The following is a 70,451-nucleotide window of genomic DNA, read 5'->3' on the forward strand; positions in this document are numbered from 1 at the left end:
CTCCCACTATCTCTCTTGAAACTTATTTCAAATGTGTTATACACATCAAACGATTTGGAGAGCGTGCGGTTATTGTTCACTATATAGTTTACAATAAACTTAGTGAACCATTAGGATAGGGACACAAAGGTGAAGTCCTTGCCTAGTTTCCGTCTCGTTAAGTGTTTTGACACTTCAACATTCAATGATTCAAAATCATCATAAGTCCATGTTGATGGACTATTTTTGTCAACCAACCATTATGTTCTCAACATAATTACAAACTTTCAAGAGTTGTTCAAGGCAACTCTCATTTTTTCATACAACAATTTGTAAGTGAAGAATCATGGCACATAAAGTGTCCATGCCCTTGTGCTTACTTCTCAAGTTCCTTGTTCGTGTAACAAAGAGACAAGCACTAGAGTTTGCATTGTCCTCTTCATGGTAGACTTATCTAACATGTTCTTCCATTGATACATTATCAATAGGAAGATTGTGAGGATGAGACTACTTAGGCACTTTTACAATCCATTCAAGACAATCTATGGGATTGTGGTACCAAGTTCGGAAACTAAAGCGTTCGGTTTTTCTTTGTCAAGTTTTGGATAGCGTTTTGCAAATATATTGGTAAACAAATACATAACGAATATAAATTGATTGATTTTAAGCTATTTGATCCGGGTCTTTAAATCAAAATAGCACCACCCACTATTTTTAGCAAATTCCATATCCCTCATCGGAATTCGAGAGTTTTGTTGAACTCTTAGCGGGGTATGGGAGACTCACCATTACCAAGCCCACCTCACGATGATACGATATCGGTTAGCAAAAATAATAATGAGAGAATAACACTTTACTCATTTACAACTCTTGTAATTACCCATCTAGTTTGGCCTCTAGAGAATGTGGCCTCACGATGATACGATATCGGCACCATTGCACTTAGTTAAGTTATTCCCACCATGCTTAGTTCATGAAGGGTTTCAAGAATAGCCTCACAATGATATGATATCGGACATCCTCGTTGCCTACACTTACCTCATCATATGTTTATGGACTCCTCCTGAGTGTAAGCATGCACTTTGTACTCCCCCATGATAAGGTGAAGCCGGTGTACAAGTCACAAACGATTGGAGCCCACCACGGTGGAAGGCCACGAAGAGATATTCAAAGCATCTCTCGCTTATCAACTTAATAATGGTTTGTTGAGGGTTTTAGGTCTCATCACATATAAACATACATTTTAATCCAATTAAAACATTTTGATCCTATTACAACTATTGGTCCATATGATTGATTTAGTAGTATATAATACTCCCACTATGCTTTTAAAACGGTTTTTAAAGCAAGACTATATGGTACTACTAACATAAGATTTGCATTCATTGATGGACTATATAGTTGCCTTAGGGCCTTAGGATGACTATGAACATTTGATTCGATTCAACACGAGCCTAGTGTTGAATCTCGGTCTAGGGATGGTGATTGATTTTAGTTACGCGTTTAATCACATTAAGGCGTGTTGTCTTATTGGGCGTTGGACCCAACTACTCCAATTTCATGCATATCGAATAAAACAAGAAAGGAGTACTTCAAAGTAAATAAGAGCTTATGCTCTTTTACAACAATTGATCAAATCAAATTACTTTAAAGTAAAGAAGAGCTTATGCTCTTTTACAACAATTGATCATATCAAATTACAACCAAAATTTAATCTACACATTCTCATGGTTCAAACAAATTTGAAACGGCCTTTCACATAGCTCAATTATAGTAGGCTTAGGTTCATAATCACCCTTTCTTTAATTAATTAACGCTTTAACTAATTAAACTTGAATGCAACATTTTCATTTGGTTTTTGTATCCATAGAATTGATTTAAATGGAGCTAAATGAAATGAAAATCCAATTCTCATTTAAAGAGACAAAACAATTTTTGTTCTCATTTTGTTTTGGGCCAAAAACAATGACCACAACAATTTGGGTCACTATGTTAAAACAAAAACTTTTGGGGTCACTTTGTAAAAACACAAAAGTCCACTACTTCATGTAATTACAACTAGAACCCAAAAATTTCCACAAAAGCTAAAACTTCATTAAAGGAGCAAAACAATTTGTCCTTTTAGTGATTTTGGACCTTTACGTAAAAACGTAAACTTTTGGGTCAAACTACAAATACACAAAAGTATCAAAACTTTATGTAATTGCATAAAAGCCCCACAAGGACCCTAATTGAGTAGGGTGGCCGGCCATTGAAGCAAAGTATTAAAAAAAATTTCAAAGTTTTTGTAAGTGGGGTGGGTGAAATGGAATAAATCATTACACACCTACCCACTAAAATTTCTTTAATTTTTTAAAACAAATATCTAAGATATTTAAACATAAGAAATATTTCAAAACAAAAACTTTATGAAATAAATCAAAACTTTGAATCAAAACACCAAACCTTTTGTTCTTGGCAAGAACATATCAAGAACAATGAAGAACATCCATGAAAACCCATAAGAGCTCCATGAACATTCTTCACCCAAAAACATACCAAAACCACTCAAACTTAATGAGAAATAACATACAACCATACTAGGGTACATAGGGGTTCCAAAAGTCACTTTAAAACACTTTTAACAAGTCAAACAAGAACCCAAAAATCCACCCTTTGGATTTGGCCGAATTTCCCCAAAAACATGGCACCAAAATTTAGCTCCAAAATTCATGCTCATATGAACTACATCTACAACATTTGAGATGGCAAATTTTCTAACAAAATTTACATTCAAAGAAGCAAGAATAAAGCTTGTAACAATTACAACATTCAAATCACAAACTATGAACTACAAAACCCAAAAGGATTCACCAACTACTAGACTTAGGCTCTTGATACCACTTGAAGGAAGATTTGTGAAAAACAAGTTCATTTGAGCAACATCAACAACATGCAATTAACAATTAAAAGGCGGAATCATGTTTATATGCACTCAAAAACAAAACTTAACCCATGAACTTCAAAGCCTAGTAGATAGGTGAACCAAGACTCAACTCAAAACAAAGTGAGTTGAGAAATCAATACCTTTGTAGATTCCTCTTTGCATAAGCAAAGGCTAATCACCCAAAGAGAGGGCCTTCATTCCTTGCATCTTAGATCCATGGATTTGGATGGATGAAAAGGTTTCTCCAAGTTCCCAAAATTGAGAACCTCTAATGATTCATCACCAAGGCATAATGAAGAAGAAATGAGTGACCTTGGAGGAGTTTGATTGCTAGATGATCCCTCCAAGGTGGCCGAAATTTTAGAGAGAAAAGAGAGCTTGTATTCTCATCCTTTCCCCAAAAATAACCCTTAATGAATTTTAGGCTATAAAGTCCTTTATATAGTCCCTTCAAATAAGTGACCTAATGGACCAAATGCCCTATTCTTCTAACATGGCCGGCCATAGGGTTTATTGGGCTTTCAAGCCCTTTGTTTATTCAAGTTGTCATACAACTTGAGTTAATGGGCTTGACATTCAAATCCCATTGGGCCTTGCGGCCAAAAACTAACCCGAGGTCTTTAACGAACTTATTCGTTTGATTAATTAACATATTAATTAATCCTAGCCTTAGATAAATAATTAAACCATTTAATTATTCTTACTCATCTCCGTTGTTTCTTCAAACTCTACCTTACTCGGTGAACGATCCATTAGGTTCCTTTTAGCGAGGCAGTGGGCGATTAAAACTCTTTCTAATCGATTGTGAATTGAAACTTACTTTCAATTCTCCCGTTAGTGATAATACACTTTTAGGGCTTCCACAAACCATGGTTGACGCCTAGCAGCATGTCATGGTTACCCAAGCTAATCAGAAGAGGTGGAGAACCTATTCAGTTTAGGATTACAAATGCAATACGGTCTTTCTCTAATACAATACTCTTGACCACATTGTTTGGTTTGATAGTTTATTCATGTCTACTATCCAATGTGAGTCTTGTGCTTATATGATTACCTTGAATGTGATTTGGAACGCATTCCAACATCTCATTCATACTCTGGCCAGAGATTCTAAATCATATCATAGAGTATTCTCCCTCAAACAGTTTGAAGGTTAGAGATCCCTTGTTGCGCATTCACTTGCCTCCATGGCTAAGTGGCTTAACCCCGACGATGTTGTGGACACCCTCCTGATGGAGTGACTTTGACATAATCAAAGATTAAGGACCTAACCACAAGACAGCTGTGATGCCTCAGGTCAAAGGACTACTTTGCATTATCCCAACCATGAGTTCTCATGTGACATGAATATGAGAACCCCTCGTTGATCGTGTTCAGTGAACTCATTCTCTATTGAGCACCTACATGCTTGTCTTGATGTCACACACACCAATGACTCGAGACTAGTCACCCTCCCTGAGAGAAGACATAGCACGTACTGATCTTAACGGACTGTCAATGCCCAATTGACAATCCTATGATCAGGAACGTTTAGGATGTGTCAACGAAAGAATGGTCTCATGAATCTAACTTCTATAGATCGCATTCTTCCAATCACATATTCCTTAGACTTATTGTTTAAGCATATAACATTTATACGAGACGGCTCAAACAATAATGTTTGCCCTTAATATTAAACTAGATTAGTTTAACATGTGAAATGTCCATAAAGTATCATCATATGATTGGTTTTAGGGCACATTTCCAAAACTCTTGACCCCGCGCGATGATGGTGGGTCCCTTGGCCTCGTGTGTAGGGTGAGTCCTCTTGGCTCCACGTGGTTGTCGATGTGTGGATCTCTCACGTGTGACCCAGTAATTGGGTCCCACGTGAAGGGGTGTGTTGAATCCCACATTGGCCATACAAAAAGAAAAGTAATAGTTTAAATATTCTAATCTCACTCTAATTAACACCGATGCCTTTTGTGATAAAACCCCATACCTGACGGATTGTGCAAGTGGTAATTACCAAGTTGGGGCCCTTTGTGATAAAACCCTACACCTGACGGATTGTGCAGGTGGTAATTACCAAGTTGGAGACAATATCGGTGTTAAGACTCTTTCGAAAGACAATTTATTAGGTATTTCTTTTTAGGCATTATCTCCATTTCGGACCCCCAAAAAAAAACAAAAAAAGTCTTTTTAATCAAAATAGTTCATGAGATTGGTATAACTCTTTACTTTGGTTCAATGAAAATCGATAAAAGTAGTTCCTAAGTTTATCCACCGTTAGTCATTTTGGTCATTCCCTAAAAACAATGTCAAATCCTCTTTCAGTGGAGGGGTTGATTTGACAAATATTCCCTTAAAACGTGGTCACATGACAATTTAAAGAGGATATTGACATATTTTTTACGAAATGACCAAAATGGTTTACAGTGTATAAACTCAGAACCACTTCTATCGACTTTTATTGTCATAGACGAAAATGAGGAGTTATGCTAATCTCATAAAACATTTTAATTGAAAAGCAAAAAAAAAAAAATCATGTTCAAACTACAAAGCGAACTTGGCATCAGAGGGGGCAAACCAATTCAAAATATTAATATAAGGGCATACCCAAAAGATTAAGGTATATGATATAACAAAGTGATGAGTAAAGCATGCATCCTCTTGAAAAAATTAGTGGGTGCTATATGATAGATGTCTCTTATATGTACGGGATCATTTGAATGCCCACTCGGGTTTACTTGCTTGTATAGAACTCCTCAAACCGTAGTTTTCGAACAAGATGTCAAGACTACCTATATATATATATATATGCGATGTCTTCCTTTGACTGGTGTAGGAGGTTAATTGTTATCATTTTGTTAATATTCGCAAGTTTGGCCTAGTTTGAACGACTATTAATAGAGTTACATATGAAAGCCCTTAAGTTTCTCTCTAAGCCTAACTCTCTCTATCTCTCTAATTTCCTCTTCTTTCTTCTGCGTTCTATATCTTTTCTTCAAGATTTCTGCAGTTCTTACATATAAACAACTTGGAAGAACTAATGCACGTATTGGATACAACTTATACCGGATCTACCTATATCTTAACGAGTGTTGGGTGCAATTCTTAGTACAATATACCTAGCCATATGAGTAATTTACATGTATGGGCATTTTTTTTATATATATAAAACATTATTTATTAAATAAACTTTAATTGTACATCAAACACGTGTACAAAGAGATTAAAGATATATACTAACAATAAAAGTACAATCTCAAAAAGCAAAAATTATACCAAATTCAAACATAATCCAAAGCCAAGCTTATATAATTCACAATAACCAAAATCCTAAATAGAGCCATAATCCTAAACCTTGACAGGCACCACAAAATCGAACCAGTGATGTCATTGAAATCATCTCATCTAACCATGAAGAACCTATTTAACAATTGTAGATCTATGGACTTGAAGTTGGTCTCTAAAGATCCAATTGCGCATAAAAGCGAAAACAATCTTGATTTAACTTAGAAAGCCGTTTAAGTATATGTTAACGAAGTTCTTCAAACTGATGATGAATCAACGAGTAGAAAATAAGAAATCTTCTTTGACCAAAAAAAAAAACAAGAAATCTTGGAAAAAATGGTATTTGGGAGTGGAAATTGTTGAATCCCACATCGTCCATACAAAAAGAAAAGTAATAGTTTAAATATTATAACTCCACTCTAACTAACACCGAGGCCTCACACCTGACGGATTGTGCAGGTGGTAATTACCAAGTTGGGAACAATATCGGTGTTGTTGGAAGTGAGTTGTATGGTCCATCTCTCTGATAATTCTACATGGTATCAGAGCCAAGGAGCGAGCCCATACTGTATTGCCACGTGATGGGTGGAAGTGGGCTGTATGGCCCGTCTCTCTGATAATTCTACATGGTATCAAAGCCAGGGAGCGAGCCCATACTGTATTGCCACGTGATGTGTGGGTCCTCTTGACCCCGCGTGTAGGGTGGGTCCCTTGGCCCCGCGTGTAGGGTGAGTCCTCTTGGCTCCACGTGATTGTCGATGTGTGGATCTCCCACGTGTGACCCACTAATTGGGTCCCACATGAGGGGGTGTGTTGAATCCCACATTGGCCATACAAAAAGAAAAGTAATAGTTTAAATATTCTAATCTCACTCTAACTAACACCGAGGCATTTTGTGATAAAACCTCATACCTGACGGATTGTGCAGGTGGTAATTACCAAGTTGGGACCTTTTGTGATAAAACCCCACACCTGACGAATTGTGCAAGTGGTAATTACCAAGTTGGAGATAATATCGGTGTTGTTAGAAATGGGCCATATGACCCGTCTCTCTGATAATTCTATAAAAATGGCATGAGGAAAAAGTGAAAAAGCGATGATGGGGAACTCAAAACTAAGTCTGAGTAACATAAGAGAATATTATACCACGAAGAAAGACATTGAACAAAAAAGAAGGGATACAAGGGGGAGGAGGGGAGGGCGTGCTTCGTCTACCTCATTCCCCTCCTGTTAGTGGTAAAGGTTTTTTTTTTTTCTGAGCCAAATGGTAGCATTTTATTGAAAATTTAAAAAATTTAAAAAAAAAAAAAAAAAAAAAAAAAGAACTTTTTAAACATATCAGGTCGTCGGCCTTGAGTTGGGGCTTACTATCTCTGTGACCATCCTATTTATATTAAGACCCTTTCGAAAGACAATTTATTAGGTATTTCTTTTTAGGCATTATCTCCATTTCGGACCCCCAAAAAAAAACAAAAAAAGTCTTTTTAGTCAAAATAGTTCATAAGATTGGTATAACTCTTTACTTTGGTTCAATGAAAATCGATAGAAGTGGTTCCTAAGTTTATCCACCGTTAGTCATTTTGGTCATTCTCTAAAAACAATGTCAGATCCTCTTTCAGTGGAGGGGTTGATTTGACAAATATTCCCTTAAAACGTGGTCACATGGTTGTTCACATGACAATTTAAAGAGGATATTAACATATTTTTTATGAAATAACCAAAATGGTTTACAGTGTATAAACTCAGAACCACTGCTATCGACTTTTATTGTCATAGACAAAAGTTATGAGTTATACTAATCTCATAAAACATTTTAATTAAAAAGAAAAAAATAAATCATGTTCAAACTACAAAGCGAACTTGGCATCAGAGGGGGAAAACCAATTCAAAATATTAATATAAGGGCATACCCAAAAGATTAAGGTATATGATATAACAAAGTGATGAGTAAAGCATGCATCCTCTTGAAAAAATTATTGGGTGCTATATGATAGATGTCTCTTATATGTACGGGATCATTTGAATGCTCACTCGGGTTTACTTGCTTGTATAGAACTCCTCAAACCGTAGTTTTCGAACAAGATGTCAAGACTACCTAATTATATATATATATATATATATATATATATGCGATGTCTCCTTTTGACTGGTGTAGGAGGTTAATTGTTATCATTTTGTTAATATTCGCAAGTTTGGCCTAGTTTGAACGACTATTAATAGAGTTACATATGAAAGCCCTTAAGTTATAAATGAATATATATATGTATATATATGTATATGTATATATGTATGTATGTATGTATGTATGTATATGTTTCATTATTGTGCTTTATTCTTTAAGAGATTTTTCAATGTATTCGAAACATCAACACATTCGCCATATATCATTATACAATTAAAGAGACACTTAAAAAATATATAGTGTATTATCCCGTATTCAGAACATTAAAAACAATCTCTCCTATTCTTCAATATATCACAAGTTTTTTGCCAGGATTGGGTTTTCAACTGTCTCAAGCTGATCCTTCTTTATTTGTTAAACACACATCACAGGGCACGGTTGTTCTAGTGCTTTATGTGGATGATGTGATTCTCACACGGAGTGATCCTAAATTGGTTTTAGATGTTATTACAGCTCTCACAAAGGAATTTGATATGAAGGATTTGGGAGTTTTGAACTATTTCTTAGGGCTATAGATTCAATATACTTCTTATGGCTTATTTGTTTCTCAATCCAAATATACAAAGGAGTTAATTAACAAAGTTGACCTTCAAGATTGCAAACCTTGTGCTACTCCTTGTCTTCCCTATCATAGACTGCTAAAAGATGATAGAAAACCTTATCACAGTCCTGACCAGTATCGAAGTATTGTTGGCGCCCTGCAATATCTCACGTTTACTCGACCTGATATAGCGTTTTCAGTTAATCAAGCTTGCCAGTTTATGCACAATCATATGGAATCCCATGTTATTGCAGTCAAAAGAATAATTAGGTATCTCAAAGGCACTTCGGAGTATGGTATTAGATTTCAATCAGGACCAATCTATCTACAATCATATAGTGATGTAGATTGGGCTGGAGATTCCAATGACAGAAGGTCTACATCTGGTTTCATTGTGTTTCTTGGTTCTAATCCAATTTCGTGGGCTTCAAAGAAGCAACATACTGTTTCTAGGTCCTCAACAGAAGCTGAATATAAAGCTCTTGCCATCACTGCGGCTGAGCTTGCCTGGATACGACAATTATTCTGTGATCTTCACATTCCATTACAATTGCCTCCCATGATTCATTGTGACAATGTTTCTGCCATCGCTCTATCCACTAATCCAGTGTTTCATGCTAAGTCCAAACATATTGAAATCGATTACCATTTTGTGCGAGAATGAGTAACAAAAGGAGATCTCCATATTCAACATGTTTCTTCATCTGATCAGTCTGCTGACATATTGACTAAAGGTTTGTCTGTGCCATTGTTTCAGTTGCATTGTGGCAATCTCATGCTCAGCTCCTACAAGCATGAGATTGAGGGGGGATGTAAGAGTAGTGAAGTGAAGAAAACCAACATCCAAGTGACAGATAAATCTATGGTAGAAATGAATGACACTTGTCAAGAGACTACATAGTTTGTTATAAGGTAGTTAAACAGTTAGTTCTTAGCTTAGTGAGAAAGCTTTGTAACTAGATATAACAGTTTTGTAAACTGTGAAGTAACTACGGAAAAATAACAAAGTCATTTCTTTCTCTCTAAGCCTAACTCTCTTTCTCTCTCATTTCCTCCTCTTTCTTCTGCGTTCTATATCTTTTCTTCAAGATTTCTGCAGTTCTTACATCTAACAACAACTTGGAAAAACTAATGCACGTATTGGATACAACTTATACTGGATCTACGTATATCTTAACAAGTGTTGGGTGCAATTCTTAGTACAATATACCTAGCCATATGAGTAATTTAAATGTATGGGCATTTTTTTATATATATAAAACATTATTTATTATACTGGATCTACCTATATCTTAACAAGTGTTGGGTGCAATTCTTAGTACAATATACCTAGCCATATGAGTAATTTACATGTATGGGCATTTTTTTATATATATAAAACATTATTTATTAAATAAACTTTAATTGTACATCAAACACATGTACAAAGAGATTAAAGATATATACTAACAGTAAAAGTACAATCTCAAAAAGCAAAAATTATACCAAATTCAAACATAATCCAAAGCCAAGCTCATATAATTCACAATAACCAAAATCCTAAATAAAGCCATAATCCTAAACCTTGACAGGCACCACAAAATCGAACCAGTGCTGTCATTGAAATCATCTCATCTAACCATGAAGAACCTATTTAACAATTGTAGATCTGTGGACTCGAACTTGGTCTCTAAAGATCCAATTACGCATAAAAGCGAAAACAATCTTGATTTAACTTAGAAAGCTGTTTAAGTATATGCTAACGAAGTTCTTCAAACTGATGATGAATCAACGAGTAGAAAATAAGAAATCTTCTTTGACCAAAAAAAAAAAAGACAAAGAAATCTTGGAAAAAATGGTATTTGGGAGTGGAAATTGTTGAATCCCACACCGTCCATACAAAAAGAAAAGTAATAGTTTAAATATTCTAACTCCACTTTAACTAACACCGAGGCCTCACACCTGACGGATTGTGCATGTGGTAATTACCAAGTTAGGAACAATATCGGTGTTGTTGGAAGTGGGCTGTATGGCCCGTCTCTCTGATAATTCTACATGGTATCAGAGCCAGGGAGTGAGCCCATATTGTATTGCCACGTGATGTGTGGGTCCTCTTGACCCCGCGCGATGATGGTGGGTCCCTTGGCCTCGTGTGTAGGGTGAGTCCTCTTGGCTCCACGTGGTTGTCGATGTGTGGATCTCTCAAATGTGACCCACTAATTGGGTCCCACGTGAAGGGGTGTGTTGAATCCCACATTGGCCATACAAAAAGAAAAGTAATAGTTTAAATATTCTAATCTCACTCTAACTAACACCGATGCCTTTTGTGATAAAACCCCATACCTGACGGATTGTGCAAGTGGTAATTACCAAGTTGGGGCCTTTTGTGATAAAACCCCACACCTGACGGATTGTGCAGGTGGTAATTACCAAGTTGGAGATAATATCAGTGTTGTTAAAAATGGGCCGTATGACCCGTTTCTCTGATAATTCTACAGAAATGGCATGAGGAAAAAGTGAAAAAGCGATGATGGGGAACTCAAAACTAAGTCTGAGTAACATAAGAGAATATTATACCACGAAGAAAGACATTGAACAAAAAAGAAGGGATACAAGGGGGAGGAGGGGAGGGCGTGCTTCGTCCACCTCATTCCCCTCCTTTTAGTGGTAAAGGTTTTTTTTTTTTTTCTGAGCCAAATGGCAGCATTTTATTGGGAAAAAAAAAAAAAAAAAAAAAACTCTTTAAACAAATCATGTGGCCTTGAGTTGGGGCTTACTATCTCTGTGACCATCCTATTTATATTAAGACCCTTTCGAAAGACAATTTATTAGGTATTTCTTTTTAGGCATTATCTCCATTTCGGACCCCCAAAAAAAAACAAAAAAAGTCTTTTTAATCAAAATAGTTCATGAGATTGGTATAACTCTTTACTTTGGTTCAATGAAAATCGATAAAAGTAGTTCCTAAGTTTATCCACCGTTAGTCATTTTGGTCATTCCCTAAAAACAATGTCAAATCCTCTTTCAGTGGAGGGGTTGATTTGACAAATATTCCCTTAAAACGTGGTCACATGACAATTTAAAGAGGATATTGACATATTTTTTACGAAATGACCAAAATGGTTTACAGTGTATAAACTCAGAACCACTTCTATCGACTTTTATTGTCATAGACGAAAATGAGGAGTTATGCTAATCTCATAAAACATTTTAATTGAAAAGCAAAAAAAAAAAAAATCATGTTCAAACTACAAAGCGAACTTGGCATCAGAGGGGGAAAACCAATTCAAAATATTAATATAAGGGCATACCCAAAAGATTAAGGTATATGATATAACAAAGTGATGAGTAAAGCATGCATCCTCTTGAAAAAATTATTGGGTGCTATATGATAGATGTCTCTTATATGTACGGGATCATTTGAATGCTCACTCGGGTTTACTTGCTTGTATAGAACTCCTCAAACCGTAGTTTTCGAACAAGATGTCAAGACTACCTATATATATATATATATATATATATATATATATATATATATGCGATGTCTTCCTTTGACTGGTGTAGGAGGTTAATTGTTATCATTTTGTTAATATTCGCAAGTTTGGCCTAGTTTGAACGACTATTAATAGAGTTACATATGAAAGCCCTTAAGTTATATATGAATATATATATATATATATGTATGTATGTATGTATGTATGTATATGTATGTATGTATGTATGAATGCATGTATGTATGTATATGTTTCATTATTGTGCTTTATTCTTTAAGAGATTTTTCAGTGTATTCGAAACATCAACACATTCGCCATATGTCATTATACAATTAAAGAGACACTTAAAAAATATATAGTGTACTATCCCGTATTCAGAACATTAAAAACAATCTCTCCTATTCTCCAATATATACTCAATTGAAAACATACATATCATGAATTCTATATGTACAAGGAACGAAGTTTGGATGCTTTAATCATTTTAATACACGACCGCTCTAGAAGATTTTTTCTTTCTTGAATGGATATCTTGCTTGTCATGTCTTGTTATAATATAACAGATGATCAAATGTCATCTAATGAAATTAATTAAGCTGTAGGCTTTCGCTACAAAGTCAAACTTTTAACCCCAAAAATCCGGCATAATTCACGGGCTACATTTGTACATATACATATCAGCAGCAACCATACATCTATACATCTTATGTAAACAAATTAATGAAGTTATAGCTCCTCGATTGACAATTTGATTCACGTTATGATCATCATCTAATTAAGGCACATTAACGGAACTTCTAGTCTGCCATAAGTTAACTCATTTGCATTGTGGAAGTGTCTAGCTCGCTTCTCCTCCTTCAAAGCCATATATATGCTTTGTGTTTGACAAAATACTTTTTCTTAGTTACCAGAATTATGCTGTCGAGCAAATGCTAATTAACTAAATATAAACGACCTATCAAGTATGAATATTAATTATGCTAATTAGCTCATAGAATGTAGACATGTAATTATGTTGTTAGACAATCTAACGTGAGAACATTTCCTATTATGGAAAGTGCACTTAAATCTCCCATGTTCACTGCAGAAGTAATCTCATTATGCAGATTGCAGGCCATGCAACTTTGTTTTGTAATTACACGCCTCCTCTTCGCAATAATTTTCAAAATAAAATTATAAATTGTTAAAAGGAGGATAATTTCATGCCCTTAAAATTTTGTGCAAGCATATCCACGATATAGCATATTATTCTGTTAAAGAAACAAAGAGAAAAGGGGGGATGCAATGATTTATATGGAAAAATGTGGGCATCTGAAACCTGGTATAGACTGCAATCTTAGGTTCTTAGCCCTTGTGTGATAGAAAGTAGAAACCCTGCAGCATGCGTCACCTGAACTTTCTTTTAATATATATTCGTCTGAAAAAAAACTACAAATTCATAATTTTTCTTTCAGGTATTTCTTTCTTAACGAGTAGAATTAAGTGGTCCGAAAAATAAACAGTTAGATATTACATATAAGGATCTAATCGGTCTTTACAACTATTAAATCTTGTACAATTCGAATAACTGAATGAGACATAACATTTTACTCGAATTCTCTCTTTCTTTTACCGTGAGATGAATTAGGAGGGTGTCAATGTCAATTTTTTGAGATTGAGTGTTGAGCGTGGGTTGGGGTCATTGATAGGAGGCTGTCATTACTGACTCATAACAGTCAGTCATCATTCATAATTGGTTGGTTGTGGATCAAAACTGATGAGATGATGTCCATATTATTAGGGTATTTTAGGTCAAATCGTGGGGTATCAACACTCGAGTAGTCTTGGACGAGCTTCTTGAGTGGACCCAAATTTTGATGGCAAATCGAAGCGAAAGAATACTCGGTTTGAAAGGAAAATGGATGTGACAACATATGGAAATAAAAGTTTCCACAGTTGATAGAGGCTTCAATTTACATGGGTTAATTCATGCATGCTTCATAAGAAAAGGCAGATAAAACATGTTTTTTATGAACGACGCCAACTGAAAAACTAGAAGAGGAAGAATCCAACAAGAAAACAAGTGTATGGGGATCAATCCTTTTAACTATTATAGCATGCAAGTAAGATAGGAAACAAATCACTATTATAATTTGACAATAGTGATTAGCAAAAGGAGGGAAATTGGGACACAAGTAAATGGAATGAAGTTTAGATTAGCCACGTTTTGTGTCTAAACCACTGTTTAGGATTTAATCAGATGTGAGCTGTATATTTATCTAAATTATGAGGAATAAGTTTCTTCATGCTGTTGCATTTTTTATCTTTAACTTTTACAAATTATAAAAGTTAGGATCCATTTCTCCATTCAACAATCATTCGATTTGATCAGGCTCGGCGATAGAGAGAAGAAAATTAAAATTAGAATTTTTGCCGCAAAGAATGCAATGATATGTATACAGGGACTGATCTAGAAATTTTTTTAATGAGGTAAATCCGAAAAAAACTAAGAAACCTTATTATTTTCAACTGAAGGAAGTGGGGGTTTCACCATAAAAACTAATTTGCAACATGGGGAGTGGCCCTACATAGCCATACTTTGTCCTAACATTCTCATATGTCCTCTCACGTGTGACAAATTTTCAAGCCGAACACGTGGACAACACAAATGAGGTGATGTGGAGCACGTGTGGTTGTTAGACTTCACACATGTCCAACCTGCTTTCATGACATGAAAAAAGTTAGAGTTTCACTATAAAACCAATTAACAATATGAAAAATAGTTCAACCTCTTATAAATCCTTACATAGTTTGGTCTCACCGGTGTGAGATTTTGTCCTCACATTCTCACATCAACTTTTATAAGTTATAAAAGTTATGATCCATTTGCCCATTCAACACGCAATCGATTTGAGCAGGTTGAGGAAGCTAGGTGTACCATTCTTTCTGAATCGAGTGAATTATCAAAACTCAATCCAAATCAAACGAGGCCTTAAAAGTAATATACAATCTCAAAGCCCATTTCAAAGAGAGGTCTTCTTTGGGTCATTCGAAAATAGGCTTCAACCTTCTAGACCATAAGCTATGGGCCTCATCCATGGTGGAACCCCCATTCGTCCGGACAGACGAGAGAGAGAGAGAGAGAGAGAGAGAGAGAGAGAGAGAGAGAGGGATGATACAGTGAAGTGGTGGTGGAACAGCCATGGTTGTTCGTCGGAGAGCTTCATGGAGGACGCCCATGTGCTTGGCTTCCAACGTCAACACAGAGGAGCTACGTGCCCAGCTCGGTCAGCTCCACTCTGAGGCTGAGATCGCCAGAGCCAAAGGTATATACATACATACATACATACATACATATATATATATATATAAACAATACACCTGCTTTCCTCTCTTTCATAATATTTTATATGCATTGGAGATTACCCATTTTCCTTTTTCATTGAAAGACTACATTTTTTATGTTCAATTTATTGCAAGTTCCCGCCTTGTTTGTTTCTTTTGTTGTTATAAGCTTTTTTGCTAGATAATTAATTTGTATGAAAGCTTCTTTCGTTTACAAAATTACACATTTTTTAATGTGATCTTTAGATTTTCTGCACCAAGAAGTGGTTGATGAATTTCAATCCAATAGTTTGATGGGTTGAGTTAAATTGTCTGTTTTCTCGGCTGTTACTGTTTTGGTGAATTTCTGCACTTTAGAACAAACTACGTGACGTAATTTTAAGAACATTTCATGGTTGTTGGCTTAGCAAACAATGCAAGATTGAGGCTTTTGCGGCTGTCAGAGGCAGCCGAGAAGCTGAAACCGCAAGCAGCAATTAATGTCCAAACCGGGAAGGAAGACGATGCAAGGGAGCTGCTCTTGCAGAAGAAAAAGATCATGGAAGCATTGGAGAAGTCAAATCACCGCATAGAGTTGCTCGATGAGCTTTCCACAAAGCTTAATGAGGTAAAATAAACTGTTAATAATTATGGACGAGATTTTCCAGTGTAAGTGGAGGAATACTGGATTAAACCATTGTTTTTAATAATGCAGTTTAAAATGGAATTCCACTAATCCATTATGTTTCCATTGACAAAAATCGACTATCACCAAAATTAGTGGTTGTTTACCGAATTGAAAAAGGTCCGTAATTGGTTTATGATGTTTCAAGCTGCCATGTTTTCAACTTTTCCAGATGTGGTTATGGATTGTCTGCAAAATTGTAGTCAAAACTTAATGATGACTGCATAAAAGAAGATATTATACGCTATCTTAGCTCAGTCGAGCCTTTAGAAAGGAGGTCAGGGTAAGGCTCAGTTGGAAGCCACACACATCTTTGAAATGGAGGTCCCAAATTCATAACCTCCTTCCTCGTAATGTTACAAATGGAAAAATAGCAACCACTAGTAAGATATACTTTTTCTTAATGTTCTTATTCCAATCTTTGTTCCCTTACTGTAACTTATTCAAGATCTTTACCTTTCAGCGATAATATGATCAGAAGACGACAAATTTGGTTTCAGGAGATTTCTCTGAAAGAAAGGCAGCTAATCGGGAATGTTTCTTTGGATCTTGGACTTGTCAGAGAAGATGCTTTTAGTCCTGTTCGAATTGTTTCACCAACGGCGGAAGTTGCAGAAGATTTGAAGGAGAGCCAAGAATTTGTCCCAAATGATCTCAATAAAGAAATGCCGCTTCCTAAAGACAACCAAGAAGGCTCACCTGTTGAGCCAGAAGGGGAGGACCTTCGAGAACGTTTAAATAAGGGAGCTTGGAATGAAGATGAGACAATTAGTAGCTTGAAGGGAATAACCTCTTTCGAGAGTTTCTTAGAACATTTGGATTACCAACTTAACAAAATTGAAGCTGAACTTATCACTATTTTGAGAATCTCAACCTTGGTTGTGGACAGCCAGGAGAAATCAAAAAAATTTAAGGTGCAAAAAACGATGGAACTTCTTGATAGTGTCTCTGGCGTTAGACAGAGGTATGCACATTAGTGAACTCAAAGGTTGGTGTAGTTTTTCGATTGTCCCCCTTACAAGACTTAACAATCATATCTCTATCTGAATATGCTCATTGATAACTTCAAGTATCAAGATGGCAAATGTGGAGATCAGATAAAGCTTCGGTTGTTGTGTTCAATCTCTAAATGTGGTAAGGGTTGCATTTTATGCATGAGAATTTAAAACTTCCGAATCTGTTTTTGGCAGTAAAGTTGTTTAAACTAGAAGGTGGAGTTCGTATAAATTACGTGTGAATAACTAATTCATAGATGTTCCTGGTTTTCTCGAGCCATCTTTTCAGAACTGCAGTAATTGTTTATAGCATGAAAACTAGCAAGGACTGTGTCTGAATTTGATGCAAGTTTTGGAACTTCCAAAGGCCTAAATCACCAAGTTTTGGAAGTTCGAGCTATAGCATGTTTTGTCAAGTTTTCTTGGTGATTTAGGCGTTTGGAAGTTCTCAACCCTGAACCTGATTATTAATGGAATAGTTTGGGGTTCAGTTTTATGTTACTGGTTTTGCTCCTTGGTGATAACATGTCCATCATTTGTTTCTCTGAACAGTTAACAGCAAACGTCCCCATACGATGCAAAGAGACAGGCGAGATTTAAAGTTTCGGCTGTAGCTTGCACCTGTTCAATCTAGGAATGTATCTTCGCTTTTGTGTGAAAAGATCAATGTATTAAAAACGTGAGGCGTGGGCGAGGCGTCCAAGGCGAAGCCCGGCCTAGGCGGGAGGCGTGAGGCGAAGCCTCATGGGATTTTTTTTTTTTTTTTGATATATATGTTTTATATATTATACATATAATTGATCTTTTCACATTCATTCTCAATTTTTCATTCAAATCCATAGTCATTCAAAAGATAATATCATCTAAATTCATCATTCAAAGGTAATATCATCCAAATTCATCATTCAAAAGGTAATACAAACAAAGAAAACAATCATTCATCCACATCCTCTTCATCTAATTCTAAATAAAAGGCATCATCCTCTTCATTGCCAACTCTAGATGACCTTGTAGGGTATGTCATCAATTCATCAAAAGATTCTTCCGAATCATACTCCACATTTCTTCGACTTGAAGATTCTTCATTACCCCGTTTTCTTTTGTATGTAATAGAACCCCAAGGTTGAGTAGGCTCACGAGGAGGAGGAGTGGGCTCATGAGGAGGAGGAGTAGGCTCACGAAGAGGAGGAGGAGAAGACTCTCTAGGCTCTCGAATGTATGGGCCACCTTCATAAATCGAGGGTGGCACATTCCTTATAGCCTCAACATTATACAATAACTCATCCTCAAGCCATGTAGGATATTCGGGAAGAACGGGATCTTCTATCTCCGTTATCCATTCATCATCGGAGGCAATTTCTTCCACAACAATAGGATCATACTTCTCCCTCCTTTTCTTACTTCTCTGTTGTAAAGCCAAATTATACTTGACATAGACTAAAGCATTAAGCATTTTGTGTTCAAGCCTATTCCTTCTTTTTGTATGAATCTACAAATAAATCAATTCTATTATTACTCAAGTCTAATCGTCTTAAGCAAAAATGACACTTAAGATACTAATAAATTAATAATATATTTACTTACCATTGAAAATGTGTTCCAAGTCCTCTCACATCCCGACGCATTACAAGTAAGGCTTACAACTCGAACAGCAAGCGTCCTTAACTCGGGTGTTTTATGCCCAAAGCGCTCCCACCAAGCCGCTAAAAAAAACAATATTAGTAAGGTAAGTAATTTAAGGGTTAATGATAAAAAGACATTAACAATTTACTAATTAAATCTTACTTAGTGTTCGCTTTTTCCTAATTTGCATAGCCATAGAATCCACAAATAGACCATGCTTATCATTATATAAATCCAATTGACAATCCGCCTCTTCACATTCTTTCCCTTTCCCAAGCATCCTATCCATACAAGCGAACAACCCATTTCGCACTTCATCAGTATCTGAGAAATTTTCCTCATATCGAAATTGTGGGTTTATGTAATAGCCCGCCGCATGTAGTGGTTGATGAAGTTGATCGTCCCATCTATGATCTATCTTTCTCCAAATACGCATATATTTTTTCTCCACTTTGTTAAGATTGCTTGCAATTTCTCTTTTGCGGCATCCATCAACTCATATATAAAACCCATGGGAGGTCTCTCCTCCGAATCAACCTCTCTCAAAACACAAACAAGAGGAATAACACCCTTAATGCAAAAGGAAACTCGACCCCAAAACTCATGATCATATAACACATGATGCTTAGCCAACTTTGCTTCACGGGATTTTGCATAGGTACTTTCCGACCATTCTTGAGAGGCAAACAAAGCAACAAGATTTTCCTTTTGCTTTTGTAAGCTTTGTAGTGTAAGGAAACAAGTGGCAAACCTAGTGACCACCGGACAAAGAATTTCTGAATTGTCGGTGTACTTTCTCATCAAAGCTAGTACCCATTGATGCCCATATAGGTACTTTGAAATACACCTACCACGTTTGAGTGTGTCATCAAACCATGTCATCTTAAAAATATCTTCTAGCATCAAATCAATGCAATGAGCCGCACATGGAGTCCACCACACCTTCTCTTTCCTCTCCATAAGTTTTGCCCCGACATTCTTGTAGTTCGAAGCATTGTCGAATATAACTTGAACTACATTCTCCTCCCCAATTTCTTGAATAACATCATCCAAATACCCATACAACAAATCTTCATTCTTAATAGAGGCCGATGCATCAACCAATTTCAAGAACCAAGTACCTTGCGGGCTATTGACGAGAGAGTTGATTAAACACCTACTTTTGCCATCCGACATAATAGTGCATCCATATCTCTTCCAAGCCTTTTGATGTTCTTTCATCATAGTTTGTACAAACTCAACTTCTTCTTTGAGCATCCAAGTTCTATATTCATGGCTTGTAGGAGCATTAAAGCCGGGACCAAAATTGGATACCAATTTCATTGCATTAACATAATGCTCATTGTTTGCCGCATTGAATGGAATGACATTGGTGTAGAACCATCGCACAAGTGCTCGGGATACTGAAATTCTTTCCTCTTTTTTGAAAGGTGTATTCAATGTGGCTTGATTAGCTTCCGATGTAACATACCTATCAAGTAGTCCTCTTGACCTAGGTGGTAGAAAAGAACCGGTTTGTTGGGAATGTGTGGCACTCGCACTCCCACTCCCACTACTTACATATGGTGTCCTTGTTGTGCCCATATCGACACTTTCACTTTCTTCTCCACCACCACGACACAACTCATGGCTAGCTTTCCTCTTTTCTTTAGTTCCCATAACATTAGCAAAGCATTCTTCCTTCACATTGGGTGGGACTTTTTTACAACTTATCATTCCTCCGAACTTAAACCACCCAAGTGATGTTTGAATCTAGAAATTGAACCCGTGCATTTGTGGCTACAAAAAACACAATAGAAGTGCTTGGTGACAAGATCCAAATCTTTTGTCCATTGCCAAGCAAAATCTTTCTTAGAAGAAGCCATATTCTTCAATGCCTAAACAATAAACATTCGATGCATACAGTTAATGAACCAACAATCTATTCATTTATGCAACAATTATACTATGATGACCAATTAACCATACTCAATTTATGCTTACAATTAATGAAATATATCAAGAACAATTACAAAAGTAATTTTTTGAATGAGATAAAGCAATCCAATAAAAAGCTTAATAGAACACTTCGAGAAGATGGACAGCCAACAAAAATTGTTTGGAAAATTCACATGAGGCATGCCACATACGGTATACCAGAGATGCACCACAGAATCATGAAGAAACAACCTGATTAGTAAAAAAATGGGGTATATATCACATATAGATACAGTTGAAGTTTTCCAACAATAGTACAATACCAACATGGGACTAATTTTTCAATTATGTTTATGTACATAACACATACAACCCAATTAGTTGGATCATCCAACAAGGGATCAAGCAACAAAGTAGGTCAATAAAATCCAGCCCTACAATTCTGCCTACCCAACCCTACAATTCTGCCTAACATTATAAAATCCAACCCACCAGCCCTACATCCTTCTCCCATCCCCTAAAGCCTTTAGCCTCCTCCCCTTATACCTCCACTCCTCTCTGTTTTTCTACTTTCCAACTCCAGCTTTCACACCAGTTTAAAAAAAAAATTCAAAAAATCAAATCCCTAACTTTTTCAGAATTTCAGAAACCCTAACCTTTAAAATAGGGGATTTGATTGTGGGCTTGTTGATGGTGCTGGGTTGACGGCAGCAGGGCGATGACGGTATGGCGACAGCGGCGTGGCAACTGGGAAAGGACGATCGACTGGGATGATGCGGTTATGTATTTCTGGCGCGGGAGAAGAGGGTGAAGAAGGTTGCAGGGACTCGGGAGGACGATCGAAGGTAGTGGAATCTGTATTTTGAAACTGAAAACCCTTACCCAAACAACGTCGTTTTGGGTTTGGGTGGTTTAAAAAAAAAAAAAAAAAAAAAAGGGGCAGACAAGGCGCCTGAGATGCCTTGAGGCGTCCCGAGGCTAGTTTTTTAAAACATTGGAAAAGACACACCACTTATTCACGGTAACTAGTTATGTCCATTATGTTCTTTATAATATGATTATCTTGTTGTCATCAATAGATGTCATATTATCCCTCCTTTTTTCTTCGTGCTTTTTGTCATACGTTTACCTATATAGGCTATATTTCACCCATTTTTTAATCAAACAGTTGTACTGCGTGATTAAAAAAAAGATTGTAAAACAGTATTTTACATTGTGTAATGGAGAAAGAAACTAATCAACATTTGACTGATATTGGCTCATGATAATCTCTTTGTCCATACTGCCGGGTAGGCCAAGTGTTACATAAATCTGTTGGCTCCACCTTCTGCTATGAACTTATGTTTGCATGCTGCAGTGCATTTTGCCATAGGATTGTAAAGAGCGATAAACCGATACTTCATTGCTTCAGACAGCATCCTGTAAGATTTGAGGTTTGAATGAATTTTAGCTGCCTTTGATGCCCCTGCTTCGCCTTTAAAATGTTTGGTTTGCATTAGAAAAGAAAAACCCGAAACACAGTTGCATTCCCACCACGTTCCATACCCTGTAGATGAGCAGGCTGTATATGGTCCGTACCTGAATGTGTGTAGAGCAGTGCATGCTCTCTGATGAACTCATAAGCTTTATAGATCAGAGAACGCAAATGACCTTTCACTAAAACTATAGGGACTGATATAATTCGTCAAATGACTCCAGAAACCAAAGAATCAATGAAATGTGATCGTCAAAGTTTCCATTTTTATTCGAAACCAAAAGTATTTACAAAAGAATTGAATTGAGTTTTCTGCTCTGTAGTGAAACATCAAATTCATATGCCTAGTTCTATATACATGTAGCGTAAAAATTCGGAATTCTCACAGTTTGCTTCTGTTAATTTCTGTAGCAAGATCTGTGTGATGCCTCAGACTTCCGATTGAGGGAAACCTTATTGGAATCACTCACATATCGCTTCCCATTAGATCAACAAGAGTAATTTTGTCATTGTTGCTATGTTCCAAAGAATCAAATTGCTTGCATATCTGCAGAATATCATTCTCTGCCACTCTCCCCATCTCCTTAAGCTTGTATATGACGAACTCCGCTTTGCTGCAGCATTGAAGATAGAAAGTATAAACTTACCATGTATATACATATTCTTTTTACAGGACGATACTCTAAACTACGGGAAGGTGGCAGGCACACTGCCGTAGCCAACTAGTGCAACCCACATCTGCTAACATAAATGCATATTGGGAAAAGTTTTGAGTTTTTAGGAACTTGACAAAAACCCTTAAGATGCCAAACAAAGTTGCTTTCCACTTTCTCTATTTAGGGGAAAGTTTACTAGAAGCAAACTCATCAAAACTGGCTTAATTCCAAATTAGAGAAAAATTAGGGAAAAACAAAATTAGGGGGTGTACCTGATGCATCCATCATTATCCAGGTCTGCTGCCAACAAATCCCTGAGGGTGATCTCCTTCTGAAGAACCCATTTCGCGATTCGACGATTCCGCTTGTCGATTCTAAGCTCGGTCAGGTACAGAAAAGCCCTAGCGACAGCTAATGTGCTAACCAGTAACCAGATTATTGCAAAACACCTACCTGCAATTGTCTGGAAACCGAAATCGCCATAACCTACAGTTGTGACTGAAGTAACAGAGAGGTAGAAACTATCAACCCAGCTTATCTTCTCGAGAAAATGTACTGCAATTGTCCCTATAGCTATACAACCAATCACCACTCCCAGTGCCAACCCTACCTTGATCCTTATCCTCATTCGTCCTTTCTCTTTGTCGATCATGTACGTCTGAATCATGTGGTTGAACTTCGTCTCATCAATGGTGCTCAACAACACCGATTCTTGCCTGTCGCAGATGTACACCACCAAACCGTTGAGCAGGATATCGATGAATCCAAAACCGACCAAGATGAAGAAACAGGTGAAGAGCTTGGTACCGGTCGTGTCAGGAACAATGTCACCATAGCCAATCGTACAGAGCGTGACCACAATGAAGTACAAGGCATCAACCGGCTTGTAAGTGACTTCTCCCTTGAAACCCCCGGTTGTCAAGATTATGACAATGCCGATGATGACATAGATAATGACACCGATGAAAGCCTGGCGAACGATGAGAGGGGTTGATTTAGGGGCAGGTCTTGGATCATCGACGGGGTCTTGAATCAGCTCCTTGATGTCAGTGAACACCGAGGGAGCTGAGTGGGAGCGGTGCTTGAGCTGCCTCCGCTTGTTCTTGTTCAGGTTCGCGAGGAGATTGGCGTAGGAGGAAGAGTTTGGTGTTGTGATGATGGGGACAATAACATCGGAGTTGAGTACATCAAGGTAACCTGAGGGGTAGCTTCTTCTTCGCGGTGTTCTGGGTGTCCTGGCCGTTGATCTGCTCGAAGACTCTACTTGTTGATCGTCACCTCCGACACCAAGTGCTGTCTGAATCCTGGAAAGTAAAGGTTCGTCCATCGTGGTGATTGGGGAGTCTGCATATATTGTAGGAAATTAAAGGTTCATATTGTTGGTGTTATCGATATGTTTCGTTTGTTTTACGGAAAAGTGATATAAAAAAAAATTAAAAGAAAAAATGAACTCCAACTACAAGTCAATCCATGCATGAAGTGAAGGTTTTGGCTCGAGTTTGAGTGGTTGTTCACCTAAGTTGAATCCTTTTCCTACTTTCCGCAAACTTGGGGAAGCTTATGTATATTTGAGGGCCACACACGTTAGTGTGACTCATCATCTAATCGCGCTCGTCACGAGAGTGCGACATTCACATTAAGATAATGTTCCCAGTCGACAAGTGCAAAATCTCTTGTTGACCAAGAAATTTACTAAGTTAATTGAGTTGTCCAACTACTGTTCAAGTATAGTACTTTGGTCAATAGTGAGGTAGTTGTTTCTCGATTCAGAGAAAATCTTGAATGTCATAGTATTTAATTTGTATGATTTGAGTTAATTTTTCACATTGATATATATTTTTAGTAATAGGACTAGAATCTCTCGTTGATCTAGAAAATTACTTAACTAACCCTGATAAAGTTTTTTAATTCCAACTTTACCCCTTAAAATAAAATTAGATCAATGAGAAATGCTCCACATTTCTGTTTGTCATTACCCTCCATCCGACGGCAAAAGTTGACCAAGGTTGTCAAATTGTTTCAGTGGTTTGGAATACGGGTTGTAATAATACAATTGAAGAAAGTTTTTTTTTACAAATATTTCTCCAATGATATCATGACACGTATGCCGGTTATGTTTCGGGTGCGCTGAAAATTTTCTTTAGGTTTAGAGCTTTTAAATGTATTAATGGAGGTATACAAATTGTAATTTAGCTTTCCCAAACCCCCAATCACTTTTGAACCCTGTGAATAGCAGAATAGGTACTACGGTGCCCTGAAATTAAATATTTGTTTATTATATTAAATTAAGCAGTAGTTAGCATAGTATAATTAATAAATTAACGTCTACATGTTCTTGCTAAAATAGATGGCAAATAATTCAAAATTTGCGGCAAAAATAATTCAAAAACCAAACCCAAAATTTGGCCTACTTCTCAAAGTATATAGGCCTCTTTGGTAGGGTTATAAGCATTTTTTGACAATCAAAAACATTTTAAACTACATTCGGTAAAAAAACTTAAGTGTGCTTTGGGCTAGGTAAATATTTTTTTTAGAAAGCACTTGGATGTTTAGCAAAAATTTTAACATGCTTATAACAAAAGCACTTCTTACAAATGTGCTTTTTATAGAAATAATTTCAAACGCATATTGAGTTGACCAACATAAGTATTGATATATTGGTTTTTCATATTACTTATGCATTTGATTAATATATTTCCACCACATTTACAACTCAATCCTTTTCAATTATCCTTTTAGAAGAACCCAGAACTTGATGGAAATTGACTGTTGGAGTGTCAAACTCATGATCCAGTCACCAGCATGGAGTGTGAGTCATTAATTTATGTTAATTCTTTTTTCTCATGAAATTGAATTGCATATTATTATTCTTATACAAGCGATATTAAAGAGAGAAAATTTTAAATTTGAGACACTGTTGCAGGAAAAAGTGCTTTTAATGAACTGAGTTTTAAGCTCGTTGCATTTGCACATTTATTTAATTAAGGTTTTGTTTTTTAATAGCTCTTGTATTTGGTGGATATGGATGTATGTATTGTAGAAAAATAGATGCTGCAGGCCCATGTAACATATGATATATCCTACGAACAACAAGAAGAGTGCTTGATTTTAACTTTTGTAGTGGGTACTGCCCCTTTTGGATCTATATGTGAAGAGCGGAGTTGCTTGATTTGTTGGATTTACTTTATTTAGTATTCTGGGATCATGGGGTGATTAGTTAATGTGATCGACCTATGGACATCGTACTCCTTGTCCTAGTTTATGATTTTAGATTTTATTCTCACATGATCCCTTTGTAACACGAAGTTTAACAATTTTATTAATGTGTAATTGTGCGGTTCACGATGAGCTCGGATGAAAAATCTCCATTAAATAAGGCTAAAATAACAAAAAATACCTTTAATTTTTGTCAAATCATTTGGCCCATTGTTTATTAAATTGAGGTATTTTTGTCATTTTGGTCCTTATTTAATCTAAATTTTCATTGAATAACCAAAATGATTAATAGTTGACAAACTCAATGACCACTTCTATTGATTTCAAATCTTAGGAACCAAAGTAATGAGTTATGCAAATTTCAGGAATCATTTTGACTAAAAAAACTAAAAACTAGAAAACTAGAAGGACAAATATACTTTTTTGTATGGAAGAACTCTTGTTACCCAACAAACAACAAACAGGTCCAAATACAACTTCAAATTAAGGTATGGTTTGGGGTTGAGGTGATTTTTAAAAAAACTAGGAGAGTTTTTGGTGTTTAGTAAACACCACAAACCAATTTTATTTCAAAGTTTCAGATGAAAAAAAGTAAAAAACTAGAAGCTGCAAAAAGTAGCTTATAGTGAAAAACACAGAGCTACAGTAATTTTGTTAATGAATTTTTCAATTTGCCAACATTGCCCTCTTTTCTCCTTTCTCATTTCTCTTGCCTTTCTCACACTTTCAAACTCTCTCTCGCAAGCCCTCTCGCACGCCCTCTTCCTATGCTGCATGCCGTTTTACCTCTTCCTCCTCCTCCTTTTCCTCTCTCTCCGTCAGTCTCAGCGCCACAGACACCGCCGTCACCTTCCCTCCTTCCTCTGGTAAGCTTCTCTTGTCTAAAATTTCGTTATTTATTTGTTTGGATTTTTAAATTTGGGGATGGGGAGAGTAAATGAAAGAGGGGTGGGAAGAGCGAAGGGATGAGGGTATAGGTGTCAGAAAAAAAAAAATTGGGGATGGAGGAAACAACTAGGGAAAAAATTAGGGTTTGTGGAGGAAATAAGAAAAATTGAGAGAAAAGGAAATTGGTTCAGTTGCCAAGAACACTGCCTGCCCCAAACAAAGTGTTTCATCAGTCTGTCAGTCGTTTACGCATAGACCAACAAAAACATGTCACGAGGAACCCTCTTGTACTAGTAAATGCACTTACTCGGTGAATAAAGCGTAGCATATAACTTGCGTATTTTTTGTTCAGCTGATGAGAACATAACCTGCAGCACTTTCCGGCAGTCTACCCGCAGTAGTTGGGTTGGTTCTCGGAACAGTTTTTCGTACCTGCGCGAGACTCAGATTCTTGCTGAAACATCTTAACCAGCTCTTGATGCTCTAGTTTTCTAACTTCAGCACAACCCCTAACAAGACATAAATGGCCGAAAACAGAGCAAATGCACTTGGCGATCCTTCTTGATACGACTCATGTAGCCACTTTAGTGCAACTCATAATAGACAACGCTGACTTGATACGACTCATAAATATTTATCTGAGCATAATGTGTCCGAACTTACCCATAACTATGTCAGAAAATTCTTACCAACAATATGACATATATTGTGAGGAACATTTATTATACAAAGCAAAACATCAATGTTGCAATAGTCGTTGGTTGTTCACAAATTTATGCTACAAATTAATTCTCCTAGCTCAAATTACGTTTCCACTGTATGCATAGTGAAATGAATTTCTCGTAGGGATAAAATATTTGAGTTAAGGAAAGTTATTTGCGAGGTTGCAAGGGATCAATGACAATTTAAGCATTTGAGTTTGTATGAAAACCTGCAACCATGGGGGGACAGTGCTCTGCATTTGAGGTTGCAACCGTCCCCGTCTGAAGAATCAGGATCCTCTCCGATCTTCTTTGTGAGGATTCTGTCATCCTTTAATCGAGTCCATTTATCGTACATCGGGCGGTTACAAATCATTTTAAATTTTTTATTTAAAATTGAACATAAATAGTATTTGACGAAAATTGACCATACGATTTACGATGAACGGACACGATTAAAGAATCATTTGGATCATCACAAAGACGATCCGGAAAGAATCCTCATTCCCATCTGAATACCATAAAATCCAAAGTGTCCTTCTATAGAAAGTAACTATGAACTATTTTATCTGTTTAAGAATTATTTGACAAGAACTATATATTTTGGATTTAATACAGATAAACTAATTTTGATAAGTATTTTATATAATTATGTAAATTTATATATCACAATGTTTCTTTCATGTAAAAACGTTTTTCTAATAAGTTTTTTGGGAGAATAAAAAATAATTATTTCCAAACATTCTTCTACTCTCAACTCTCAAGAGACCAATCTTCAATTTGAGCGATTATTTTCACTTCCTAGTTAAATTTTTACCCTGTAATATCTGATTCAAGAAAATTGTTAACAGTTAAAGGATTTTTGGGGTTTCGATGCTCACATTCGCACATTGTTAAAAAAACATTAAGGAGAAAAATATTTGCCTACTATAACGAGTGAAATTCAAATTACATTTCACATTCCATATACTTTGGGCCTCTGCATTCCACAAATTGTTTCTGCCAACTGATTTCGTTTTGATTAACTAAATTCTGGGCTAAGAAAAAGAAACAAGTGTGTGAAAGCAAAAGAAGAACGTGAAATCACTTGTCATTTACGAATTCTAATATTTCCTTTTTTTTAATTGAAAAGAAATTATTATCTTTCTACTAAATAAAAATTAAATTAACCAATAGTGTGCTAATTACAATACGCCGCTACGGCGCTTTTCTGCTGACAAGCAACCTAAAAACGACCCTAAAAAGCTTTCTAGTCCTCGACCAACAAGCCCATCTAATCTCACCGTCAATCGTAAACCCTCAAATCTCACCCTCTCCACAGCCGGTCGATTCCTTCGGCAATCAACCCACACGGACGGCCTGAATTAAAAACCAAGCGACCGTCACAACAAAAACCTAACAGCCCGTACATTTAGCATCCTCGCTGACGTTACCAGTTCTCCTCCTCAATCAGTCCACCAAGAAAAGAAAAAAACGGGGTGTCGCAAATAAAAGCCAAACGATAGAGAGAGAAGATTTTGTAATGTCGTTTTGGGAGATTTAGAGAGAGAGAGAGAGAGAGAGAGAGAGAGAGAACGAGAGGAGTGAGAGACTGTGAGGGTTTTGGTTTTCTGTTTGGCTGATCGGAAAATCTCTAGCCGCAAAGAAAGTTTTTCCTGGGAAATTTTTTTCTCCGATTATATTTTTTAGGAGAGAGAGGGATGGGGAGCGAGACGAAGAATGGAGTGGCGGCAGCGGCGGCGCAGTTTCCGCCGATGACGAAGAAGATTATACAGAGCCTGAAGGAGATTGTTAACTGTCCGGAGCCTGAGATCTACTCGGTACTTAAAGAGTGCAATATGGACCCGAACGACGCCGTTCAGCGCCTGCTCTCTTTAGGTTTTTATGCTGCGCCACCACCTTTTTATTTCTCAGTCCTATTTATTTATTATAAATCAAATTTGGATGTTTTAGGTTTGAGGAAAGAATGAAAAATGTAGGCTTTATTTAGTAATTTTTTGTTTGGATGCCAAGAAACCGTAGGAGGAGATAAACCAAATTTAAAGTTATGAACCAGAAATTTTGGGTTTATTGCCGGGAAAATTAGAAGTTTGATTTTTTGTTTCCGGGAAAATTTAGAAGATTTGATTTTTCCGGAGCAAATTGGTTGCATAGGGTTGACTAACCTTGCTTGTTTTGATTTTTAACCAAAATTTTAAACAAATTTATAATGGCATTGTTAGACGTTTCGGTTTACATTTTTCTTCATCCAAGCAATGCATTAGGATGATCTAATTTGTATTTTACTACTCACTGGCTGATGGCTAAGAGTGCTGATATGTAGACCCTAACGGTTGTTTCGATTTTTTTAGTATAGAGATGATAGAAGATAACAATTTTTATTTCAAAGACAGAAATTTATTATGCATTGCATTTTCGATGGCAATTTAAAGAAATTATAGGCAGTTGCTTATTCAATATTGATTTAGTAAGGTGGCCATAGCTATCCGCATTATACACACACATACACACACACACACACACACACACACACACACATATATATATATGCTAATATGATTGTTATATAAGATGTCTTATTTTCTGTTTCTCTTTAGTGTTTTGCATTTAAGTTTTGTTTAATCGATGGAATTTTCTTCCGCTATCTAATAATCTCTTTGAGTCGTCTTTGATTTAGTATTCTCCAAATGTGTAGATACTTTTCACGAAGTCAAGAGCAAACGTGAAAGAAGGAAAGAGGTTCCCTTGCTAAAATGCGCTCCCTTTTTTCGGTGGTTACATCATTTATTTATTTTTGTACTTTATATTTTATCTTGTTATGTCGTGGTATTTTAAAAATCCCAGATAAAGGAGACACAAGACTCCAAGCCACGAGTTCACAGTGCAGGTTCAAATCGTTGTGCTAAAGGTAGTAATGAGCATACTGGTGGATGGTGTGGATCAACTCAAACTGGTTCCAATGGTATGCTGATCTCATTGTGTAAAATCACTATCTAGCACTTGTATGGGTAGCATTGCTGTGCATTTTAGTATCGCATGTTTTTAATTGTGAACTGCTTGTTTTCCCTTTGTTAGAGCCCGGTAAAGCTGCTTATAAGGGACAGAATGGGTTTGTTTCACCTCATACTTCAGCTTCTCACTTTACAGGAGGAGCCACAAGCCAGCAACCTTCATCTCAGCGGTAAGTTTAAACTGAAGTTCTAGTGTCCTCTGTTTCTTATATGAAATTAGCTGTGGTGGTGACATCATGCATGAGCCGTACATTTTCTCGAGCAATTTTGCATTTGTTGATTCAGGATAGTTTACTTCCATAACTATGCATGTACGAGGGATGGGTATCAGAATATTAGTAAGTAAAGCAAAGGTGGAGAAATGCGAAAGGATAGGAGAGGGGGAGGGGAAGGGGAAGGGACAGAGTGGGGCTGTTTTTTTCCCTCGAGTTGTTTAGTTCAGTGGTTTGAAGAGGGCAGGTTTCCTTGTTTTCTTTTATTGTTTTATTAATATCATAATACCCTTCTATTATTAAAGTAACTGATGAAAGAACTAGAATCAGAAACAGTTTTAAGATTAGTCAGATCTTCTTATGTACTTTTTATTACTCAATACTCATGCAAGTCATCGTTCAATATCTGCTGCAGCGAATATTTTAGTACTTCAATAAGGCCAGGTGATGCAGTCTGTGTATCTCTACAACCTTCTACGGGAAATCAATCTACTTCCGGAACCAGCTCAGGGAATCTTTCAATGGCCGACATTGTTAAGATGGGTAGACCACCTAGCATGGGCTCACGTATTTCATCTGATACATCTTTGCATCAGGATGCATTTTCTACAAATTCATGTAATAGCCACATTGAATCTTCCCAAACAGAGATGCACCAATATATGCACTTTCATAATCCTCATGTGTCAGAGATGATGCATAAAACTGGTGATAGTGCTGGACAGAACGATTTCCATGATGAATGGCCTGTGATTGAGCAGCCAACAGCTGCAAATAGGTCATCAGCTGTAAATGCAAATCAATCTAAGTTTTATATCAATGAATCCAATGTGCCAAGGGATTACCAGTCACTTAAGGTCCAACTATCAGAGGGGAATATTAGTAGCGAAAGTCTTAGTTCCGACTGCATTGCTTTTGCTTCCAGTAGACAGAAGATGGTGGATGGTTCTGGTGGAAAATCGTATTATGTTGATGATTTGTCTTCCAATTCTAGTTCCGACGAATCTCATAGGTCTGCATATGAGAATGGAAAAGGTAATTATTTTTGTGTTATATAGGTATTTGGGATGATTGTTTACTCAATTACACATACGATATAAGAGATCATTGCTAATGACATTCATGCTAGAATCTATATCAATCCAGATCATTGTATTGTAATGGATAACATATAAAAACATCATGGTTGTTATTGTGTTGGTTACATCCATGGTTGTTTGAATTGTTAGATCTATCGTCTTTGGCTGAATGAAACATGTCTCTACATTTCTGTGTCTCATTTTTGTCATTATAACCTTCTTTGGCTGCTTTTATAATTTCATGTTTTGTTCTTTTCTATGTTCTGAAAGTTTTATGACTGGTATAAGCTTAAGTTTATCTGTTACTTTTATTTGTTGACATACTACTACTTGTTTTTTTTTTGCATGGTAAAAATTGCTCCTAGCACTTTGTCCTTTAACCTTCACTAAAATTGGTAATAATAGTGGAAGTTGCTTGAGAAGAGTCTAAATGTGCTTGAGTAGCCAATTGACTTTTTTATGGCAAAATACTTTGTTTCATTTTGAAGTCCTGATACTTTTTATGTATCTAAACTCTGTTTCGGACGAGATTTGTGGAGTTGTTGATGTTATCTTCCCCCCTAGTCCTCAACCTAAAATGTGGTATTTGAAACTGAAAACAGTGGTGCTTAGGTTTGGATTTTGTTTATGAAACTGAAATGTCTTTGATGAAGGGTTTGTGATTGTTCTGGCAGTGAAAGGTTGCAAATTTACCTCCATGTCATATGGCTAAATGTTTGAAAGAAAGTAGTTTTGACTCTGAAATCTTATTATTGTTGCCATCCGGGAAGAAGTTTATGCTACCCTTTCTTATTGTTGTTCTTGTTCATTACTTTTGTGTAATTCCAGGAACTGTTATTGGTTCAAATGCGCCATATCCAAATCATTCTGCCTCTAATGATGTTGCTGTGGCATCAGCTACTATGAGAATGCAACAACTGAATTTAAGAAAGGAGGAAGATCAAGATAATTGTGCAGTAGTCCTTCCAAATAATTTGCAAGAATTGGCTGCCGATTGTTCGCATTTGAGTTTTGGCACCTTTAGACCGTCTCAAAGTTCTGCATTATCCAGCAAGCCATCTAATTCCTTGAAAAATGACTTGGGAGGATCTTCTGCAGGAGAAGCAGGAGTTGATGTTTTCTCAGCCGGGCGCTTGGATACAAGGCATGCGTTTTTCACTTAGTTCAAATCTATCATATGGTTGTAATGTCTCTTAAATTTTTGGATTTTTTTTCCTGTTCAGAAATTCAGGGTACAATCACGACGAACTTCTTGGATACATGTATAATACTGGGAGAGCAACCATAGGTGCTAAAAATTATGATTTTCCAGTACCTTCACAGCCAGATCTGATAAAACAGGATATCCTTGAAGCAACGCGTGGACATAGAGACAGCTCTACCTCATCACTACGTAATTTTAATTCTGAGAACATTGAAAGAGCAACTTCTGGATTGCCTTTTGCAAAGGCAGATCCTGAATTCAGAAATATTCCTCTTCAAAACAGTATGGTAAGAGTTATATTTCTTAACTTTCTGCATTCTTTTATGCCCAACTTATAAGGAGGATTTGTTTGCTGCTGAATTATGGAAAGTGTTCATTTTTTGACTGAATTTTATGAGTAGTTACTTTTATACATTATTGCCAAATGTTGATGATTCTAATTGGTTTAGTTTTTAACCAAGACTTGTTTCTATGCTATGGAATGTTGATCTGTATACAACATTAATGATTTTCTGTTCATGGAGTTGGCTTAAAGAATTTATTACACTTTTCATGGTACCATGGTTTTCTGAGCATTTTGATGCGTTACACTGTACACATTAAGAAAAATCATGTTGGAAAATATGCACATCTACTGTCGGTGTAGCAATCCCTACTTGTAACTGCTCTGCTAATTTGCCTACTCCTTAGATGGAATTTCTAGTTGAATCTGAGTATGTTTTCAAGAAAGAGCATTTCTGGTGTTATAGCTAATCCCTGACAGATTTGTTCTCTATCCATCATCATTATCTATTATCCGATCTCTTTTGGCTTCTTCATTGGTGTTTGCCAGTCTTGTCTAATTTTTATTTTCTTTCAGGGTTTTGAACATTGTGATTATGCATGTGGCCTGATTTCCTTGTATTCTTGTTGTTCTCTCACTCTCACTCTCTCCCCCTCTTGAAAAAAAATTCTGCAGGCATATTCAGATTCTATACGAAGTGATCTATTGGAGTCATTCCAACAGTTTTTGGTGAAGCCATCTGTGCCTTCAATGTACAACAGTGTAGTTTCATCCGTAAAGAACCCAACTAGTTCCATGTCCGAGGTAAGTGATGGGTGACCCCACATTGTTCAGTGCATTAAACCCCTCTTGAATTTGATGCCCACATGCAACTTATTATTATTTTTATGGAATAAATGAAATACGGCGGTGTTTGCTGATATCTGTGACATTAAACCATACAGGCTCTGAGACCAGGCACCGTACCGTTATCTGAGGTGTCTTCTGTTCTTCCTCAACGCCATGCAGCCCGTTCATATGCTCAACCTACCCATTCTTACGAACAGTTAGCAAACATTATTGGGTACCCTTCCATGCCTCAGGCTCAGAACTACTCGCCTATGCCATCAAATTTGCAGCAAGAATATCTAGGTGGTAGTGCATTCCATCAGTCAGGGGCTAGCATGGAATACAACTTCCCTCAGTATAGAAGTGGAGCCTCAGTAAGCAGATTGCCTACGTCTGCTGCTGCTGCTGTTGCTGGTCATGGAGGTTTTGGGGCCTCTAATAACAATCACGGGAGTTTCTTGCATAATGCATCTGCTACTCCTGGCAGCATAGCTGACTATGATGATGTTTTCCGCCCTCAGTATAAGGATGGAAACCATTTAACCGCTCTTTATCAGGTAGAGATTGAAACGTAGAAGTAGTTAGGCGCAATTTGTGTTTGTGCATCTTATTACTTGTAATGTGCTTCAGAGCAGTAGTTCAGCATGACTTCTGATTTGATATTCACTGTTTCGGATACTGATTTCTGATGATTGGCCGTCATTTTTATGATTTTCATTTCTCCACTTTAAAGTTTCTGTTTTCTGTGGATTCCAGAGTTCAAGAACATTGCCTTCCGTTCCAGACAGTGCATTCAACAACTTACTTGGGCAGAATCAACAGCATGCAGGATATCGACAAGGGCAGGCTGGACAGCTGCCCTCCCAGTTGCAGAGTTATCGAGGACACCCGGATTTCTATCATTCCCAAGTGGACGTAACACAAGAACTTCAGCGGCAACGCCTCAATGATTTAGGCTTAGGAGGTTTCCAAGACCTGTCACCTCAGCAGTTGCACCAGATTTGGCAGGGGACCTACTAATAGAAAGTTTTTCCCTCTCTTTTTTTTCTTTCTATTTTTGTTTTCTGCAATGGGGCTTGTAGTGAGTTTGGAGTTGCCAAATTAGGGTGTCACTTTAGTTCAGAATCTACGGCGGTTCTGTTTGGCTGTCCAATTGTACATACTCTAAACGGAGAAGTTATCGTTTTTTGCCTTGTGCCTCGACGATGTATCTTACGAAACTGTTGTGGCATGAATTCTACATTCAATGCGATGACCTGCAATTTTTGTTTCTACTACTGTAGAAAGCTTAAAAGCTCGACGGAATTCTCGCTTTACCTGTTTTCTCCGGTGGATATCTTATGAAAAGATCGAGTTGGTAGATTTGTGCTTAAATATAATACATCTAAGTGTTGGAAAAGTCAGTTGGGAGGTAGGCAGTGAGAGTGATATTACCGTTGTGATATAGTTTAGTGATTAATTTTGTGGTTGGTATCACTTAATCTTCTCCTAATTCTGGATCATTCTTTCTGGTTTGCTTCACAAAACTATTGGTAGAAATGTTGCTATTTAATCGCACGTTCTGAACACATCTTATGGTGAATCTCTTGTGACTGCAAAGACTGCGTGCTTGAACGGGTTTGCTAATGGCAGGAGGTGCAGATCTGGCGGCTCCTTCCGTTGTGTTGAAAACTGTAATTGATCGGAGACAAGATGCCGATAAAAGCAAGAGTCACCACAGGCCTGGGATTGATGCAATGCTTATGGCACCCAAGTTGCCCAAGGAAGTGGCACCAGTTCCTGAGGGGGAGACTCTTCGCCGGCCACGTGGGAGGCCAGCAGGTTCGAAGAACAAGCCGAAGCCGCCCATCATAGTCACCCGTGACAGCGCTAATGCGCTTCGTGCTCATGCAATGGAGGTAAGTTCTGGCTGTGATGTGAGTGAGAGTTTAACCAACTTTGCAAGGAGGAAGCAGAGAGGCATTTGCATACTGAGTGGAAGTGGCTGTGTGACCAATGTCACGCTGCGACAACCAGCTTCATCTGGCGCTATTGTGACCCTCCATGGCCGGTTTGAAATCCTGTCATTGCTCGGGTCAATCCTGCCCCCGCCAGCCCCTCCAGGGATCACAGGGCTAACCATATATCTTGCAGGGGCTCAGGGGCAGGTTATGGGAGGGGGTGTGGTCGGTGCGCTCATTGCTTCGGGCCCTGTGGTGATCATGGCTGCCTCGTTCATGAACGTCACTTTTGATCGCCTGCCACTGGATGAAGAGGAAGTTGCGGCGGCTTTGCAAAATCAGCAGCACCAAAACGGCCGCCACCACCACCTGGACATCTCGGATTTATATGGACTTCCTCAGAACCTGATCACTAATGGTAATGTCCCTCCTGAGGTGTACTCCTGGGCATCCGGCCGAACCATGTCAAAAACTTAGAGTTGCAAGAAATCAAAATCTGTATTAGTAAGTGGTGATTAATATTCTGGAGATGTGTCATCTCTCCAGTAGCATTAAGCTTTATCGAAATAGTTTCGATTCCCTTATTACTGCTTGTTTTTCTTTTCATGTAACCTACTTTTAAGTATATAAATCATGTAACCATTGCAAGAGCAGCTATAAAATACAGTTGATCTACTTCACTTCTGTTCTATGCCTTTACTTTGTGCACAAATTCGGTATCTGAAAATCGCGCACGCTGATTCCGCCAATGATAGTTTGAAGTTAAAGTATCGTAACCTACCCCATTTCCGGAATCATAAACCCCAACTCATCCAACAGAGAATAGATCTCTGGGGCTTTGTGATGTAGCCTTCCACCGGCTATAAACTCATGAACCTCTCCGTCCACTTCGATCAAACTACACCCCGGTTCTTTCTCTATCTTCTGTTCCTTCATCGATAGCCTCTCCTTCGTCGCTTCCTGAAACTGACTAGAGGCAGCATAGACATTTGACATAAGAACATAACCGCAGCTGTCGTTTGGGTCCAATTCGATCACACGCTTTGCTGCTCGTTTTGCCATCTCAATGTTACTGTGCTTCCTACAACACGAGAGCAAGGACCCCCAAATAATGGCATCTGCTTTTACCGGCATGTTATCTATAAGCTCTTCTGCTTCTTCAAGAAGTCCTGCCCTGCCTAACACATCAACCATGCAACTATAGTGCTTTATCGAAGGTTCAATCTTATAACTTCGTGTCATTTTCGAGAGATAATCCCTTGCTTTCTCCACCTTCCCCGAATGATTACACGCTGTTAGGACCCCAAGAAAACTGACACCATCCGGTATAAAATTTGAAGTTTCAAGCCTTGAGAACAGCTCAATTGCTTCCTCCTCGCAACCATTAACGGCCAAGCCCATGATCATGGTGTTCCAACAGGACAACACTTTATTTGGGGCAGCCTCAAAAACACGAAGAGCCTTTTTGATGCTTCCACATTTGCAGTACATGCTTATAATCGCCGTGACAACAATTCCATTCATTTCAATCCCATTTTTCTTTATGTATTCATGAATCCACTCCCCTTGTCCAATTGCTCCCAACTGAGCAGAAGCATTCAACAAGCTCACCATTGTAAACTCACTAGGCCTAATCCTCTCCTTCTGCATTTCACCAAAAAGTTCCAATGCCTCTGCATACTTCCCATTCCTAACAAATCCGCTAGTCATTGAATTCCAAGAAACCGAATTCCTCGAAGGCATCTTATCAAACAGCCTCTTGGATTCACTCACTTCACCACATTTGGAAAGGCCCATGATCATAGAATTCCATGCAACACTGTCACATTCCAAGTGCTCATCAAACAGTTTTCTTGCTTCTCTCAGAAACCCACAATTTGCATACATGTGTATAATCGTGTTTCGCGTAAATTCATCGCCTTCGAGACCCAATTTTATAACTCTTCCGTGAAGCTGAGCTCCGTCTTCGGCAAGGCCAACTTGAGAATAAGCCTTGAAAACTGAAGGGTAAGTCAATCTCTGTGGCTCAATTTCTGAAGCTACCAGCATTTCAATGAAAAGAGAGATTGCAGTTTTCGGGTTTTGGCTTTCGGAGAAGCCTCTGATGATGGTATTCCAAATGAAGGGGTTTGGCTTTTTTATGTGTTGGAAAACCATGTAGGCATAGTTGATGTCTCCGGCTCGGCAGGCAGAGAAGGCCAGGACCCGGCTGGCGACGACTGTGTCCTTGGTTAGGCCAGTTTTGAGGAGGTGCGCGTGGATCTTTTGGAGGTCTTTCATGGAGGTGCATTGATTTTCTAGCATGGAGAGGTGTGGATTTTCTGAGATGAATTTGGATATGGAGGTAGAAGAAGTGAAGGAGCAACAGCATGGTGTCATATTTCTTGTGGCTCTTGTCTTCCGTTTTTTGAGCTGCATCTAATCCTCTTGTGGTAGTATAATGTGCAAAGAGTAAAATTTGTAAGAAATGCTAGTTGAACATTGAGGGCTTGGTACTTGTGGTCGTAGCCCAAATTTCTTCCATGGACTTGATGGTACACTATAGTTATGGGTCAATCTTCTTTGTTTTTTGTTTGCTAGGGTTGGTCGATCGGCCATTCGCAGCAGCGTATGATGTACATTTCGAAACTACTCGTATCATAATGCTTATATATTGTCATATCGTGGGTTCAAGCCATTGATTTGTTCAAGCATTTCTCACATCAGAAACCTTATGAAGTTAAATTTATTTGTATTGAATGATTTTAGTACTAACTTTACCAAAGCTTTTTGTACAAAGAAAACCCACAATTATTGGACGACAAGTGGTTAAATTAAGAGCGATACTGATGTTGATTAGTAATATTGAGCCATTGAACCATCTCTGAAGCATCGACTTAAGTTGATTTTTGACAAAATATTTAATCTAAAATTACAGTATGACAACATAAACATTTATCTGGATTTTTAAGTCTAGCAAAAAAAGATTATTACTCTCTTACTAAACTCATCTGCCACCACGATGGTTTCCTTCTAGTTTGTTTATGGCAAAGTAAACAGAAAACGTCCCTTGCAAGTGTGACTTTTGCTTAACATGACCCAGCACTACGGTAAAGCTTGACCTTTGTGCAAGGTATTAGGATCATTGTCAAAGATTTAGGCACACAAATACAAGATTTGTCGGTAAACATACTTATCATAGGCTGCTTATAGCATGATTAAAGACTAATAAGATCTTAGCCTCCAGTAATTTTATACTTAATAGTCTCAATCAAAGACATTCTCACCACTCATCTACAAATGGGGATTATGGTAGTAACAATCTTTATTTGGAACCAAAGCATAAAGCAAAAACTTTGGATTAATAAATTAATCCACATAGGTATATTTCGAATCCAATTGGTCAAAAGTGCAAGCCATAGGATAGGATTTTAGACCGTCCACTTTAAGGACTTATTTCACCAATCCAGCTCACTTTGTTCATACATGGTGCCCCACATAAAGATCCATAATACACACACACGCATATATTTTGTAACTGAAACGGCAAATAAGGGCTAATTAGATCATTATTTAAGCTAACATTTTCTCTACACTATTTAGAAGAACAAAGGTTTTTATTTTTGTGAGTTTGATGATGTATTTACATGAGTCCAACAAATCTTAATCGTGTGTTTTAGTATATAAATAAATAGCATATATTGTGTCCGATCAATCGTAAAATTATACGTGTGAAATTTTATGTTATCTTCAAGATGTTTTTCCAGTAGCAACCCAAACCAAAAAGCTTAAAAAAAAAAAAAAAAAAAACGTGATTGACACTTTTGGTAATTTGGGTACATCCATACTAGATAGTTATATCTTTTAATTTGATCGATACCGAGGGATGAATCGGATGCTTATCCACTTAAGGTACAAGTTTCTTGTTAATCTTATTATTATTATTTTTTAATTTCAAGAGTTTATTTTCATAGTTGAATATGTAATACTACCCTCTCTCTCCTACTGTAAACAAGTTATATTAACTTAGAAGACATATTCTACAACACCACACTTGCAAAGCTGCAATGTTGGTTGGTTGGTTGATGGTTACTCAGATAAAATGTTGTCAAACTTCAAAAAGAAGAGGCAGAGAAAAAGGAGAAAGGCAAAATGCACACATAACCACCATCATTACAATCATCACTTAACAGCCACAAACCCAAAACTAAATTCCAAACAATTCCTCCCACCTCTTTTCCTTTTTCCTCAACCTTCTTCTCTGCCCTACCTTTTGCCTCCTTTTCCACCCCTCCCTCCCTCCCCCGCTTCCACCTCCCTACACCTACACCTCTCTCTTATACATATATATGCGTGTGAGTGTGTGAAAATATTTTTCAAGTGTATAACAATTGAGACAAAGGGTACAAAGACCTTCTGTTCAACAACATCGTTGATGCTTCTCTAGTTTAAGTATTATTTGCTCCTCTTTCTTTCTTTCTTTCTTTCAACCAACCAAACAAAGTAGAACTAGATTAGATCAGAAGAAGCAGAAGAAGAACAAGTCATCAAAGTGAAGAAGAAGAAGAAGAAGAAGAAGAAGAAGGAGAAGTAAGCGGAAGAAGAACAAGTCATCAAAGAGAAGAACAAGAAGAAGTACAAGAAAGTAGAAGTAAGCAAAGGCACCAAATGGGTGGAAGGTTTATTTATCCTATAACTCCAATCTCCTGCTTGTTACTCCTATTGGGTATTTTCTTCTGTTCAGGTGACTTCCTTTGTCTTGATGTGAACTTTGAGTTGCATCCTATACAATTTTATATTTGGTTTTTCTTATTTATGATTTGTTATGGCACCATCTATCATTCTGTTTTGTTAATTAATATATTTGGTAATAATACCATTTGCTTCTTTTTCTTTTTTTCTTTGTTTCTTTCTGCCTTTGACAAGTGAATTTTTATGCTTTCCCTCTTCCCCATCCACTTTCGGCTCGCTAATCATCCATGTCTGCATTCGAATATCTTTTTCTGGGTCAGAGTTTGGATTGAGAGATATGAAATTTTTATGAATATATGTAATGTCCTAGCTCAGAATTGTGTCATTTCAAATGTGGCTCTTGTTCTTTGTTCATAATTTGTTGCTTTACAAATAATGCTGCTTATCAATTGTACTCTGTTTATCATTTTTCTTTCTTTAAGTTAGACATTTTCTTTTGTGGATGAAAAAGTTCCATTAATTTTTCACCCTTCTAGATATAGTTTTTTTTCATGATGCTATCTCCTTTTTCTTTTGTTTGTTTCCTCAGTCAAAGTAGGGGTCAGAGTACTATCTATTTTCAAATTTTCATGATGGCTAAGATCAATTTAAATTTTCCCTCTTATAGCTTTTACTTTGCATTTATTTTAAATTTCTTGGGGTGCTTGGATAGGATAACACATGTAATTTAAGGTATGCACGAAGGTCATTGTGATTAATTTTGTATTTTGGGAGGATTATAAGAGATTAGATATAAAGGAAACTTCTTTCTATTGATCCTACTAATTTGTGAGGATGGTAAGAAAAAAGTTTTTTTTTTTTTTTTTTTTTTTTTTTTTTTTTTTTTTTACGAGTAATCCACCTTCTATCTTTAAATTGGACAAAATTTATTCTTTTTTTTTTTTTTTTTTTTCCCCCAACATACCTTGAATATGATGAATTATCTAATCCAATCATAGTCTCCAAACCTGTCCCAGTGGAAAGAGATGTCATCTCACTCATATAAACATTTTGTTACCTTTTTACTTCTTCAGTTGCTTCGAGCATTTACATGATGGGTGTGCTATCCATACATCCTATTTTACTTTTCACACATCCTTTGATAATTTATGTCTGTTGATTTTCTTCAATTCATCTGATCTGACAATTAAAAATTAAAAAGGTGTGTGAGAAGTAAAATGGGATGTGTGGATATCACACCTCTTACATGATTACATTTTGAAAACAGCAGTCTTTCATCTTGGTAAGACCCCAATTGGGTAACACCCTATACTGCAGTAAAGTCACTGAACTTTTCAGTTTTTACCATCTTCTTTAAAGTCCAAACAGAAAACTTTATTATTTACCCCTATTTCCAAATTTAAGGATCAATTGTTCAACTAGTTGTGATGGCTTGTGAAACTATTGGTTTATAGGGTTTTGATTTTATTTTGGAACCTGGAACCACAACCCAATTCAGATTTGGCACCGTTCTTTCAATGCTCATAAAGTGCAGAATACAAAAAAATGTAAGGCTTACTTTAGTTTTGATTTTTCTAGTACAGGTTTGAATGTGACAAAAAAGGAAAAGAACATTGGACACGTCAAAGAAAAAGACCAAGAAAATAAAGGGCTGAAATTCCCTGAAACCCTAATTTCCACCACCCAGAGAGACATCACTACTCCAATAACAACAGTTCCTACAATAACTCCCACAAATCCCGCTTCATCAACACCAATTGTGAACCCTAATTCCAATCCAGCTGATTCAATTGTCCCTGTCACATCCTCCCCTAGCATGACCCCATTTACTACAACAACAACACCATCATCACCAGCATCCACTGGTTCAAGTTGGTGTGTTGCTAGCCAAAGTGCATCACAAATGGCATTGCAAGTTGCTTTGGACTATGCTTGTGGCCATGGTGGCACTGATTGCTCAGAAATTCAGCCGGGACGAAGCTGTTACAACCCAAATAGTGTCCGGGATCATGCTTCTTACGCATTCAATAACTATTATCAGAAGAATCCAGTTCCAAATTGTTGCAACTTTGGTGGAACTGCTATGATCACTAGCACTGACCCAAGTAAGTCACCATTTTATACTACCGTTTGTAAACTCTATGTCATACTGCAAAGGACTTATAGCTCAAGTTTTTAAAACCATCTATCCTTGCACCCGAGATCCTGTTTTCAATTAAAAAGATTTGTCACGCTTTTCTTCTTTCCTTCTAAATGATCTCTGGTTTTGCTACAATGTTCTCAGGTACAGGGTCTTGTCAATATCCGTCTACTAGGTAATTTACTCTCTCATGTTTTCGTACCTCCTTTTTCATTTAGAAAGATAAAAATTAATATTTGTATATTCATATTGCGTCTGCAGCACAAGTTCATCAGTCTTGAACACAACAAATACTAGTGGCTCAATTGTGTTTGGTGCGGTCCCTTCAGGCCCTACCACCTCAGCAGCAACAGTAGATGCAAACACACACAGCCTGCAAAATATTTTGTTCATCATGGCATGTTTGATGCTGTTTTTGCGGCCTAATTTTAAGTTGAGATGAATCTTGTAATAGATATGCCATTCTTACTGAGGAAAGAGAACTAGGTAGAGAGAAAGAGAGCATATGTGATGGATTGTCACGCCTCGGACCTCGGGTCTCGGGTCCAGAGCGTCTCATGAATTCTTGTAGGGCTACAGCCATAAGGGTTTTTGTTTAGTTTGAGAGCAGCAACATATAAACATAATGAAACAATCTTGTACCATTTGTAATTAAAAAAAATTAATGAAAATGGTTTGAAAACTTTGAATTTTAATTATAATGACAAAATAAACGGTAAAGTGAATAGTAATAAGATTAACTTTTTAGTATAAAAATATAATTTTTCGTTAAAGTGAACAGTACCACGAACTTTTTGTTAAAACTCCCTTGTAATTAAGGGGAATAGAAATTTTGATTGGACCTTGGATGATGGTATAGTTAACGGCCTTCGCTGGTTTGGGCTTTGATCTAGAGTCTACACCAGTAACCACCTTCAATAAACTCCTCAAACCATTTTTCATTTTGCAACATAAATTTTGGGGCGTGGTCATAGACTCATAAATCTTGTACTTCCTATTGTGCTATCATTATATTGACAAATTAAAAAAACACAATATTGATCAAAAAATTAAAACACAAAATTAACAAAAGATCAACAAATGCATTGATTATTACTATTTTCTAAAAAATATTCATCCGTGCACTTGAGGTCCTGTATTCTCATTCTCCCTCGCCCAATATCGCTCGAGTCAAAAACAAAAATCCGTAATACCAAATAATCTTCATATCCTTCATTGCTTTTCCATCAAATACAAAAATAGGTTAGGTACATACGTAGTTCTTTTCTTTGCCCACTTTTAATATAATTGTATGTGGAGCACATGGGATTGGGGGGACCCCTAAACATATACAAACCAATGTCCACTCATATTTGCTTCATCTCATTATTCTGTCTTGGTTCTTCGTTTCTTATCCATCAATCACTTTGATTCCTTTTTCCTTTCTTTTCTTACACTTTCTCTCTACAATGGAGGACCAACAATCCCTCTTCTAACCCCTTATCCATGGAAAACCAGTAAACCCTATTTTAGAAAACGACCATACTATTTATGCACCGAATAGTGGTATCCTCGTTCGTTTTCTCTCATCAGACTACTCGCAATCTATGCAAACCACGAAGCATCCAAAGGGTTTGACATAAGCATCGTAAACGATGCCAAAGACTCTGTCGCCTATCGACGCTTCAACCTCCTCTACATCTCCAACGACAAGGCCACCCGCATTATCCTCTACGTTAGTCGAACACATTTTTTAGTCTGACGACGATCATCATCATCATCCTAAGAAGCACGTAAACCAAGTCGTTTTGAAGCTTTCTAGCATGAGCTCGACTTCCTCTAACATTGGTGAACAACTTTATATGGCACAAGTACACCAATATTGGAGTCATTGTCCACTTCTCACCCAACAAAGAAGTTGGCCTTTTTTTCCTTCAAATAAGGCCTTCAATCATGGAACATGCCAAACATGCATTGGACTTGGTCTTACGTGGCAAGATGCGTGTCTGGATATGGAACGGCGAGGCCTGCGCTCCACCAGAGTTTATAGACGGCATGGTGGAGTACACAAGGATGGTGGCTGGACGCTCATTTGGTCACATGAAAAGTTAAGGCACAGTCACTGGCACCAAACAGCCGGAGTGTGACAAGTTCTGGTGGAAGGGCAAAGACCCTGAAGCGGTGGTGCAATGTCATCCAACGGTTAAACGGGGTTGTGAAGGACAAGTGGCACGATCGGATGGTGGCTGATGCATTAGGCATGCATTGCAATATTTTTGTGGATCATATAGATTATCTAATTACAGCTTTTGAGAGTCGGTGGATTTAAATTTCAGTGGGTGTTTTGTTTTCTGTTCTTCTTGGTGTTATATATAATGGAATCCGTATCCTTGGTGGATCCTCTTTGTGAGAATCCCAGAGATCCGTAAATCATATCCGTTTATCGTATATTGTATGATCAAAAATTAATTTAAATATTTTTATTTACAATTAAATACAAACAGTACCTAACAAAAACTAACCGCACGATGTACGATAAATGGATACGATTTACGAATTCCTAGGATCCTCACCAAAATGATCCGAAGAAGATCCTGTTGAATATATAGTGTAGCATGATTTATAATTGAGTTGTCACATTATTATTGATCCATGCATGATGCAAACGGCCGCAGGTCTGGTGTCTCTAAATTTTGTGTCTCTTTAGTGTATCTTCTCTAATTACTTGGCACGTGTCTTCCAACTTACTAAATGGTTAACACTATTAACTTCATTATTTTGTATCGGAAATTAAAACCAAAAACCCAGAAATACCAAGGTAGAGTAAACGCCAAATTCTTCAATTTTACCGATAGCCATCGAATCACCCAAATCCACGACCTACCCACATTGCCGACGACAACTCCGTATATTCATAAACGCCAACCAAGTCTCCTCTATCTTTCTCTCTCCCCCAGGATTTCATATGGATTCAACCATCAAATGAGGAGGATGTGTTGGTTGGGATTTTGCATTATAATGATAGTGAGAGGGACTGGAGGAGGAGGATGTTGGATTCTAATGAGGGACTTGGTGGTGGCCTTGTTGTGGGATGGATAGTCTGGTTTCTAATCAGGCCAGATGCTCACGGTCAAAGGATTTGAGTAGATGTTTCCCCGACGAATCTGCCGACGATGGTTGAAATTCAGTCGATTTGTGTGCCCAGAGAGACTGGAGGGGGATGATGTTTTCTCGGCCATGAAACTGGAGGGGAATGATGTTTTTCAGGCCGTGAAACTGGAAGAAGGGGATGTTTTCCCTGCGGGGTTGCGGTGGGTGTGCCTAGAGGATTTTTGGAAATTCTCCTTTTAATGAAAGAAATAATAAAGTTAACAATGTTAAGTTGAAAGACACGTGTAAAACAATTAGAGAAGAGACATTGAGGAGACACAAAATTTAGAGACACCAGAACTGCGACCGATGCAAACAGACAGAACATTAGTGGATTGAATCACGTGGACACCTTTGTTTCCATCTCTCCTAATGTATGGGCAATTGCTTGTCCATAATTTGGTTTGGCCAGTTGGGACCTAATTGGATAAACAATTTTTCTCTCTTTGTATATAAAGATTAATGTTTTATAATTAGAATGGCTAGTTATATTGTCACGCCCCAATCTCGACATACATCCAGAATTGACACGTGACGTCACAAAAAATCTGTATCTATCATACCCCACCTCCGGGATATGGGCAAAGCACAACTCAATAATCAAATCGCATAGTAATTTTTCGTATGCTTTATGGATGCATCTAACCTCCCTGTTAGACTGCCTACGTACCCTAAACAGGGATCAAGCCATTTGTAGTTCGTCATGCACAATAATTGACATATAACACAGTCTGATTAAGTCGAAAGGCATAACATTTCTCAATCAATCAATAGAACTTGACAAGCATGAAATTACTAGACTCAGGGTTACATAACAAACCCACCTGAAAATCATGATTTCCCCTTCATCAATATTTAGGTCATTATGTCGCAACATGATACCACAATTCACAACATATATCATTTCAAATAACCAACAATGTACAATACCATTCTCTAGCCACATTTATCAACAAGTCTAATCATAACAATAACAATGATATCCAACATAACAATCCCACATGACGATTAACATTTCCACTTCATCCATCACATAAATCATCACGTTCCCCACATAAAATCGTATTTCATAGCATGTAACATATTTAAGAATTAACAAAGTACATATTATTCTCTAGAAGTATTAATCAACTAAAATACTCATAATAACCACACTCATATCCAACGTCATTCCACAATCCTGTCAATTAATCAATTCATGAATCTAAGATGCACGATCTTAGCATTTAATTATGTTAATCAAACAGTGCGATAACATAACATTTCACGAATTAACCAAGAAACTCTATAAAATTCCCCACTTGGATTATGAGTAATAAACATGGTAATTCTAATTTATTTTCACAATATCTATTGTGGTAATTCCCATCTACTCGAATTTAGGATTCTAAGATCACCTTACAGAATGAACAAGAGTAAGGATTCCGGACCACTCAACGGAATTCAACAACATCGGGTTCCGGACCACTCAACGGAACCAAAATATCAAGCGGTTTCTCATAATCTACCCAGACCTGTTATATGTAAAGTCAATGCCAATATTATGGAATTGGTGCATTGGAAAATCTGCCACTCAGATAAGCTGAGAGGCTCGGGTGAGTGACAATAAAATAAGCATGTGATACAATAATAAAACCAGCCATCAATCGCAAGTTATAAACCTTGAATATAAATCATTCATAAGAAATCAATACTAAACTTTTGAAAACACTGAATGAGTCAACTAGACATCCAACGGTTCATCTGAAACAAATCACAATATCTCACAACCATAATCTCATATAACACAATGAAAAGTATGGCTAGAGGGATGCAGTTTGACCGAAGACTACGTAAGTAATCAAACAGGAAGTGGCCCCCCAAAGCGGATTAACCAAGCAGAGCCACCCCCAAGAAAGTAACCCAACATGCCGTGACCCCCCGATGCGGATTAACTAAGCAGTGTCACTCCTACAGCTGTTAGGAAATGATCACCCAATGCGGATTAACCAAGCATGATCACTCCTAAGCATACATGGTCATAAGGATCGCCTAACGCGGATTAACCAAGCACGATCCATGCATATAGTATGGTCCCCCAATGCGGATTAACCAAGCAGGACCACTAGTGACCCCCCAATGCGGATTAACCAAGCAGGGTCCTAGTCCACTACTAGCCCTCACCTTTCATCAAATCAAGCCAATCATACAAAACAAACCATATTTCCAATATGCACGTCAAATCCCACTTCATAAACTACCTCGATGGCTAAATATAAAAATTAACAATTTAGGAAACATAATTATAATACCATTTCATATTCACATATATTAAAATCACTCACATTTCATCATATCATACCATCTATGCAAATCAACCACCTTTCAAATATGCACGTCAAATCACATATCACGATCATCATCAGTACACAAGCCAAATCATGTTTAATAAACATAGGTCTATGACTATATATATATATATATATATATAGGTCTATGACTAAATATATGTTTAATAATCACATTTCAATAGAATCACATTATAAAACCAAGTTAAATTCATAGATGATACCAATATAAGAAATCAAGGTAATAAACGTATCACATATGTTCAAGTCATTCTCTAACCAATGTAGGCCCACTAGACTTCACTTAAGTCTCCCATAGTACTGATTTTATTATTTAGAACGTATCGAGACATGTTGACCACCATTCAACTCTCGGTCAACGATAGGGTCCACCACTCTACGTCCACACATCGGATTTATGATCCATAACCACCCAAAGTCCACATTATGCATCTAGAATAACATACTAAAATTTTCTTATGATCCAACGGTCGGATTGTCGTCAATCACACAAGCAAGTGGCGGTCCAAATTGATCACCACACCAAACAATTGAATCTTCGGAAACCAAGCTAGACATAGGTTCACAGGGTCACTAGAAGGTATTTGAAACCTTGACAACACTCATGAACGATCCCACGCACCGCCACACGCGGTGGTAGTCAAGATGAAGGGTTTAGAAACCCCGAATTTTCAACATTAACTAGATGAGCTCAAATTTACATGGTAGCTAGAGCTCAACAAGGGAAACATTTTTCATAACTAGGCCGACAATAAATTCTAACCGAAAACCGTCCAAATTCACCGGAGAAAACCGGATTTCTAGGGTTCTAAACACCCAACTCTAAAATAAATACGAAAGCACAAACTAAGCATACAAACTTGAAGATTATGAAGAGTAGATGAAGTTTCATACCTCACTCGAAGGAAAGGGTTGCCGGAATCACCGGAAAAATGATAAAACCGCCGGAAAACTCGTGGACTTTGCAACCTCAAACTGCAAACATGGAAAATAAATTGGGAAATCTAACATCACAGAGATATAGGGTTCGTCAAGAGCTTTCCATGGACATCAAGATCACCCAAAACGGAGCTCGAATGAAGAAGATACAAGCGGGTCAAGTATTGTGGGTTTATGGGTCCAATTCTCCCCTAAAACGGGTTAACAGTAGCTTTTCCTCCCATTTTTCAGAAACCTCCCCCTGGAGGTTTCACTCCAATTATAGCATTTTGGTAAAATTACCAAAATGCCACCAATTTCAAACGACTCTAACTTCTTCGTTCTGATTCAGAAATAAGATCCGTTTACACCTACACGCTTATGGAATCGAACTCTACCTAACCAATTCAAGAGTTGATCGAAAAGGTCAAGAAAATTAGAAATGACTAAAGTACCCCTCACTTCGTTTTTCTCAAATTTGGAGAAATAAAGAACTAGTTCAAATCAAATCTTCGAAATACGTCAAGAATAAAATCAAATAATAATTTTGGGGACAGGATATCACATCCTCCCCACCTTGTAAAAATTTCGCCCCTGAAATTTCCATAAGCCCAACTACAAGGAACTACCACACCACTATTTGAACTCATATTGACAACCATGTCATCAACATCGGATAAGGATCTCACCCTTCTCATCGAGACTAAGAACTTAACCAACTTCACTTTCGATACTTTAAGAATCCAAAAATACGAATCCAAGAAGTATCCCCCCACTAACGCTTTTGTCAATCAAATCCAACACGGAGATTTCAAGACAACCACTTCACCACGAAACTAAACTTCTACCTTAACGACTAACTCACTAAGGAAACTTTAGCCACCAGATTCAAAAGAACACAACGTTCTTGGACAGAACACTTAGAATAAGAAAACAATGAAACTGATACGAATTGAATCACCACAACCAATGTAAATGATTCGAATGAACGGTCAACATAGCTACCCAATTCATATCCCATAGGCTAGACGTACTAGTCTCTCCCTCCAAGGTTCACAAATCTAAGGAAACTCTAAATTTGACACCACTGATACTACAGGGCAAGCATCAATGTCCGCTGAAAATTCAAAGGTCCAGGGACCAATGCTCTGATACCATAAAAGTTGTCACGGCCCAATCCCGACATACATCCAGAATTGACACGTGACGTCACCAAAAATCCGTATCTATCATACCCCACCTCCGGGATATGGGCAAAGCACAACTTAATAATCGAATCGCATAGTAATTTTTCGTATGCTTTATGGCTGCATCTAACCTCCCCGTTAGACTGCCTACGTACCCTAAACAGGGATCAAGCCATTCGTAGTTTGTCATGCACAATAATTGACATATAACACAGTCCGATTAAGTCGAAAGGCATAACATTTCTCAATCAATCAATAGAACTTGACAAGCATGAAATTACTAGACTCAGGGTTACATAACAAACCCACCTGAAAATCGTGATTTCCCCTCCATCAATATATAGGTCATTATGTCACAACATGATACCGCAATTCACAACATATATCATTTCAAATAACCAACAATGTACAATACCATTCTCTAGCCACATTTATCAACAAGTCTAATCATAACAATAACAATGATATCCAACATAACAATCTCACATGACGATTAACATTTCCACTTCATCCATCACATAATCATCACGTTTTCCACATAAAATCGCATTTCATAGCGTGTAACATATTTAAGAATTAACAAAGTACATATTATTCTCTAGAAATATTAATCAACTAAAATACTCATAATAACCACACTCATATCCAACGTCATTCCACAATCCTGTCAATTAATCAATTCATGAATCTAAGATGTACAATCTTAGCATTTAATTACGTTAATCAAACAATGCGATAACATAAAATTTCACGAATTAGCCAAGAAACTCTATAAAATTCCCCACTTGGATTATGAGTAATAAACATGGTAATTCTAATTTATTTTCACGATATCTATTGTGGTAATTCCCATCTACTCGAATTTAGGATTCTAAGATCACCTTATGGAATGAACAAGAGCAAGGATTTCGGACCACTCAACGGAACCAAAATATCAAGTGGTTTCTCATAATCTGCCCAGACCTGTCATATGTAAAGTCAATGCCAACATTATGGAATTGATGCACCGGCAAATCATGCACTCAGATAAGCTGAGAAACTCGGGTGAGTGATAATAAAATAAGCATGTGATACAATAATAAAACCAGCCATCAATCACAATTTATAAACCTTGAATATAAATCATTCATAAGAAATCAATACCAAACTTTTGAAAACTCTAAAGGAGTCAACTAGACATCTAACGGTTCATCTGAAACAAATCACAATATCTCACAACCATAATCTTATACAACACAATGAAAAGTATGGCTAGAGGGATGCAGTTCGACCGAAGCCTACGTAAGTAACCAAACAGGAAGTGGCCCCCCAAAGCAGATTAACCAAGCAGAGCCACCCCCAAGAAAGTAACCCAGCAGGCCGTGACCCCCCAATGTGGATTAACCAAGCAGAGTCACTCCTACAGCTGTTAGGAAGTGATCACCCAATGTGGATTAACCAAGCATGATCACTCCTAAGCATACATGGCCATAAGGATCACCTAACGCGGATTAACCAAACACGATCCATGCATATAGTATGGTCCCCCAATGCGGATTAACCAAGCAGGGTCCTAGTCCACTACTAGCCCTCACCTTTCATCAAATCAAGCCAATCATACAAAACAAACCATATTTCCAATATGCACGTCATCACTCCAACTTCAAACGACTCTAACTTCTCTGTTTTGACTTGAAAATAAGATCCGTTTACACCTACGCGCTCATGGAATCGAACTCTACCTAACCAATTCAAGAGTTGACCGAAAAGGTCGAGAAAATTGAAAATGACTAAAGTACCCCTCATTTTGTTTTTCTCAAATTTGGAGAAATAAAGAACTAGTTCCAATCAAATATTTGAAATACGTCAAGAATAAAATAAAATAATAATTTTGAGGACGGGATATCACATATATATTTATGGGAGTTTTCTTATTGAAATGACTTCCCATACTATTTTTTACTTGTATACCTCTTTATTTTTCACTTGAGGGGCGACCAACCTATTTTGGGTTGTTTGGGTCCGTTGGTTTTTGGGTTCATCTTTTGTATCTTTCCTGGGCATTGGCCCGAGATATTGCTTTGACGTTCTTTGACCAGTCCAACTACGACTTTCATATCACTATTTATTATTTCGCTCGTCATTTTCTAATTGACTATTATTTATCAAATTCATTTGGTGCCCTTCCCATATTCTAGAGTTTAACATGATATTTTCAGTAATGCTATTCTTACCACATTAATATACCATATTATGTGGCATCTGATGTGGCTGTCCACATCATCTAAATCAATCATAATTGAATTTAAATTAAAAACCATTTAATAAACCAATAACAAAAAAAAAAATGAAATTAAATGATGATTGTGGCATACGAGGAGTCTTCTCCTTCCTTCCTTCCTTCCCCATTGCTTTTTCTCCCGTTTCTTCTTCCACGCCATTTTTTTTGTTTCAGCCCAGATTTTTTTTTGCAGCCTCGCCATTAGTGGAAGCAGACGAAGTAATGGAATTGAAGTCGTTGGTTGATGAGAAAATAAAGCAGGTCCTCGGAGTTGACAACTTTGATTTGGAGGGTGTGCTGCCAGAACGGTTCTTGGAGAGAATCATTCCTGGGCTGCAAACATCAGGGAGAAGAGGAAGATAGAGAATCCATTCATGAATTGGAGGTTTCCTGCATTGGAGAATGAAATTGACATGAAAGACAATCTCAAATGGTGGCCTCATACTATTGCTTCTGTAGTTAGATGACGAACATTCTGGTTCTAAGATTTTTTGTACTTTTTTTCTGGTTTGGATTTTTCTTCAATTTTTTAGACATTTTTTGTATGCAGTAGATTTATCGGTTCAATCAATATTGTTCTACAACTTGTAAATGTGAATAAAAAGTAGAAACATTTTCATGATCAGATTATGAATATTGGAAGATTCAATTTTTGCTTCAATTTTTAAGACACTTTTTGCTTAACTTCCTCTGCATTCTTCTTGAGCTATAAGCGTTGTTGCAGGATTGCAAGATTGAATCTTGGAAGAAATTGGTTTCTGGTTTATAGCTTTAGAAAGCAGTGTTTGGATATAGGCATTTTGTTTTTCAATTTTGTTGATTAAACATCTACTCCTTTTAAGAATTAGTTGAGATTGTGGTATCCACACTAATGTGAAAAAATCTGGTCTGAAACAAAAAAATGGGGTGGAAGAAGAAATGGGAGAAGAAGCAACGGGGAAGGAAGGAAGGAAGGAAGGAGAGATTTCTTGTATGCCACAATCACTATTTAATTCCAGATTTTTATTTTTATTATTGGTTTATTAAATGGTTTTTAATTTAAATTAAATTATGATTAATTTAGATGATGTGGACAGCCACATCAGATGCCACATAATGTGGTACACTAATGTGGTATATTAATGTGGTAAGAATATGATTATTCTGATATTTTTCTAAAGTATCGAATTTAATACGAAATTCTTGATTAAAAATAAGATCAGTAAATTTTTGGGGGAACTCCATAGAATAGATTTATTGCATAGTTTTCTTCAAAGTGTACTATAATCAAGAGAATTGTTATTAGCATTTTAAAATTTTAATTCTATACTCCTCACAAATGTATTTTTTTTTTCCTAATTATTGAAAGTTCAAAATGCAAAATGAAATTTTTTTTGTGTGCCAATAACAATTTCAATTCGATACTTTTTGCTTTCAAAAAAAAAAAAAAGGCTTTTTGTTTTGTTATCTCATCTCCTTCATTTCTTGTCTAAGTTGTAATGCAATAAAAGAAAAGAAAGATAATATGGTTAGCAGATAAGAGTAGCTCAAGTTGTTCAATTGTTCGTCAACTACGAAAACATAAATAGCTGCTCGAAGTCACCATCTCAAATTGTCAAACGTTTCCAGTCTAAACCTAATTCAACTACAAAAAGAAAACGTGTGAGAACCTTGTGTCGACCAATGTGCATGCGTACCATCTGTTTTCTTTAGATCTTCGTCCCTAAGATTAATGATTACTATGATAAGCCCTCTGCAATTTTATGACTGTTACTTTTATATCTCATTCATTGCAAGCACAGAACATTCCTCAATACCAATGCAGATGGGAAAACTTAAATCTTAAGAAAAAGTCAAATAAATCGGCCCTTGTATTTTGTTTGTACATTAATCAAGTGCATGGCCATGTAAAACAAAATGAATTGTATTAATTTGTGTCTTTTTTTTATTAAATGTATCTCTATGTGATAATAGAGATATAGTCCGTCAATATAGGTAGATTTTATTTTTATTAGAGATGAGATTTACAAAATGTAAACTCTGTGACATTTCTCTTTACCATTACTTCGATACATGATTAGTTAATTTCACATAATCTTTACTCAAGAAAAGGACGTGAAAGATAGGAATATGTATATCATTAGGTTAAAACAACAGTAATAAGAAAAAGAAGAAATTGAATTCAAATAAAGAAATAACAATCTGCCAATAATAGTGGTATCTAACAAAAAATTACCATATACAACATCAAAGCAAATGGTTTCCTAACCACCTTAACAAAGAAGAAGCTAAATAAATATAATCAAATCCGTCCATGAATTTTAAGAGAAAAAAGTTTAATTATATGAAAATTAAGGCTTCTTTCTCTTATTATCAGGGACAATTCCTTCATTCCCAGCCAGCATCAAATACTTATCCCTCCTTGTAAGAGAGGTGCACTCAAAACCCAAAGCATCAGCCAATTTCCTCTGGATGTAATTAGCAACTTCATTGCTAGACTTCCCCCCAGCACAAGTAAGCTCTTTTGGGAGCTTCCCAAGAACCTCAACGTAATATGCAGGCCTAGGGTTCATCAGGAAGAAAATTGGGTCCAAGCATTTTAATCCACTGGCTGTTGTCCCATAAAACATGCTCACATTTGTGTTGATAGCCACTGGCACAATCTCATCAGCCAGTTCTGCAAACAGTGAGCTGAATCTCAGCAAATATGGCTCTCGACACGTTGTTCCTTCAGGGCAAACGACCAAATCTCCTTCACTAAGTAGCCTCTCCATGGTTTCACCGTCTTGTTTTCGGTCTCTGGTTAACCGGACAGTCTTGATCGGCGCTAAGATTTCGGACATTTTGCTCAGGCTGTATGTGACTGCAGTTAAAGGCTTGCGTAAAGCTGTACTGAGGAAAACTGGGTCCAGTAGGGTTCTGTGTGTGCAAACATAGAGGACTCCCGTTTTTTGTGGGTTTGAAGAAGTGGAGTTTATGCAGCCTTTGACTGAGAGATTGACACCTGTCCAGGAGGCCAAAAATAGGGCAATTTCGTAGGGGAGGATGTTGCCAACTGAGATCCTGAATATGGATAGGATTATTCCAATAGGAAGCCACAAAAACATGGATAGGGTTGCAGATGGAGTAGGCAAGAATGCTAGCCTTCCATCATGAAATATTACTGGCTTTGGGTGCTTGTGCCTAGGCATTGCTGATTTTGCACCACTCTTGCTGTCTTCCTTGTTCACTACATAGGCTTCCTGTTGCAATTATGTGGGTTAATAACACCAAATGGCGGTGTGATCATGCCATCACATTTTAAAACTTCTCATAATGTTCTAATTAACTTTTCATAAATGTACATAGTAGACTCAAATACCAATGCATGGTAATACATACATGTACCGTGTCTAGGCCAAAATAATATTATTCTTGCAAACAAGGAAATTAAATTAATTTGTGCAACATCTCCCATTAATTAGAGGAATGAAAGGGGGATTCTTCTTGGGTTATTTTAGATAAAAATTACATGATGGAAATTGGAAAGTGGGAAAAGGATGTAATTTTTGAAAATGATTTTCTAATGCATTATGGGTTAGGTGTAAGATTATGCCTAAAAAGGAAAAATACATGACAATTTTTATTAGATATAATTTCTTTTATACAAGCAATATTAGGATCAAACTGAAACTTCAGGTGCAAGGAGAAATCAAACTTGAGAGTGCATGGATAAATAGGAAACAATTTGAAAGTAGTATTACATACCTTGCAAAGGGATATAAAGTGTTGATCTTGGAGGCTTGAAGAACCAATTCCAATATCTGGTTTTTTGTCTCCAAAATGTTTCTTGAGAGCTTTGTGCTTCACAAGAAAACCAGACTTGGATAACAAACCAGTGAAGTAGTGCCCGATGGTGTGCAACTCAGTCCCCAAAACATCACCAACTTCCAAATAATCCTTGAGAAAATGTTCAACCATGACTCTAGGGACACTTGTGAGGACAACCCTAGATCCCGCTGAGCCCAAAACCTCATAGACCTGAAGGTTGAGATTTTCCAGATAAAACTTGGGCAAAACAGCCCTTCCAACACTCTCCATATCTTTTTTTCTGAGACCACAAAAAGTTATGAAAATCATGACCCTTAAGCTGTGCTCGTAGTTGAAAACCAGCAAAATCGGGTACGATAGAAGCAAAAGAAGGGCTCTTAAAATGCTGCCACCTTCAAAGGCAACAAGCATGAAGTAAGGGAAGACAGATGGGGATTTCAAAAGGGATCCAAAAATGTCACATGCAATTGTGTCATACTCTCTGCCCTCTAAATTACACTTTGTGACACTGGGAAATGAAAAGGGTTGTTTTTGCGGTGATGTGAGAGGAGGAGAATTGCCTACGAGGGAACCATAGTTTCTCACTTTTCTTGCAGCTCTTTGGCATGAGTTTGCTAGCAGCTGGTACAAAACCCAGTCTGTGAGTTTGAGAAGAACCATTGGGAGGACCATGGTTTCTTGATATACCCTAGACCTATTTCAGAGATGGTAAGAGAAGTTTTGATAGATATGACAAAGAAAGATAGAACGAGAGAAGAGAGATACAGAAACAGAGGAGGTTGTGGAGAAGAGGAAGGGTTTGCTGTGTATTTATAGGAACACGATTAAAGAGTGAGAAGGATGGTTGACCAAAAGCATTTGGATAGCCACACCGTTGGCATTAATTCAAACCTCAAAATTTTGTGTTTCTCCTATTATTTTCATTTTTTTTTCCTTCTTGTCATCTTTACAAGGGCATTAAAAAGGGAACATTTTAGGTGGAGTGTCATACACTCGTCATCTATAATATATTTCTTAATAATGAAAGATGAAACTGTTTGCATTTTAATTTATATAACTGTAATCCCTTAAATTACACTCTAGCGATATTCTAATTAAAACTTCCTTAAACGTTTATGCAAATTGAGCTCGTCAACATGCTGTGCCAGGCCGCCCCTTTTTAGCTTTCTGGATAGCAACAAACAGTAGGTTGGATTGTTGGTGACCGCCTTAATTTGCAATCTCTCACTCTAGACTGTATACTATTGCAAGGGCATTGGAATGCGTGTACAATATTAAGTATCCAAATTGGTGAACTCTTTGGTAATCAAGAGAAATTTTCAGTCAATTTAGAACAAAGGACGATATGTTCTATTTTATTATATAATTGAAGAGATATTAAAAAAAAAAAATTATTTTTAATTGTATAATGATATGATATACTGCATCGTAGTTCGAACGTATCATAAAGTTTTTTATCTCCACGGCATGGAGAGAAAACTAGGGAGATGGCTTCAGCTATGAAATTACATTCAAACCTATTTTAGTCCAGATGGACCAATCCATGAGTTAGATCACCCATATACCATCCGATTTATTGACCTTTTTTTTTTTCTTTTTTTTTTTTATCATCTAGGTGTTTGCAGATAGTCAAGTAATTAATCAGTAATTTGCAACTACTATTGTCCTTTGACTTTCTATAGTAAATAACAGCTTCCAATTTTTGGTTTTCACAAAACACCAACAGTACCATGCATTGGAACTTTGGAATCCCAAAGCATCGTATCATTTGATCAACTTTGTGATAAAGTAGTTGAAAGATAGTATTTATGGTGAAGTTTATTACAAATTAAGCTTAAAATTAAAATTTTCGTCAACCTTCCATTTATAACTTGAATGTGAGCTTTACAAAATAATAAAAGATTAAAAATCGACATGCAATGTCAATGTACAAAATAATTTTCATTTAAATAAATCGGCATGGGAAGCTGGCCGCGCATGCATATTGAAGCTAGCTAGCCATACAAAATAATTTCCAAAACGAAAAAGAAAAACAGATTTATATGAAATACTAGTCAGAGATTCAATATGCATGATTCGGGCACAAAATCTATGAAACTCTCCACTGATTTTACTTTTATTTTGGTTTGTTTTTGCATGGCAGTTAAGATCATGCAGTTCTGATTAGCAAGGTTGGTGAACACTTAATCATTTGATATGGATGTTTGATAACCATGCATATTGTTTGCGTGGAAGATGGAACAATAGAAGATTCAGAAGCATCTAAACGTGAGTTTACTGTTTTTTCCTCTTTATTTATTTTTCTATGTTTTTGCTGACTAATGAAATATGAATCATTCAGTATGGGTGTTGGAAGCTAGCTAGCACACGACAATGACGACAAGCTTTTCAAGTAGTTAGATTTCTGTTTTCTATTCCTATTAAGCGTACACCTAATAAGATGGAGATGTGAATTGGCTCAAAGCAATGACAGGTGACCCACCTTAAATACGATGAATATTGACCTACAAAAATTAGCTTTTGTGGAACAAGGTGATTTCGACACCTAGTTCTTTTGCCAAAGAAAAAAGAAATCCTATAAAAGTGACGAAATTTCCTAATCTTGAATCTAACAATTTTTAATTTTTAAAAGTAAATGAAGTTCAAATTTCAAAAAAATAAAGCAATCTAACAAAAATATCATGAATTATGAAATGTTTTAGTATTGTAGTTCAACGTTTGATATAAATACTAATTAATTTTTCTAGTCATAAATCTCCTTTGATCAAAAGAGTCTTTGAGTACACGTAATGGATTGCCTTGATAAATATAATCCATGTTGAAGTTGAATCACCATTTAGTAGTGCTACAAGGCTTGGTTCTTCTCTCTTGGGTGAGGCATCAAGCACATATATCTTTACCAATTAACCAATTCTTGAATGTTGCGTATTTTCTTAAGAAATTTCGCTTCCTCATGCATTCATCTTTAGTCGGAGTCTTTTGGCTCAATTTTATCCTAATTTTGGTGAAGGTGCCAAGCCCATTTTTCACCTTGAATTTTCAAAATATACAAAATCTCTTATGTTTCGTGGAGGATTATATCCCGTAAGTCAGACGTCTATGGTTGACTGATTTTGCACATTATCATTTAGCTATTGTAATTCTTTTCTTGATAGGTTTAAACCCTGCTTCATTTCCCCTTAGTCTAGAGCAGCAATATTATTTGTACTCTCTTCTTCACAATCTTTAAGTAATTTTATATCGATTAATTATGTTTAAACAATTATTTGGTATCACGATCGAGCATTACTCTTTTGTACAAGTACTATCCATTGTTCTAATAAACTTTTCTTTCTCGTTGGAACAAATTGGGAATGGCGTGTTAGTTTATCCTATCTTCAATACCTGCCAATTAATGATATGTTACATAAAATCACTCACTTAAAAACGAAGCACTACCAAATTTTGAAGATGGATTAAGAGTGCAGTATATGTCTTATCTAATTATGTCCATATATGGATAATGGTGAGATGCATGCAGATTTTCATTTCTTATTAGAGGTAAGAAAGATGCAGCCTAAACTTATCTTTGTGATTGTGTTTTTCTTTCTTGACCATCATCGTATCTAATTGTATCTGAGCAATAATTACGGTTTGCTATCCACCTATTAAAGGGGAGAGTGTGCCCTACTAACCCGAGGGTTCGGGTAGTGCTTTAATGTGACCTCAGCATTGAGGTGATAATGAATCTTTCACTTCCTTGACTTAATTATCTATACAATTCCTTACTTAATTAGTTACAAGCCCACGGTGCAAGACTCCGCATCATATATATAAAAGGTCAAAAGAGCTTCTATCCAATTTTTTATTCACTTCATCCATAACACGATAAAATATGAAATCATACGATATGCAACACTCCCGATTTAATAAAATACCCTCAAACTCTAACCCTACTTTGATCTGTTAGATTGCACACTACGTTTGAATAATTCTTGAAATAAGGTAATCACAATACGATACGTCTCATATAATTAAAGTGAGGCAGAGATCCGTTCATGATTGCATCCCCATCTCACTTTATGTGAGTGAAGGTGACATTCTAAGCTGATTACGAATAAGTGCTTTCTTCAACACTCTAAAGAATTCTCTCCTACACAATGCGGTCACCACTCACAGATGCGTGTGGGGAATGCTGTGAGTGATCGCGGCACTATGTCAGCTGTATGGATCAAGAATTTTGGTAAGCTTGATTGAACGCTGTCATTGCCGCACAACAATGGTATGGTGGGTCTTAACCCTAACCTTTTCCACATACTTGGTTGTCACCGAAATATTGATATATATATATATAGAACCTTTATCCAAAGAGGGGCTCTCCATTTTTCAGTAAAAATGGGGACTAGTTGTGGAACTCACTATACATGGAATTTTAACAATCCAAACCGTTTATTTTTCAAGTCTTCATTCATAGATTATCCTTGCAAAAAATCAATTTAATTCGAAACCATTTACTCATTTGATTGTCATGATGAAATTTCAATGTTTTTTAGAACATAGTGTTCATCGATTTCTTTGAACTTAATTAGATGTCTCAAACATTTCCGATTTGGCTAATATTTTGCAAGAATAATCTATAAAATGCAAGTTAAAAAATAAACGATTCAAGTCGTTGAAGTTCGATGTGAAATTAGCCCGATAATAAAGGAACTATTATTAGCACTCCAAAAATCTCATTCTACACTCCTCACAAATGTATTTTTTTTTCTAATCATAAAAAATTTAAAATGCCAAATAAGATTTTTAGAGTGCTAAAAACAATTCTCTATAATAATTTTACATACATCAATGAGGTGCACTTTATACTAAAGCCATCAAGAAGGTGAGGATGTGAACCAAAGTTTGACTATATGTATGTATATATGCTATTATTCCAGGCACCTTTTTACATAAATTGAGGGACTAGGGATGGGTAGGAATAAATTCTCTGTGCATGCACACCACATACATTCTGATCATCTGCATCTGAGCAACGCCTGTAAATGGATTTATGTCAACGTACAGAGATGATCTTATACGCGGCATGCACTGATGCACACTGGAATTAGATAGTCAACACCATTTACTCTCTGTTGATGTTGGGAATTTGAGAGTTTTTGACACACCCATCCATCACAAGAACGTTGAATAAGTACTGACTCATTTACATGCAATAAACTACTGCAGATAAATCAGAATTTCACATGTTTAAATAAATAAATAAATTTTGTTTTAATGATATATGTCCATATGTGTCAAATTGTATTTAAATGGAAGAGCAAGTAGCATTCATTAGAAGACAAAAGTTTATCTACCACGATGGATGTTCATGGTAGATTGAAATCCACCACAAACGCTTTGTCCGTTAAAAATACATACACGATCAAAAAGGATGATGCCAATATCAATTACACGTGAAATTCTAATAATGGTCGAGAGGCATAAAATCACTCACTAAGCACATGTTTGGAAAGTGCTTTTGAAAAATCGAAAGTGTTTTTAGGGAAAAAAATTTTAGGTTTTCAAATTAAATTGATTCCTGCAACAAGTACCAGTTGTGTGCTTCTTATAAGAAGCACTTCAAGTGCTTTCATAGGATTAACTTGCATTTTATTAAAGATTAGTTCCAAAAACATTTTCTCTAAAAATACTTTTAATCATTTAAAAACACTTTTCAAATGAACCTTAAATTGTTTTTAATATATATGTTTATGTGTGTCAAATTGTTATTTCCAGTTAAAGAAGAAATACCTCTTGGTATGCAAGAGCGAAGTATTGTTCCACAAGAATACAAGATCGAATAGGATGGATGCCAATATCATATTACTATGTTTGGTTTGTCCTCTGCATAAGTTCTGATGGTGAAATTTTTCTATACATATTTTTTATAGTTTTTTTTTTGGAAGAAATAATGGCATTTATATAAAAAAAAAATTAATAAATTTCAAAACCGTATAAGATACAAATTTTAACATAATTATAAAAACAATTTTAAAAGATAAACTAACAACTAAAAAAATCTATAACACCAAAATCAAGCATAACCCACATCCGAGCTCACATAACCCAAAATAACTAAAACCGTAAATGAATTAATAACCCTAAATCATATAACTATCAGCAGGAATGGAATAATCGAAGTCGCACTGCCATAGAACCCACCTTATCCAGCCATGAAGAACTAGTAGAACAAAGAAAAGATCTGAGGAAGAGTCAATCTTCAATGATCCAAATGCACATAATACCGGAAAGGAGTGGCAAATAGTGACTAGGAGTCATCATAAAACAAAATTGGCCAAAATAAATGGGTAAATCAGACAAAAATCCAAATCAGCAGTAGAAATAAATTTAGAGAAAACATAAAATTTAGAAAATGCATTGGGGAAGGATTGGAATGAAGGATGAGCAAACTAGAGGTGATTGGGTATTGAAAGCTGAACATAGCTCAGTTTTATGCCACCCCAATGGACTTATTATTTGCTACTATGAAAACTAAGGGTGTAACTCGGGTGGGTTGGATGATCAACACAACCCTAACCTAACTTTTACAAATCGGATTTGGGCTGGGTTCGAGTTTTAATTGGGTTCAAGCTTGTTCGGATTGGATTCAGGTTTGACGAACTCTGCCGAATGCAATCTTGTAACATCTTATTTTGCAAGATTTTTAAAGTTTGTAACAAATAACGTCAATACTAGTTAAAATTTCATTTTACACATGGCCTCCACACAAAAGTTAAACCAAATAGAGAGGAGACTTTAAACCAATGCGAAGTTGAAATTAAAATATTAAACAATATCATTCATTAGCCACATGAAAACCATTAACAAACTCAAGTATAGTCATCACAAAAATAATATGAAGTGAGATTGGTACTGTATGCATTAGCGAATACGGACCAGAATCACGTTGAGTTTGGGTTGACATGGGCAGACAAGGTATTGCCTGAACACAACCCAATAAAATATAGAATTGGGTTGGGGTGGGTTCTTAGTTCATTCTAACTCACCTGGTTAGGTTTAAAGTCGGTTCGGAATGGGCGGATTCAAGTTGGCCCGTTCATTCTAACTCAGCCTATTGGGTTTAAAATTGGTTGAGAACGGAGAGATTCAAGTTGGCCCCACCCAAGTTGTACCCTTAATAAAAACTAGAAACGATGAGAGGGATAAGGATTGAGGCTTTGGTTTTTTCTCTTGAGGCTAGGTAAGTTTTTGATGTACACATTATATAGGTTTGTTTTAATAATAATAATAAAAAAAAAGTAAATTACATTCTACCCTCTCAGGTTTTGGTGCAATTGCAACCTCATCCAACATCTTTAAAACATTTCAATTTCATACATTTACTATTATTTTATTTCAATTTCATACAACCGTTACAAAATTTGTTAAATTAACCGTTAAGTGATGATATGGCAAATATGAGGTCCTCATTTGTGTTGACGTGGTTGCCATATTTGTGCCACATGGCTAAACACTTAATAAAAAATTTAGAATATTACAATAATTAATTAAAGAAAAAAAAAACCAAAAATCCCTTTCGTCTTCCCTACCCGAGGCCACCCCTTTCTCTCATCCCCCATTACCCACTCTTTCCCCCATTAATCCTGCACTTCCATCTAACCCAAAATTCCAAATTCCTCGCTAGGGTTCTCATAGACGCCCTTGTCGACAATAACCAAGACCCCGACGAGACCCAGACGAATGAATGTGCACTGATCGAACGAACCAGAACCCTGACGAAAGCGTCGCTGTACACAAAACTCTCGGCTACCTTTAAGAATTTGATGGAGGTGGAGCGCAAAAGTCTCGCACCGACATCATAGTAGAACCTTGATGTCGCCATTGCCTGATTTGGACCTGCCAGCTCGACTCACAAGCCGAATAACTCAAATCTGGTTCCACCTAGATCCGAACCCGCTGCTAACCCATGCGTGAGTTGAAGAAAGTCTTCATTGTGTGAGTAATTTGTTGCAAATTTTGGGTTTGAGGAGTTCAAAATTAATGGGGGATGGGAGAAGGGGTTGGGCTCGGGTGGGGAAGATGAAGGGGAATTTGGAATTTTGGGATGGAGGTGTAGAATTAATGGGGGAAGGGGTGGGTGATGGGGCGGGGGTTGGGGGGGGGGGGGGTGGGAGAAGGGGGTGGGCTTGGGTGGGGAAGATGAAGGGGATTTTTGGTTTTTTTTTTTATTACTTTTCTTTAATTAATTATTTTAATCTTCTAAATTTTTTATTAAGTGTTTAGTCAAGTGACACAAATATGGTAGCCAATCATCACAAATGAGGATCTCATATTTGTTATGTCATCACTTAATGGTTAATTTAACAAACTTTGTAACGGTTGTATGAAATTGAAATAAAATAATACTAAATATATGAAATTGAAATGTTTTAAAAGATATTGTATGAGGTTGCAATTGTACCGAAACATGAGGAGGTAAAATGTAATTTATCTAAAAAGATCATAAAGATTTCATTTCAATTGGAATTTGGTTATTCACCATGTACGAGGATCTCCGCTAAGCATCCATGACTGAATAGTTAAAGCGCCCAACTCATAATTGGCGAATATGTAACCTACATTCCACGAAATTGTGCACCACAAATAGGAGCTAATAAAAAGACCCGTGATCCCATAGAAAAACATCACGATACCTTATGGGGGAAAAAAAAAAAAAAAAAAAAAAAAAAAAAACTATATGTGGAATTGTAAGACAAAATGTGGAATATTTTTCTATAAAAAAAATGTGATCTTATTAGCACTTCAAGAAAGTTATTATGTACTCCTAATAAGTGTATTTTTTAATTAAAATATTTAGAGTGCAAAATTATTTTTTTAAAGTGTTAATAAAAAATTATTAAATTTCTTTTTTAAAAAACTATTAAATATGTTTTTAATTATTGTAATTAACTTTTTCTTTGGTGGAAGGAATGTTGGGAAATAGCGGTTGATCATTGATGGAGATAGGGCATTAAAAACTGGCAAAATTGGCTTTTAAAGTTGGACCAAAAATTAAATAAAATTGAAAAAAAAGGGCAAGTTATACTTTTCTACGCTCAAATTTTACCAAAATTGCACTTTACTACACTAAATTGCTTTCTTCTCACTTTCACACTTAAAGTTTGATTTTTCTGCCAATTTAATACTTCTGTTTCCCTAGTCGTTAACTTTTCTGTTAACTGATGAAGATGATGTGGCAGGACCTAGGCCCACTAATCCTCACTTTACTACTCTCAAGTATCATGAAATTCGTACTTTGTTACCCTTAGTTATTTTTTTTTATCTCACTTTCATACCTAAAGTTACGTTTTGCTCTCTTATTCATATTTCTGTTAGTATGGGCATGTGGGGCTCTATTAAAGTGTGACGTGGTGCTTGACTGAACGATGATTGTACAAAAATGTGGCACTGTGGCCCCACATGGACATATGAAACAATTAAAATTTTTTGCAAGAATTGAGTTTTGTCCATGTGGCAGCATAGGCAACTCTCAAGTTTTTGAGAAAGTTTAATTTGGCAGAAACTTATTTTAAAATCTTCCCTTGAAACATCTTGTACACCTTGCAGAACTCACAGTACTACGCTTCTGTGCAGTCATCGTCCAGTCAAAGCGAGACATTGCGCTTGATCTACAATGCCACATTTTTGCACTGTCATCGTCCATACAATCACCACGTCACGCTTTCCTCTGACGCCCATGCTAACGAAAATATAAATCTGGAAGCAAAACGTAACTTTAAGTATAAAGGTGAGACGAAAAATCTAAGGATAGCAAGTATGAATTGACGATACTTAGAGTAGAAACAAATTAGTGGACCAAAGATCTTGTCACATCATCAGTTAACAGAAAAGTTAATAGCTAGGCTAACGGAAGTATAAAAGTGGAAGAAAAATGAAATTTTAAGTATGAAATATCTAGTGATATTCATCTTCACTTGTAAGTGAAGAGCTCTTATATTCGATTATCGTCATAGAAGAATTTGAACCATATTATTGTTAGCCCGTTATGAGGCTAAGTGCACATCCTTCCCCTTTAGTTTAGACAATATTGTTTGTTAAAAAGGAAAATAAAGTGAGACGAAAAAAAGCGTGTAGTAAAAATGTAATTTTGGCAAAATCTGGAGATAATAAAGTGGAAATTACCCTTGAGTAGCCAAACAAGTCATTGCAACTCTCACAATCTCCCTAAAACCCTCTGTCTCTGTCTGGGTTCTGTAACTTCTTTTCTTTTGGAAGATAGGCGGCCATGGACAAGTCACAGCAGAAGCAGCTCTACCTCTTCTACTGCGCCGAGTGCGAAGACCTTGCTCGCCAGGTCGCTTCTCAGTCCGACCACATCATCCTCCAGACCATCAAATGGAGGTCCTCTCTCTCTTTCTCTCTAACATGTTTTCTCATGCTATTTTTTCCCTTTATTTATTCTGCTTGATAGCTTGCTTGACTACCCATGTTATTAAATCTGATTCATTTTGTTTATTAATGATGAATTTGAGATGGGTACTCGTTATTTCAGCTAATTTAATGAAAATAAAAGTTGGATAATTTTCTTCTGCATCTGTTTAGTTTTCTGAAGGTAGTGGTACAATTAATGTTAACAGAATAAAATCAAAAGAACCAAGCTTTTGTTCTTCTGTAATGCTTCTGCATATAAGAGTTTGGGAAAGTGGATAACTTGAATGCTGGGTAAATTGGTTGGTGAATATAGAATCTTTGAAACCAGAATTAGGGGGATGGAGAAAAAGATTTGTATCTGGGATGTCGTTTAGTATTTATCAGAAATTGAACTACCCGATTGAGTTATGCTTGTACAGATGGCATGTGTAATACACAAATAAATTGTGTAAGATGAGTGGGAATACTGATTGTGATCGTATTGATCCAGGAATTTTGATGATGGATTTCCAAACATTTTTATAAACAACGCACAAGATCTTCGAGGCCAACATGTTGCCTTTCTGGCATCCTTCAGCTCCCAAGGAGTAATATTTGAGCAGCTTTCTGTAATATATGCACTGCCCCGGCTGTTTGTTGCGTCCTTCACATTAGTATTGCCTTTCTTTCCTACTGGTTCCTTTGAAAGAATGGAAGAAGAAGGGGACGTAGCAACTGCGTTTACTATGGCGAGAATGTTGTCAAATATTCCCATATCCAGGGGTGGTCCAACCAGTTTAGTCATCTATGACATCCATGCTTTACAGGTTTGTTTAGTTATGCTGGTTGTTTCTTTTTCCCTTGTCCTCATGCACGAGCTTTTTAATTTTTAATATAATTAAACTGGTCACTCTTTTAAAAATTTCTGGCATAAATTCTTCTATCAAGTTACTTTGTACATATATATTTAATAACTTGTACATATGGTTCAGTCTAATCTCCTTTTCATTAAAGCGTAATGTAGTGAGGTGGAACTGTAAATTATCGCTTGTCATCAATTTTTCGGCTGAATATTTGTGTTAATTACTTCAGTTTAACTTTTATGCAGGAAAGGTTTTATTTTGGTGATCATGTTTTGCCTTTGTTTGAGACTGGAATTCCACTGTTAAAGCAGCGTCTCCACCAGCTTTCTGACTCTGATAAGGTGAGTGTGCTGCATAATCTTCCATGTGTCTCACAATGGTGTCTTGCAGTAACTTTTTTAGGTTTCCATGCGTTGTCTAGGAATTCTGGCTACCTGGCTGTATTTTTATTTTTCCATTCTAATTATGGTCCCCTTCCAGATAGTTGTTGCATTTCCCGATGATGGAGCATGGAAGCGATTCCACAAGCAGTTGGATCATTTTCCCGTGGTTAGTCTGAGCTGTTCTCTGAAGTGAGATTATTTTCTATAATTTTATTTCAAATGTCACCTTTGTGAATCAGATGATGTTTAATTGCAGGTGGTGTGCAATAAGGTTCGTGAAGGTGACAAGAGGATAGTTCGGATAAAAGAGGGAAATCCTGCTGGTTGTCATGTAGTCATTGTCGATGACTTAGTGCAATCTGGCAGCACCCTAATTGAGTGCCAGGTAATTTTTTTCAAGGGGTGACCCCTACTCATAAACATTTTTCTTCCCTGCATTTTATGTACTTTTGAATCTGTTGCTTCCGAATTTTGACAAGTTTAAGTTCTTTCACATTGCAATTCTCAGTTACCAGAATATGGCTAGCTTTACTTTGTCGAGCTTGAACTAGGTTGTGTACCTTGCACATTGCTTTGTTATTTCTAAATTATTTGTGATCACATCTTGTACCTTTGTATCTCTTACTGTCATGTGTACGTCAGAAACATTTCATGCGTTTATGTAATGCATTCGGAACTTCAAAATTGCCATAATCATTCCTTTTGCGCCTTCTGCATTCTGGCAGAAAGTTTTGGCAGCTCATGGTGCAGCCAAGGTCAGCGCTTATGTAACCCATGGTGTATTTCCTAAATGCTCATGGGAGAGGTTCACTCACAAGGATGGTAAGCACCTCCATGCTGTTGTATATGTCGTCTTTGTAATTTCCGCAGCCCTCAATTCCTTATTTGCTATTTTGATTGGATTTTCAGATGGCTTGGAGAAGGCATTTGCGTACTTTTGGATCACGGATTCCTGCCCGCTTACCGTCAAAGCCGTAGCTAATAAAGCTCCCTTCGAGGTGTTAAGTCTTGCAGGTTCCATTGCTGATGCTCTACAGACTTGAAGAGAGTAAAATAGTTAGACCAACTTGAATAATTTATGACAGCATTGTTCTACCGGCCAAGCTCTGCGATATAAGAAGGCGAGTTTACCTTTTATTCTGCTAATGAGTCATGACACATGACTTACATTCAGTGTTTGGTATCTGAGATTTCTGATATGACTTTACAACTTCTCCTTTGTAATTCAGCTTTAAAATATGTTCACAAACACACCAATTATCTCCCTCTACACGCCCTTGTTTATTTTTGGCCTTCGGATTGAAGCTAGTTAAGTTTGTCTCCCTCGTTATGGCACGACACATTAAGCATGTCATGTCACACGAATATGATGCATTGTTCGATTTAAATGTATTATTGTGCTCGGGCCACAAAACATGCATTTTCTGCTCCAAATGAATCGTGCTCAGAGTCGGGGCTGGTTTGGTATTGTTGTGCTTTGAAAAAAAACTACTTCTGCTGTGCTATAAGAATAAGCAGCTGTGAAATAAAGCAGCAAAATGTTTGGTAAAATTTTTTGTAAAACAAATGTGAAAAAAGCCGATTTTTCAGAGCTAGAGTTTTGCAACTTCTTGTTTTTGGCTTTTTTCATCCAAAACTAAGAAAAAAAAACTAAAGCTGAATGTTTACCAAACACAAAAATAGTTCCTAGTTTTTTTTTTTATACCAGCTTTTTTCATAATCACCTTAGTACCAAACCAAACCTCAGATACACCTACTTTCCCCAGCACTCTCTATGAGAATCACACCCAGCACGGGTTTCCGGTCAAATATTTAGTCAAGAATCCAATGATCAAGATCTCGGTGCATAAAATTAACCGAGTACACCAGAATTTTCGAGCAGGCACATAAATTTGTACAAGCAAATGAGAGATAATATAAACATCTGTACAGCCATGAATTTATTTAATCCGATACAAATTTTTTCAGGTACGTAACAAGAC

General features: G+C 36.8%; 10 protein-coding genes across 10 annotated transcripts in view; 5 read left to right on the plus strand and 5 right to left on the minus strand.

Moving 5' to 3' along the window:
* The first annotated feature begins 15,520 nt into the window (after window positions 1–15,520).
* Window positions 15,521–17,342, plus strand: LOC137740508 (uncharacterized). Its single transcript, XM_068480360.1, has 3 exons — window positions 15,521–15,682; window positions 16,109–16,308; window positions 16,866–17,342. Exons 1-3 carry the CDS (start codon window positions 15,559–15,561, stop codon window positions 17,340–17,342), a joined length of 801 nt encoding a protein of 266 aa, XP_068336461.1. The 5' UTR covers window positions 15,521–15,558.
* A 952-nt stretch (window positions 17,343–18,294) lies between these two features.
* Window positions 18,295–20,159, minus strand: LOC137740509 (uncharacterized). Its single transcript, XM_068480361.1, has 3 exons — window positions 19,493–20,159; window positions 18,945–19,063; window positions 18,295–18,849 (listed from the first exon to the last, which is right to left on the minus strand). Exons 1-3 carry the CDS (start codon window positions 20,157–20,159, stop codon window positions 18,295–18,297), a joined length of 1,341 nt encoding a protein of 446 aa, XP_068336462.1.
* Window positions 20,160–22,180: 2,021 nt separating this feature from the next.
* Window positions 22,181–24,502, minus strand: LOC137740909 (two-pore potassium channel 3-like). Its single transcript, XM_068480713.1, has 2 exons — window positions 23,303–24,502; window positions 22,181–22,988 (listed from the first exon to the last, which is right to left on the minus strand). Exons 1-2 carry the CDS (start codon window positions 24,355–24,357, stop codon window positions 22,841–22,843), a joined length of 1,203 nt encoding a protein of 400 aa, XP_068336814.1. The 5' UTR covers window positions 24,358–24,502; the 3' UTR covers window positions 22,181–22,840.
* A 4,847-nt stretch (window positions 24,503–29,349) lies between these two features.
* On the plus strand, window positions 29,350–35,722 carry LOC137739927 (uncharacterized). Its single transcript, XM_068479680.1, has 10 exons — window positions 29,350–29,713; window positions 30,531–30,574; window positions 30,680–30,797; window positions 30,911–31,016; window positions 31,474–32,093; window positions 32,966–33,281; window positions 33,361–33,628; window positions 34,300–34,428; window positions 34,569–35,009; window positions 35,209–35,722. Exons 1-10 carry the CDS (start codon window positions 29,536–29,538, stop codon window positions 35,470–35,472), a joined length of 2,484 nt encoding a protein of 827 aa, XP_068335781.1. The 5' UTR covers window positions 29,350–29,535; the 3' UTR covers window positions 35,473–35,722.
* A 147-nt stretch (window positions 35,723–35,869) lies between these two features.
* LOC137739929 (AT-hook motif nuclear-localized protein 16-like) lies at window positions 35,870–36,869 on the plus strand. The gene has a single exon (XM_068479682.1). The coding sequence runs from the start codon at window positions 36,078–36,080 to the stop codon at window positions 36,867–36,869; it is 792 nt and encodes a 263-aa protein (XP_068335783.1). The 5' UTR covers window positions 35,870–36,077.
* A 294-nt stretch (window positions 36,870–37,163) lies between these two features.
* On the minus strand, window positions 37,164–38,772 carry LOC137739928 (pentatricopeptide repeat-containing protein At2g42920, chloroplastic). The gene has a single exon (XM_068479681.1). It carries the CDS (start codon window positions 38,769–38,771, stop codon window positions 37,170–37,172), a length of 1,602 nt encoding a protein of 533 aa, XP_068335782.1. The 5' UTR covers window position 38,772; the 3' UTR covers window positions 37,164–37,169.
* Window positions 38,773–40,557: 1,785 nt separating this feature from the next.
* LOC137741174 (PLASMODESMATA CALLOSE-BINDING PROTEIN 1-like) lies at window positions 40,558–43,808 on the plus strand. Its single transcript, XM_068480983.1, has 4 exons — window positions 40,558–41,115; window positions 42,647–43,168; window positions 43,348–43,378; window positions 43,465–43,808. Exons 1-4 carry the CDS (start codon window positions 41,040–41,042, stop codon window positions 43,643–43,645), a joined length of 810 nt encoding a protein of 269 aa, XP_068337084.1. The 5' UTR covers window positions 40,558–41,039; the 3' UTR covers window positions 43,646–43,808.
* An 11,423-nt stretch (window positions 43,809–55,231) lies between these two features.
* On the minus strand, window positions 55,232–57,530 carry LOC137738752 (glycerol-3-phosphate acyltransferase 1-like). Its single transcript, XM_068478228.1, has 2 exons — window positions 56,772–57,530; window positions 55,232–56,266 (listed from the first exon to the last, which is right to left on the minus strand). Exons 1-2 carry the CDS (start codon window positions 57,504–57,506, stop codon window positions 55,376–55,378), a joined length of 1,626 nt encoding a protein of 541 aa, XP_068334329.1. The 5' UTR covers window positions 57,507–57,530; the 3' UTR covers window positions 55,232–55,375.
* A 9,484-nt stretch (window positions 57,531–67,014) lies between these two features.
* LOC137739365 (ribose-phosphate pyrophosphokinase 4-like) lies at window positions 67,015–69,739 on the plus strand. The gene is made up of 7 exons (XM_068478928.1): window positions 67,015–67,214; window positions 67,735–68,050; window positions 68,332–68,427; window positions 68,567–68,635; window positions 68,726–68,854; window positions 69,195–69,291; window positions 69,379–69,739. The coding sequence occupies exons 1-7, from the start codon at window positions 67,099–67,101 to the stop codon at window positions 69,510–69,512; spliced, it is 957 nt and encodes a 318-aa protein (XP_068335029.1). The 5' UTR covers window positions 67,015–67,098; the 3' UTR covers window positions 69,513–69,739.
* A 522-nt stretch (window positions 69,740–70,261) lies between these two features.
* LOC137739892 (protein MEI2-like 2) overlaps window positions 70,262–70,451 on the minus strand; it is a 7,169-nt gene continuing 6,979 nt past the window's right edge. Inside the window, exon 13 of the mRNA XM_068479630.1 lies at window positions 70,262–70,451. This exon is cut by the window's right edge and continues 614 nt beyond it. The gene's annotated coding sequence lies outside the window, so the exon portion shown is untranslated.

Source organism: Pyrus communis, chromosome 7 (assembly GCF_963583255.1).
Source record: "Pyrus communis chromosome 7, drPyrComm1.1, whole genome shotgun sequence".
Classification (NCBI taxonomy): domain Eukaryota; kingdom Viridiplantae; phylum Streptophyta; class Magnoliopsida; order Rosales; family Rosaceae; genus Pyrus; species Pyrus communis.

Excerpts from the sequence above, each read along its gene's own strand:
- LOC137740508 (XM_068480360.1), top strand. The coding sequence starts at position 15,559 with ATGGTTGTTCGTCGGAGAGCTTCATGGAGGACGCCCATGTGCTTGGCT. Across the intron at positions 15,683-16,108 it reads TGAGATCGCCAGAGCCAAAG|CAAACAATGCAAGATTGAGG; the intron begins GTATATACATAC and ends TTGTTGGCTTAG. Across the intron at positions 16,309-16,865 it reads TTTCCACAAAGCTTAATGAG|GAGATTTCTCTGAAAGAAAG; the intron begins GTAAAATAAACT and ends ATTTGGTTTCAG.
- LOC137740509 (XM_068480361.1), bottom strand. The coding sequence starts at position 20,159 with ATGTCGGATGGCAAAAGTAGGTGTTTAATCAACTCTCTCGTCAATAGC. Across the intron at positions 19,064-19,492 it reads GGAGGAGAGACCTCCCATGG|CGGCTTGGTGGGAGCGCTTT; the intron begins GTTTTATATATG and ends TGTTTTTTTTAG. Across the intron at positions 18,850-18,944 it reads CTTGGAACACATTTTCAATG|ATTCATACAAAAAGAAGGAA; the intron begins GTAAGTAAATAT and ends ATTTATTTGTAG.
- LOC137740909 (XM_068480713.1), bottom strand. The coding sequence starts at position 24,357 with ATGGACGAACCTTTACTTTCCAGGATTCAGACAGCACTTGGTGTCGGA. Across the intron at positions 22,989-23,302 it reads GATAATGATGGATGCATCAG|CAAAGCGGAGTTCGTCATAT; the intron begins GTACACCCCCTA and ends TCAATGCTGCAG.
- LOC137739927 (XM_068479680.1), top strand. The coding sequence starts at position 29,536 with ATGGGGAGCGAGACGAAGAATGGAGTGGCGGCAGCGGCGGCGCAGTTT. Across the intron at positions 29,714-30,530 it reads TCAGCGCCTGCTCTCTTTAG|ATACTTTTCACGAAGTCAAG; the intron begins GTTTTTATGCTG and ends CCAAATGTGTAG. Across the intron at positions 33,629-34,299 it reads TTCCTCTTCAAAACAGTATG|GCATATTCAGATTCTATACG; the intron begins GTAAGAGTTATA and ends AAAATTCTGCAG.
- LOC137739929 (XM_068479682.1), top strand. The coding sequence starts at position 36,078 with ATGGCAGGAGGTGCAGATCTGGCGGCTCCTTCCGTTGTGTTGAAAACT.
- LOC137739928 (XM_068479681.1), bottom strand. The coding sequence starts at position 38,771 with ATGACACCATGCTGTTGCTCCTTCACTTCTTCTACCTCCATATCCAAA.
- LOC137741174 (XM_068480983.1), top strand. The coding sequence starts at position 41,040 with ATGGGTGGAAGGTTTATTTATCCTATAACTCCAATCTCCTGCTTGTTA. Across the intron at positions 41,116-42,646 it reads GGGTATTTTCTTCTGTTCAG|GTTTGAATGTGACAAAAAAG; the intron begins GTGACTTCCTTT and ends TTTCTAGTACAG. Across the intron at positions 43,379-43,464 it reads TGTCAATATCCGTCTACTAG|CACAAGTTCATCAGTCTTGA; the intron begins GTAATTTACTCT and ends TTGCGTCTGCAG.
- LOC137738752 (XM_068478228.1), bottom strand. The coding sequence starts at position 57,506 with ATGGTCCTCCCAATGGTTCTTCTCAAACTCACAGACTGGGTTTTGTAC. Across the intron at positions 56,267-56,771 it reads ACTTTATATCCCTTTGCAAG|GAAGCCTATGTAGTGAACAA; the intron begins GTATGTAATACT and ends TAATTGCAACAG.
- LOC137739365 (XM_068478928.1), top strand. The coding sequence starts at position 67,099 with ATGGACAAGTCACAGCAGAAGCAGCTCTACCTCTTCTACTGCGCCGAG. Across the intron at positions 68,051-68,331 it reads ATGACATCCATGCTTTACAG|GAAAGGTTTTATTTTGGTGA; the intron begins GTTTGTTTAGTT and ends ACTTTTATGCAG. Across the intron at positions 69,292-69,378 it reads GAGGTTCACTCACAAGGATG|ATGGCTTGGAGAAGGCATTT; the intron begins GTAAGCACCTCC and ends TTGGATTTTCAG.